Here is a 51,117-nt window from a genome sequence, read left to right as displayed (position 1 = left end):
TTCTAATCCCCCACTGAGCAAAGCACCGTCCACACACACTGCTCCCCGGGCGCCTGTCATGGCTGCCCACTGGTCACCAAGGCTGATGGTTAAAAGCAGAGGACACATTTAGTTGTTGCACTGTGTGCTGTGCTGCAGTGTTTCACAATGACAATGACTTCACTTTCACCTTCAACATAAAGACCCGGGAAGTTGCTGTGAACATTGGAATGTTCAAATAGTATGAAAATCCCTCAATTGTACATCTCATTATAACAATTTTTTTATTCAATTTAAAGACAACACCCATAATTATACTTAAAAAATTGTTTGACAATTGAAAATTCTATACATATTTATATTTTTAAAAAAGCACTGATGAAGATGAATGGACTGTACAAAATTCCCTCTTGGATCTCCTGATTTTAAGATGCAATGAAAACAACATTTAAAATAGTTGCTATTTCATCTAAACAATGAACACATATACATATATATAGAAAGAAAGTTCTGATGTTAATTTTTTGTTTTGATAACTAAAGAGATCTGTCCATGTTATTTTGTTGTTCATGCATATTAATCATATATGCTGATTTTTCACATAATTCCAATGCATTTTTTGCCCCTTTAGTTGCTGTTACTGAAAAAGCAAGGCAAACAAAACAAGAAGACATCCCCTGGTACACTTAACTCAAGCCAAAATACATTTTGGGCTGGCAGCTGTAGGTTGGTATCTAGGTTGGGTGTTGCTGAATTTTTTTTTAAGGTTTCCAGCTCCACCTGGTCAGCACTATTCAGAAGACATTCTTCAAACTGTCCTTCCTTAAACCACATTTGTAACCAGAAAATATATAATACAATATTCCTCCTGAAACCCATAATACCTCAACAAAATACCTCAAATCTGAGACTTAAATACACACACATGCAACACACAAACAACAAGAATTGACAGATATGCATGAAAATTGGCTTTCATTCAGTAACCAGATGTCCAATATGTCTGTAGAAATGGTACTCAAGTAAGAATTTCATTGTGCTTGGTACACTGTACTCTGTACATTTGACTATAAACTACTTGAACGTGAAATCTTGAGTATGGTTACTGGTTATGCCAAGCAATTAGTTTGTCACGCTTGGTAAAAATGTGTCAATAGCAAGTCTTTCTTACACAAGCCCATGAATTTCCACATGAAATTAACCATGAAACATTGGTAATGATATGGAAATCTGCTAGATAATTCATTAAATAAACAAAATAATGGGTCAATAAGTGAATGGCAAAAATGTATATTCCAAGTGGATTCCACGGGGTCACATCTCCATAGAAATTGTCTATATTAAGACAGCTATACCTCAGTGAGTTCACATTAGTTCACAAATCTCTCCTGATACTCCAGTAAAAGCTCTGGAGTCTCATCAGTAGACATGGGTATTTTTTTTATGAGCTTTTCTCGCATTTACTAAAAAAACAACAAATACAAATCTGAACCTAAAAATGGTAAATCCTACAAATAAGCTCTCGCCTGGATGTGCTGCAACCTGCTTAGTCTTTAAAATGTCTGTCCATCTGCAGGTTCTTGAAGAAGTGATCAGGCTCCACTTGTGGTGGCTGCCCTTGGAGGTCCCAGTTCCTGGGTGACATGGAGGGCTTGCGGTGGAGGGGTGACTGGCGGCTGAGACTGTGGCTGTGGCTGCTGTCCAGCACCAGGTCTGGGTGTGGTGGCGGAGGCAGTGGAAGACTCTCGCTGGCCGAGGAGCCCACTGAGTCTGATTTCATCGGCCTGTAGTCATGCAGGCTGATGTTGTCCTGCCTTTGTAGTGTCTTGTTGCCAGGGGGTTCCGGAACCTCACCTGGGCCGCCATTGGTGCTGCTCCTCCATTCCCAGGGGTTGCCATTGCCCGAGGACAGACGAACCACTGGGTGGTGGGGGGCATGGGCATCAATGGTAACAATGCTGCCGCTGTCCCGGTCTGAGGGGATCCTGTAGTAAGGTGACTCGGAACCTGTGGATGAGGTGGCACATGATGAGCCTCCTCCACCAGTGTCTGAGGACTTTGGCGTGATGCTGAGAGAACCATGTTGCTTGGTCATGGCCATGACCTGAGCCACTCGTGGCTGGCTGGGTAGGCGAGGAGGCTCTGGTGTAGTGGCTGGGATGGCTCCTTTCTCTGTCATGGACAGCCACTTGGCCCTTGTGATGGCACTCTTGGGAGACACGGGTGGTGGTCGGGATGCCTCCTCAGGTATGTGCACCAGCTGAGGAGCTCCAGGAGGTCGGGGCGGGAAAACCACACGGGCACCACCTGGCCCAGGTGTAGCACCCCTGTTTGCCGCCTGGACTGTAGGGTAGAGTGTGGACTGTTGTGGCATTCCCTGCTCTTCCTCGTCACCTATTTCGGTCTCTTCCTCAGCTACATCTCCATTGGTCTCCTGTTCTTCATCTCGAAGGCTGAGGCTTCTCATCTCCACAGATTTCTGCTTCCACTCCGTCACCAGCTGCTTGGAACGTTGCGGGTCCATGGAGACATGGAAGGTCATGTGGCGCTGGGCAACAGTGCTGCTGACACACAGCTCGTCTCCAGCATTGGCAGCAGCGCGGGGCAGAGTGTTGCTGAACGTCACCATTGTCTCCTTCCCCATGGGACTGCGTGGCGCCAGAAGTTCCACATCGGCACTGGCCCTCTTCAAGCTTCCCATTGATGCCTTTTCCCGACGTACCTTCCGATTAAGGCCAGCCACATGGGATGGTGGCACCAGCTCATCGTTACTCTCTGAGGCGTTGGCTTTCTGGTACACTGAGTCGTGGCCCCTCTGGGTTAAAGCACGCAGGGCGTCCTTCTGTGGTGCTGGGGGTTGCTTGGCTGGCTTGGGGGTTGTCTGTTCAGATGACTTGAAATTGCCCACGGCATACAGGGCCTGGAAAGAATGGGGGTGTGAAAAAGAACAAGATGATGGTGAAGGGGCTTATTCTGGAAAAGAAAAGGCTTTTTATGTGACATTTTACTTTACTTTACTTAGCAGACGCTTTTATCCAAGGTGACTTACAAGAGGAAGACACCAGCAATTCTCATTCCATAGATTTTGAGTTACAAAACTAAGAGCCTGATAAGGCCTAACTTGTCAAGAATAGAACATGCTAGGGAATTGTTAAGTGCTAGATAAAATTTTTTTTTTTTGTGAGTGTGAGTGCGTGTGCATGTGGTAGTGTTAGACTCAAATGTTTCTTAAATGTGGTAGTAGTCTCGGCTAGTCGAATGGAGCAGGGCAAGTTGTTCCACCAGCCAGGGACAACAAAGGAGAATAGAGACCCTGCGAAGAGGGAATTTTTAGTCTTTTACATCTATCCTTCAAGTACTATCTGTATTGCTATTTTTTTTTAAAAAAGTGATCCATTTCCTCATCAAAAGAATAGTCATTCTTTTCCAAGTGAGGATCTAATGAAAATATATTATCAGGGGACTGTCTAGGTTGTCATTACTTTTGGACAAACCATAAGATTATCCGGCACAATAAAGTTCATCTCTTTGTGGATGGAGGCTGATGAAAGGAGAAGACTGGAAATGAAAATCCTTTGAAGAATCTGCAAGGATTTGTTTCCCCAGCCTCTAGTAGAATAAAGCCAATTCTATATATAGTGCAGCCCAATAGACGGATTAAAGCATTGGAAGAGGAATGGGGAAAAAGGGAATAAATCTAGACTTTTGACTATTGACACATAACTAAAAAGACTGGGAGCTTAGGGAATCGGAAGACGCTTAGCAGAGAGCATAGAGTCTTCAACATCCCTCACCAGGTACACTGCAATGCCGGCTCCGATAATGAGTCCCACGTAGACGTCGATGGGGTGGCTTCTGTACTGGGTGATCTGTGTCAGGCTGGCCAGCGCTGCTGCGATGGCTGAAGCAAACACCAGGACAGGCTTCAGCAGCTTAGTGCAGTCCGAGATGATGGAATTGAAATACATCTAGGACAGAAACATCCCTTGACTGAATACCAATGAAGCAGAGTACAGAAGACAGGTAACCTTGACGATTGCCCCAGCATGCTGATAAACAGTAGCTACGGTATTCAGCCCACAACAGCTGGCCTCTGTCCCACCCGTCCAAGACATACAACAAATCTGGACACAGTGACTTCATTAGCAGTTGGAGTCTCACGCTGAGGTGAACGAGGCACAAACAACGCAGGGCGACTAATGAGCAGCTGAAGCTCCATTACAGCTCTTGGAGACACTGTCAAATGGTGCTTGTTAAAAAAAAGACATGGGATTTTTGCAACACCTGACAGCCGCATGCCGAAAGTGCCAGCAAGAGTCGTCACCCAACCCACTGCAGATGCTTCTTTAACATCTCAGCAGAACCGATATACAGGGAAATGTTGCACTTTGCCCGGGTTTTTTTTTTAAAAAAGGGATCCTTACTGATATGTAAACAGCTGCAAAGCCGGACAGAGTTGCATGTTGGGAAGGGAAGGTTTTCCTGATAAAAAGAAAACACATAAATAAAACAAATCCCAGACACAGACTACACAGAGAATTTAATGATGCATTTATATAGCAATTAAAGACTAGACGCCAGCAAATCACACATGCAACTGTACTTGTTTGATCTCCTCTGTAACTGCAAAACAGAGTAATTTATATCTTTATTAACTTTGCCCTGCAAGTTTAAATATGGTAATAATATGGTAATAATTCAACACTTTATACAATCGACATTGACACAATCCAGACTGATGCAATGTACAGTAAATACGTGCAAGGCTGCTGCAAACACCATTGTGTGCCATGTTAGTGACTGCTTGCTTGTTTGTGTCTGGTCCGGGGAGTCACCTGGCAGAGAGGATGGCATATTGGTCTCGCCCTGAGCAAATATCTTGTGTGATATATGGGTTCTTCTCACAGGAAATGCCAGGGAAGGTGTAGTTGGGCTTGCAGACTGTCAGGAAGAAGGGGGTGTGATAGCCGGTGGCCAGCTGGATGATGTCGGTCACCAAGGCTGTGGCACAGAGCCCAAAGACATGAACCCCTGGAGAAACGGGAGGGAAAATCAGCTCCTCACCAAGTGACATAAAACTCACCCTGACATGCTTTTCTCCACCAACAAGCCATTACTAGAATTGTGTTTTTCCTGCATCCTCCATTTAAAATAAAAATAATATGAACACTCGCAGTCTAATAGGACAAAAAGTTGTATTTATGTATAAGTAGAGCACATGAAATATAAAACAGCTTACTTTTTATGTACATTGTATAACATTATACCCTAATAATTTGATAATATTGCTGAATCAACAGAAACCCAGGTGATTCCCGACTCATAACCCTCGCTACATTAAACACAGGAAAATGGTTTATTAAGCCTGTGTCTCATAAATGTTTCAGCCAGAATTGTGATGACGTACCAACAAAGCGAACAGTCCTACGTAAAAACGAGTTGAAATTGCAGCCTCCAGCATTGATGCTGCCCTCTGAACCAGGGCGACTCCTCATTCGAGACTGCATGCAGTACATAAGGGCCTCTCCAATCATTATCTGTGGGAAAAATTAATGGCAACATAAATTTGTGTGTGACATTAGAAGCTTTAATTACGTTCTGCATCATTTATGTACAAGAATGTGTCGGTGGCCCGTACTCTAGATAGGTTATTATTTTATTGAATGTAATTTATACTCACGGAGGCTGCTGGGCCTGCAAAAGCAAGACTAAGCAGCATGAGAAGGGGAATTAGCTCGTCCCCCGTCTCCACGTACGGCATGCTGAGCGCCCGATCATGACAGCGGAAGCCCACCTTTGCTGGCTGGAGTATGTCGGTGAGCTCCAGGAAGTACAGAGAGATAATGGAGGAGGCCACTATGGGTAGCTGACAATTTGAGAAACTGATCAGCAATTTAAACTCATGCTTATATAACCAAAATGCATAGCAGAGTCAATTATTATTAATTAATTTATATTATTCATTGAACAATCATGAACAGAATCATGAACACTAACATCTAAAATGAATAACTTTTTTTCTTGTTGGATGTCTGCTTTAAGGATTGCCACATATATTTCTATATTCACCATGTATCTCTATATTCTGGATTCTAGAAACAGAAACATACATAATTGAATACTTAATTAAACTAAATGGCTTAATGAAATTTTTAATGAATCCAGTCCAAACATCTGCCAATTTCTTTCACAGAGATGAAATATAATATTATTATACATTATACAATATTTTCTTTTTTCAATATTCATAAACACAATAAAATATTGGAGGAGGGGCAGGGGACAGTAGTGTTGGAATGGAAAATAAGTCCAACATCATGTCATAATAATATATATCCCTAATAAACCCGAATTGGAAATAGTGCAACATGTTTTAAGGCCCAGACGCAGTCTAGTAATACACAAAATTTAAATAGCTACAACATAAATGCTTATCTTACACATATTAGGTTAAACACATATTCCTGAATGTCCCCAATATCTGTGTGAAATGTAAATACACCAGGATGCAGTCATTTTGGAAGAGTGTAATAGAATGTATGTGTCCTGTAGTTTGAAGGGACATTCCTTTACAATTCAAGCTTTGTATACTGGTAATATATCAGAACTCAGAAACAGTTGCTGCTTATTGACTTTGTGTAAGCTAGAAGGATAATCACATTGTTGGATGAACCTTCTACTCAGGACTGTGGACAAAGGAACTCACGGCTTGTCTAGCTCTGGATAGATTAATATTCACAGTGCATCACTTTTTATGTTACAGCCTTATTCCAAAATTGCATATTTTGTCATTATTCAACACCCCATAGTGACAATGTAAAAAAAGGTTTATTTGAGGCAAATTTAATAAAAATAAAAAATTTAGAAAGCACATCCACATAAGTGACCAACATAGGCACCGTTTTCCCACGATCGATCAGTTTAGGTGGCCGGCCAGCTCTAGGAACAGTCCTGGTGGCTTTGAACTTCTTCCACTTATGGAGGCCATTGCGACCTTCAAGCAGCAGACATTTTCCTGTAACCTTCTCCAAATTTGTTCCTCGAGACAATCCTGTCTTACAGACAATTCCTTTGACTTCATGCTTGGTTTGTGCTCTGACATTAACTCTCAACTGTGGAACCTTATACAGACAAGCCTGTCCCTTTCCAAATCAGGGCCAATCAACTGCTTTTTCCACAGGTGGACTCCAATTAAGCTGTAGATGTCATGCAGAAGCAGAGGAAGCATGAGGCAGAAGTGCACAACATCTTTATATTTACTAAGACAACAGGCACGAGGGCCAAAACATATGGTAAACACAGAGAAACGCCATGGTCTACCTGTAGTGACAGGTTACATGACAAAGCAATAGAGGTGTGAACCTTGACTGGTCTCACAATTCGATTCGATTATCAATGCCTCAATACTGATGCATCACAATGCATCCCATAAATTTTCCACATGGTGTGTTTCGAAGAGGCAGAAAGAACACTCGGCCGCTTGGATTCTATTGGTCATATGAAAATATGTCATATTGCACAGCGGTTAAAGTTCAACAAATAACCACGGTGCGATAACAAGGCTGCCGAGAGGCATGAAACTCGTACTCGGAGCAGCGCTGTACTCAGATCAGATGGCCACAGTCACTGCTGGCTGTAACAAGAATTTCTATGGTGCATCCAGAAAATCACAAAGTAACGTCATTATGATGTAATCGATTATGTTCTGTGCTGCATCAATGCAATATTGTCCACGTCTGCATTGCGATGCAACGATTATATGATTAATTTGAACACCCCTACAAAGCAGATGAGTGACAAGAGAATGAGGGAAGGTAAGGCGCATATATACATATATATATGGAACACTAATTACATGTAAATGAGTGGTAATTAGGGTAGACAAATACAGTGATAAGTGGCACCTGTTATGCCAGGTCCAACCGAACATTACAGCAGAAACATTTCAAGGATGATCAGGGCAAACAGGAGGCACCTGAGCTAAATTTTGAGCTTCATGGCAAAGGCTGTGAATACTTAATGTACACGTGCTTTCGCAGTTTTTACATTTTTAATAAACTTGCCAAAACCTCAAGTAAACTTTTTTTTCACGTTGGGGTGTGAACTTTTGAATATGGCCTTAACATAACAAAAAATGGGAAAAGTGATGTGTGCTGTGAATACATTCCAGTTGCATTGTTTAATGTCAAAAAATTAGAACCCTTACATGTGACAAGGGTAAAATAAATAAGATAAGATAAAACCTTATCTTATACATGAGATATACACACACACACACACACACACACACACACACACATATATATATATATATATAAAAATATGTATATATGGAACAATGGAACAACTTCATGTAATCTCTACACCAGTTAACGTGTTTGGTTAAAAGCTCAATATGGAGCTCAATAAGATTATATGCAAGGCACCAAACACTGACTTTAAATAGAAGCAAGGACATATAGGTCATTATAGGCCCCCAAAGAACCATATATATACATTATGTGTTTACCTCCACAAAATAGAAACAGGGCAGCAGGGTCATGCTGTCTTTGGGTGGCTTCTTCTTGGGTTTATCTTTCGGAGACATCATCTTGGAGGCAGGTCGGGAGAGACCTGGAAGCACAGTAATGTAGATGTGCAAGTGTGTCCTATTCTGGTCCCAGGCATTTCAACACAATTTCTTACAAATTTTGCTACAAATGCTGCGTCCCTTTCTTAAAATCCCCAGTGGAGACCACCAGCAAAATAAAAAAAATTTCCCGTGAAATTGTGATGCTCAGTTTCAATCTCCAGCCGAGGTAGAAATCAATTAGAGGGTCAGGTAGGCGGTGATGCAGACCAAGTCAGAAAAGCCTCACCCGTGAAATAAAGGAGAAAGGGGCCAGAGTGCGGGACCTTGAAGAGGGGGCATTTTCTCTGGAACACCACTGGAGGAAAATAAGTGGGAGTGGAGACAGCCGGCACACGAAATCCCCAGAAGTGAACGTTTCGAATTATACATCCTGTCCGCTCTTCATTTATGGGCCCGAAACGTGGCCAACCGGTCTCCGGGCAAACTGAATGTGGGCCAAATGGAGCGTCCGTATCCGTGTCCGCGCCACAGAAGAGGTCCCATTCAGGCATGGAAAGGGGCCGTTGTCCACGGTGAGTGGAGAGGGACACCTTCACACAGACCCGGGGCTGTTCTCTGGTCACGGCCAGCCTAGTGTCTGGCGAATAAAGGCTGGGATGTGACAAAACCCTACTGTGTCCCTGTCTGGGGAGGTTAAGGAAGGACACGTTTCACTGACAGTTTTTATTACAGGGACCCGCGCTGTCCACAGCTCCCCGGTACTGAAGCCATCACGACTGCCGGGAAACCCACACCTGGTCGGGGCAAACGGGACCAGGGACAGGCCCAGTTCGTACAGAACCTCACATGGTGTAACCCGACAATCGTTTTCAGGATTTCCCTGCCTTACCCCCCACCCCCCCTACACACACACACACACACACACACACACACACACACACACACACACCGCTACTGTTACCAACAGCGTTTAAAAAGGGAACCCCGTGCTGGAAACGCTGAAAGTGAAGAAGAAGAAACACGCGTGGCCGATCTCGCCTCCCCACGCCGCCGGGATGGAGGGATGGCTCATCCTACCTTTCTCCCGTTGACTGTGGGAGCTCGCCGACTCCCTCCGACCCCGTCTCCGTTTCTTGGATCGCGCGTGGTGCTCCAGTTTTCCTGCTTTGAGATGTTAATCCATGCCAGGCTCCGGAAGACGCCGGGGAAGCTTCGTGCCGTGGGTCGCGGGTGCGTGGATCTCCCCAACTGCACCAGTCCCGATCCGGTCTCGCCGCCCTCACCTGCCGCACGTACCGGCCCGCCGGAGCGTTCCACGCACTTTAATCCACGCGAGAACTTGGGAGCGGACGGCGGCGACGGGCGCGCAGCGGCGTGAAAGGGGCACGACGAACACAAAGGCTGGCGGAGGAGGGGGAGGGGACAGTGTGTGTAAACGAGAGCGGTGTGTGTGTGTGTGTGTGTGTGTGTCGGTGTGTGTGCGCGGCTCCATCTTAACCGCGTCCTGTCGCATCACTCATGCCCGCCACGGCGCGACCGATGCGGTATGAGACGTGAACCACGTGGACCCGGCCATTTCCCTTCATAGCCCCTGAAAAGAGGAAGAAGGAGGAGGAGGAGGAGAAGCCGTTCGGACAGCTTCATTAACCCGCGCCGGCGTGGCGTGGCGTGGCGTGGCGTGGCGTGGGAAGGGTGGGGTCGCGCTTTGTGTCTCGGCAGACGCGCGGCACATGGTCCAGGGTCGCCTCCGGTGAGAAGATGATCTCCGGCCTCCATGTCACTTTTAATGCTCGCTTATTCAGAACCGTAAACCAACATCAGCTCTCTGTCCTGGCCCGAAAGGGGGATTATCACCAAAAAAGTTCCCAGTGAAAGTATATACATCCACGCTGCATATGAAATATTTATACGCATCTTTCCGACGGGATCTGCAGCCTGCAGGTATCAGAACGTGTTCACGAATACCGACATCTACCGACTGTAAAATGTTAATGTTATGGCTTAAAAAATAGAGTTGAAATTTGGGGGAATGCGGATCTTCTGGACTATTTCTTTGCCACATTCTTTCTGGTGTTAAAGTGGCCCTTGCAATGCCTGTTTTGAAAAAGAAATGCTTTTGTGCGTGTTTATGCAGAATCATCGACCAGAACCGTGTGCTATAAAAAAAAAAAAGAATAATGAATCCCAGAAGATATAAAGGCGCGGAAAAGGCCTCACTCGCCCCTTTCACTTGCACTCTCTCCCCCTAGCACATGAATAGAGATTCCCAGCAAGCGTGCAGGTTTACTATTGGTTGCCAGGAGATTGTATTAGGCCTCTCGGGCACCCCCACCTCGTACCCTTGGGTTGGGCACAGCTGTGACGGAGTTAATAAACTCATCAGTCAACCATTCAGCTCGGTTCCCAACACAAACCTGGGAAAAGGGAGCTCCATACCGTGCTTCTGCATTCCGTGCTCACCATCACATGTACACACAGGGCCACAGTCACAAACGTAGGACACGAGAGGGTCACCGAAAAGTATATTTATTGGAGAGAAAAAGAAAAAAAAAACCCTCTTGCCCAGATGGGTTGTAATTGAATGCCCCGGGGATCAATTTGTTTCTTTGCTTGATTAAAATGCTTCTTGGTTTTTCACACTGTTGACCCAATTACGCATCCCTGACACACTGCCACAGTCACTCACATTTTCATAATCCCAAAGTAATGAACTGGGCTGCGATTGATTTTGAGCTAAAATGTACCAAAATGCATGGCAGGATCTGCTTGTGATGTATGGACGCAGATAGACACTGAACGATTTGTCTAAATCTCCCATCACAGTGGTATAGAGGAGCCTGGTAATGGCAACACACATACTACACATGTCAGTGCTGCCTAAAATGATCCAAATAATTTTTACCAGCCGCAGCATCCACAAATTAAAAAAAAGTTTTCATTTTGAATGATATCTTCGTCTTATTGAGAAAAAAGCTACATCTCCAGGGACCTTCGTTGTGTTTATTGGTTCATTTGGTCTAGATGCCCCCTTGCGGTACAACTAAGTTCCTGCAGAATTAAATGAGACCTCGGGGAAAAACCTGAAGAAGCTTCCTAGTGGCTTTTTGTGACCACCCTTCTGACAGGTTCAAGCAAATGGGTGGACAACACTGCAACCAGAGGGCTTCAGCTGAAAAAAAAGACCCCTGCAACTATGATGTTCACTCACTAATGACAGAGCTAAAACACATTTGATGTCTGCACCTTGGAACATCTTGTTTGCTGTTTGCTTCTAAAGCATTCAAGCATTAGTTGATAAGAAATGGTTCAGAGTTGTGTATTCACTGCAGTTTGCCTCCTCGCACAGGCGTGCTGTCCTGCCACGGGCAAACAAATGGCCATTTATTTATAATTGTATGCCAATTCAGCGCGGCTACACGTGGTACACTACACCATTCAGCTCCCCCGTTCATTAAATTGCACTTCAATTCCCTGATTAGGTTCAAAATAATAATAAAAAAAAAAGAATATCAGAAGGTGTTTTTGCAACTTTTTCACAATTTAAACCACCGACGAGTCCCTATTATCAGTTAGAGCACTGCTGATTATGAGCTGTCGGGGTGAAACATTTCATGCCATAGCTGCTCAGACGTCATTGTCTCTTGGTGGGGAACAGCAGTGGTGGATCAGTAGGTCTTGCAGTTACAATATTAACACTGAGAGCTGTTGACAAGTTCTCATCTAAAAACCAAAGACTTTCACAGATAATGAATTCAGTTAAATAATTCACAGCTAGACAAGAATGTGCAGATTTTCTTGAGACAAAAACAATTCTAGATGACAGAAGAGAGAACAGGAAGCACTCGAATACCAGCCTAATTCATGACATGAACATGATGGTACTTGTTTTTTAATATCCTTGAAATCAATCTGGGCAACGATGAAATGATAGTGAAAAAAGACCACATTTTCTGCTTTGCCAGCCTTCTGGAGAGAAAATGTGAAACAGATTCCTGTGAAAGTTTGCAGCAGAACAGGATGTTGGAAAGACTCATAATTTAAATCACAAATGTGCCATATTCTGTTTCAGCACAGACAATGGCTGAAAAAAAAAACATTCTGAATGGTCCCTTTAGATATAAATACTTCAAGAATTGTGCCAAACATATCAGATTTACTCTCGGATTATAGGTCAGGCAGATTGTTTACCCCTGGCAAGTCCTGATTCGGTGTGTGCTTTGTTTGTTTCACTGACAATGGCTTTTTCACCGGCGCTTGAGAACCCCATGCTATTGTAAAACCCTCGCGTTGCCTTGTCATAGAAAATCCTTTTGAGCCTCCTTGTTGCTGTCCTGGACAAGAGCCCTCTTAACTCTTGAGTGTTGCTGAACACCCAAACCCCACAACTGCTTCTAGCTCTTTATGACGGAGCTTGAGGGACAAAGAGGATGAGCAGTGCACAGAGCCACGCTATAGAAAAAAAAAAACAGTATGCATAATTCATTTATTTGCTAATGTATAATCTGCAGAAAATCAGTCTGAGATTGTGTGGGTAAGTGCATATTACAGTTATAATGAAACACATATTACTTTTGAATTTATTTGCATTATATTAGTTGTGTGTGTGCTGCTATTAAGAGTCAATGAGTCAATTACTGATGAATGAGATTCAGTGTGAATGAAAACAGAAGTCTTCTCTCACTGTTCAGACAGAACGACTCTTCAATTGCTATCCAAGCTTGTGCACTCAAAGAATAATGTGTTTGAATAATGGGGCCATTGTTCATTACTCTCAGTCTTGCTTAGCACAAGAGCATCACTGTCCTTGTCTGTCTCTACCTGAGACATTTTTTGCCTTTCAAAAAGTTATCGAGTTCTATATGAAATTTCCAGCACATGTTTCTTCAACACTCGATCCATCCATCATCAGAAACATTCCAGTAGCCTGTGGAAGTCCTCACTTGTGGAGAAGCAAGGTGTCGGGTGGCCCTGCTATAACATTGTTTTATGCCTCAACATTAATCTTACTGCCACTGAGGTAACCGATGTCAAGAACAATCCTACCTGAGTTCACTCAAAATTCTCCTATTGCTATTCTTATATGTACCGCAATTTCACGCTGATCCCAGAAGCAGACACCCATCAAACGTAAGTCTAACACAGCAGCAAAGCAGCAGGAGTTCTGCAATGGTGCAATAGAAAGTTGATTGAATTATTCAACCAATTTATGTGGCATGATTGAGCAAAGTCACAAAAATGCTTCAGGAATTATTTTCCCTTCATACGCCGTTCAATATTGCCATAAATGTTAATAAAAATCAAGGTCTGTGTGTAATTAGTTTATTCTAAAATGCTTGAATAGGCAGTCCAATAAGATTCCATTACACACACAGAATATTATTCAATTTGGCAACAAATTGTGGGTTAAAAGTAATAATATCATGTGTACTGTCACCAACACACGTTTTATATTAGAAATGGGTGGCAAAAGAAAACTCACCCCAGAAAAAGAAGTCAGCTCTGGAGCACGACCTTCAAATTTCTGTCTCTTGGTAGTCCACGTCAATGAATTCCACAAGACTAACTCGGTCCAGTTTGCAAATGATGTTAGGATGATCTGTGCTCACCAGCAGGTGGTGTTGTGCCCCAATAAAAAATGCACAACAACATCCAACAAATGTCACAATGAAGACAAGAAGTCTTCAAAATGACTAAAATGTGCCCTTTTTCACCATGACACATGGCACTCCAGCCACAAGACCACACGTCTCCAGGATGTCTTATATAGAGTACACACTCCATACATCACCTCTTAGTCTGGTTGGTGTTCGTGTTTTTGACTGCACCAGCGGGAGAGCTGGTGGTGGCAGGAAGTGGCCGATCGCCAGTGTTTGTTCCAGCAACAGCTCTCATCCGACTGGCTTTCTCTCGCTCCAGGCTACTCTGGAGCTCTGCCCGCCGGGCCAGGGCTGCTCTCAGCTGTCCGCGGAACTCCTCGATCTTCCCTTGGAGCTCCTGAAGTTCCTGGAAGTCTCCTTGCTGAAGGGTTGAGAAGGCGGAGGATGAGCATGCCGGCGGCGACAGCACCAGACTGAGGCTGGGCGAGGGACCTCCGTTCTCGCACAGCTGGGTTGGGGGGCTGCCAACCAGCCCGCGCCGGCCACCCCTGTCTGGTGCGGAGGGCGGAGCCTGCAGCCGGTAGCTGCTGAGGGTCTCCAGGTTGAAGTGGACCCGCTTGCTGTCCTTGCCGGGTTCTCGACTGGCTCTGGCGTTCTGGTTGTTCCAGGTTGTGGTGGTGGTCGGTGATGGAGGAGAAGGGGGCGAGGTTTGAAGAGGCTGCAGCCGATGGATGTCGCAACTTTCAGACAGGCATAAAGTGGGGCTTTGGGAGAGACATGAGGGAAGCAGAGAGGAGAATGAGGGAGAGAACACCGACAGATAGAGAGACAGCGTTATCGATTAACCATTACAGAAACACCTCAGGGGTTCTGTGTGACTTTTTAAAGAGCTGAAGGAGGACTCTTTGCACAGAAAGAGGATGATTAGAAACACACAGAAGGTTTAAGTCCTTAATGGATCCGTTTGAAAGCTTCAGATGTCTTCAGCTCTGAAAGGCCACAGTGGAAAATCCACAGTGAAGTTTCAATTTTCTTTTATATTGAGGGGATCCGATATGTTAAAGCACGTAAGGTTTCTGTTTGCCAACAAACGACAAATTATGAATTATTGTATATCGTGCACTTGATCAATGTCATGCTCTGTACCTTCTTTCAGGGCTTGACTGTGGCTTTTCCTCTTCATTGTACGCCATGTTCAAAGCTCGGTGGATCTTCTGCAGGAATGTATAAAACCGGATCACAGTTAGGTCTTCACCGATTCCACTATCTGTTCTGTGCACTAGGGGGCACGCTGCACTCCAAAGTCTCTTAGTCTCTGGCCTATTCCTACGGGATTCCGTCACCAGCATGGTATTCTTGTAGCTCGGCCAGGTACGAAAGCAATGGTCTGCTAATCAGCCAATCAGACCTTGATAAGTCGAGTCAGGTGTGGCAGGGTCCCCCCCAGAGAAAGCGGAGTTTAATGAGTTTTTACAGAGGTGAGGAAACCCAGTCAACGTGATTAATGTCCAGTCAGTGGAACTGTATGGCCACAGAATTTTAATCGCGCTGTTTAGCCATATTGCAAAATAACATGGGTGTCATTCATTTGCACTCTGAATTCTGATCATATGCTTTCGGGCAGCAGCACAAACATAGACTGTATGCGCACTAGTCAGAATTGTTCCCTCTTACAGTAATTGCTATAATTCTCAGTAACAATAATTGCTCTAGCTGGAAGAACCGAACTGGAAACTGGCCAGTAACAACACCTGGCTAATTTAAGCAGGTATGGGTACAGATACAGATTCACAGAGAGCCTTCATTTCTGTATTTGTTAAGTCTATGGATTGTGGATGTTCAAAGAAAGACAGCAGTATAACCAATATCTCAAATGAGTGACATAGAAGAAAAGAAAGCATGATGTAGAAAAATGATAAAGCCATATGACACCAGTTTGCAGAGATATTCTGTACTGAGCAAGAATAGTGGTCAGCTGGACTCTGAACTGCCATCTTGTGGATGTATTATTATTTAACATGCACAAGTATGGAAGTTTGTGGATGGTGTCAGTTGAAATAATTGAAAAAGAGATTCTTTTTTTCATTTGTAAAATGAGTCTAAACACTTGTTGTTCTTGTTCTTGTTTCAAAAAACTCTCAACAAAGCTAGAGATGAAAAGCTAAAGTCTCTGTGGATGTGATTGGTAATGCAGTCTGACCTGACTGGTATGAAGCCAATACTTGAACCTCTGGTTGTGGCGCAGATGAGGAAGAACAATCCTGTAGAAGGCATGCTCACCGGCCAGGGTAAGCAGCGAACCAGCCACCCCCACACACAGCAAAACGAACAGGCCTGAGAAATGCTGGATACCCATCTGCAGCGTCTGCAAGGAGATGTTGCATAGCCTTGTCAATCATGCACTGTGTCCAGAAGCCAAAATGCTGAAATATTCATACAGGCACCTTTCTACTGGTACCCAGGTTGTAAAGGATACATTTTGGGATAAAACTCTTAAGAGCACAGATCTTTCTGACCTTCAGAATGGTGCATTATACAAATGTATGTTTGTGGTGAATTAGTGAACCATTAAAGATCATTATATGGCAGGCTGAAACGACAATGGTTGTTCTGTTTGGTTTTTGAGGACTGATATCTATGGGCTTCATTTACTAAAACTAATCAGCTCTTCATCTCTGGACTATTAGAAGTACTGATTGAATGTTTGGTACAACATGGATGGTTTAAAGGGGGTGGCTGCTGGCTCAGATGAAATGCTTCCTGAGCCAGGCTGCAGGGGGCAGACTTGATCAGGATTCAGGCGTGGGACGAAGAGGACCTGAAGACCAGCCTTCAAAACCATCTAGTACTGCAGGGAAGAACACTGACATCCAGAATAATTAATCTAGTCCACCATTAGCTTTGATCAGGAGTGGGGGGTAGACAGATTCTGGCAGACTAGAACTAATCAAGAGTTTACAAAGCATTTCATGGTTAATTGGAATTAAAGTCATGTTGATACATCACTTAAAAGAGTGCGGAAAAGTCTCCTGAAAATCCAGTCAAAGAGCCCTCTTTTATATATAAAGAAAAAATCAATGCAGTTGTCACTTAAAATCAATGCAGTTGGAACACTTGGTCAAACCTCATCCATCCATCCATGAGAAGGGTGCCAGTCCATCACAGTCTATGTGAAATGCCACAAATCCAAACAAGAAGCTTCATCAAACTCACCTCCCCCACCCTCTATCCCAACAAATGGAGGACAGATGAATGTATTGTAGAGACTCCACTCATCCAGTATCCAGGCATGAAAATGTGTCTAGAGGGTTTTGTATAAATTGAATATCTGTGTAAGGAGTTTGGCCATTATATTTGATTCTCAGTTGTGTGCAAAGAAACGAGAGCAATCATGTTTCTTCCAGTAAAGAATTACAGAAAGACTACAGAAACAATTTTCTGTGCATTTGTATCACCTCGGACTACGGCAACACTTTTTTTTACGCTTATTTCATCAAAAACAATCCAGACCTGGGTAAAGTTCAGAATTTCCAGATTTTACACGGTGAGGCTCCGCTGACAGTTCATTTGGGTTCTCGGTCTTCAAGGACTTCTAACATCCTCTTTAATGTCCTCTAGTCAAGGACTGTTAATCAATCCTAGAACAAAGCAGAAGTGGAGAGGTGACTGCACTTTTGCCCTTTGTGCCCAGAGACTGTGGAATAATCTGCCTTTGAATATTTGATCCCCCTGACCTTTTAAAAGGCAACTAAAGCCATCTTTGTGCAGTGCTTCTATCAGCACAGAAGTGGTTTTTATTAGGATGATTTTTTTTTTCATTTTATTTTTAAGTCTTTGATTAGAAAAGTGCAGTATAAATAAACTTTTACTTAGTTAATGTTTTTTACTAGAAACGTTTTGCAGATATAAATACAAGACGTTCTGTAATCATACAGTGACGACATTTTAAATAAAAAAATGAATCAGATTATTGTAAAAAAGACAGAAATGGAAAATGAGGAAGAAGTGCAAAAACTGGAAGCTTGGGAGAAATGTTCACCTTTTGCGAAAGACACAGATGGCTGAAGAACAAAGAGGCGACTGGCCAACAGTGGCCATTAAGAACATCTGAACTTTTCAAAAATTGCTGCCCACAAGTTTTATCCAAACAACTCTGAGCTGGCTGCACAGAAGAACGTGCCAAACCACACCCACTGCTAAAGGTCACCCCACCAAGTACAAATTTGGCATCTTGTGACCACCATATTTGTTTTATGCCTCTTCTATTTCCATATTTTTTTTAACATGTGCAATGGAACAAAAAAAGTATCTGTGCACTGGCCTCATCAATAAATTCTGACATCTCAATTAAGGGTGTGTAGACTCTCCATGACCCACTCTAAATCAGTACAGACTGATTTCCATGTTCCCTACCCAGCCAGAGTCAAATCCACTTACGTCCCGAGCAAAGCCACAGTATTTTACTCGCTACACTAGTTTTTAATCACAGATGCCAATTCTCCCTCCCCAAGAGAGACGAATTTATAACAGAAGCAGAAGTGTGTCCCAGTCACCGGCCCCGTCCACTTCCCACCCAGGGACGCAGAGTGGTGCTGTTTAACAGTGACCAGTGGCTGCCAAGGTCTGTCAAACCTGTGACAGGCTACTGGGATGCTGGGAGATTCACTGCAGTGTGCGATAGCTTGTCCATGTGACAGCATCTGTGTTCTAGCAGTGGAGAGGAACCTCATGCGCTGAAAAGTCTCTGGCTCGTCTTCACCGATGCCTCTGACATCTGCACACACACACACACACACACACACACACACCAACTGCACCAATGTCTGAATATAAACACTCCCTGTCACAATTACAAAGTGATGTTATGTTTTACTTTTTAATACACTCAGTTTGGCTGGTATTTTCATGCTCCCTTTTTTCCATGAGAAGTGGAGGTTTTGCCGAACGGTTCCGCTAATTTTCAATCAAGTTAGGAACCATCCATTCTTCCATGTGACACACCGACACAGTGCTGTTCTGTGAGTTACGTTTGATAGAGCTTAGGCATGGAAGCAACCATGGAGCAACCATAATTAATTTCCCTACTAAGGAAGCACCTCAAACACGAGTGTGTAGAGCCATTTCTTCTCTAATGTGTAGAATGTCAAAATCCAGAAATACCACAGATTCAAATATAAGTTATAAAATGACCTGGAAGATTGTAGTTATTCTTAAACGTTTTGTTTAAACTTTTTGTCCTGTTCCTGGACCATCTTAAAGAATTGTTTCTTGTCAAACCCACATTGTTTAAAATCTACCACCTTCATTACCTGCTTATTGATGTCACAGCCACCAAAAATTCTGTTGTCAGTTGTCATATTAAAAACATTAATGTAAGTAATACATAAAAAAATGCTATGCAAGATTCACAGTTTCTAAAATGCTTTTTCCTTTCGTATTAGACCCAGAAATTACATCAGCTTTGTAAGCGTTTGTAAGGTTAAGGTATGGTTAAGGTCAATAAGAAACACCCAAGCCTATGTAAGGTCATGCTGGTGAAAAAAACATTCTGGCAGGTTATACTCTAGAAGCAGTAACACTGCAAACACTGGTTTCCTCTGGCTTGTGGTTGATCTGCGTTGCCAGAAATGTGCTGTGATGTGTTCTGGATGAAAGGGAACTACTCCTGGTTTATTTTCCTTACAACCAGCTCATTCTGGACCTCATCCTCTGCCCAAATGCAATCAATGCAATGGTGATTACATTTGGTGTTCTAATAAAACGCTCCTTTAAAAACTGTGTCACCGTCTTTGGTCTGCATCCTTTAGGATGAATGATGTCATGTGGTGCTGCAGTCTCCGCTCTCCCTGTTCTCCCTGCTCTGTGATTCCATTTCCATGTAGGAGGATCCTGTCATTTCCTCACTCCACCCAGTCCCGGCTTTGATTGGTGATGTGGACTGAGGATACTGGGAATTTCAGATGTGAAATTATGACCAGTTTATTCTATTAAATCAACTTTAAAATCAACTATAAATCCCTTTCTTTGTCTGCACCCGGACGTAAGAGTTGCAAGTTCCACTCAAGTACCAAATCCTATAACTGGAACCTCACTGGAGGGGGAACTGCTCCGCTGCAGCACTTCCAAATGTTCTGGAACTTCCTAAAGTTGAACAATTTGTACGAGGAACCAAGGCGAGACAGGAGCCGCATCAAGACCTCCAGCTGTCATCATAGTGACAGAACAAAAACACCTTTGTTTTATCTACTTAAGAGGCCGATTCATACTTGAGTCCTTAAAGTCCGTCTCTTCAGCACAATGTCACATTGTTTGAGGTTCTCAGTGCCGGATTTATTGACTGAGTTGGGGAGTCCATTTGCACTGATGGACGTCATTTGTCCTGGGTCTACTCCCAGAGCAGGTGGTGTGCATCTTTGCCACTGACACCCCCACAGAATGAGAATGGATTACAGGGGACGCTGGGTTTTATTGATGACATGGCAATCACGCTGCAGGATGTGGCCGCTGACACACAAAAGAGTCTTGTTAGCTGGAAGAGAGCCTGTCTGCCACCTGGCAGTGTCTTTAAATATTAGCTCAACTTTCAAGTGCAGCCTTTGCTCTGTTAGGAGAGACTGTTTGCCCAGCCCTACATTCCCCAGTCGCTGGAAGGCAACGGTAGAAGAAGATCACGACTCAGCACACATTCTTTATTCTCCACGTTCTGCTTTGCTTTTTCAAACACACTCAGACTACGGAGGAGCAGTGTCTCACCTCTGTCACAGCGAAGACCCTCTTTCCACACGGGACGACCTTGTACCACTTGTCATGCAACATGTCCATGTAGCCATCCGACTTGTAGCGGCTGATGTACTCCGAGATGTTTCTGGTGAGCAGGGAGTTCTGTGGCAGTCCAATCCCGTACCCTGGTGCAGAGCCAAACATAAAAACATAAAAACACAACAGAATTTAAATGAGCTCTTTTGACATATCGCTCTGATGAAGAAACAGACTGAAGATTCTACATTGAAGCTTTTTGACAAAAAATTTGGAATGTTCAGCAGAAGGGGAAAAAAATCCGCAATTTCCTTCAAGTCAGGGTAAATGAATCAGGTATTATGGATAGTGCCATTATCCATATGTCCACGATCCTGTCAGAGACACAGACATGAATCATCCCCTCTGAGTGCCAAAGAGCACCAGACAGCGTGTCTGTCACACAGGTGTCCGCAAAACTGTTTCAGGCCAGGAGATATGAGCTCTGCACCGACGTCCACAAATTTCATCAAAAGCCCTGGCACTCTCGGGCGAAACCACACATCACTCCTGGCAACCAATAGCTCCTTGCAAAACAGCCCTCTGTGCATCCCGATAACCTCCATACCGCCTGCTGGCTGCCGTGCAGAGCTAACAAGCATGCCTCTGAACTTGTCCTGGGGGGGTGGGGAGGGGGAGGGAGGTTGCCATCCATTCACTCAAAGTAATATTCTTAATGGAGTGTATCTAAGCAGTCATAAAGAGCAAGGAGCCCATAAAACAATGAGCGAGGGATTTTCCCCTCCCCGAGTGGTGCTTTTGTGGAAGCTTTTGTCTTTGTGAGGACAGGCGGCCATGCATAAGTGAAAGGAACTGTTTGATTAGCGCTAACTCCACTGACACAGAGCTTTATCACACTTCCCCTAATCCCTCTGGCAAATACGAGATACTGGGCACCCACAAGTCTGAGGGGAAGATACTCTGTTGTCTGGAGGCGTCCCCCTCTAGACCATGACCAGACCTGGGACCTGAAATTAGACTGGATGTAAATATTAGTTCACTTACTCATTATGAAGCGCTGGAACAAACAAGATGTAACACGAGGTTCTTTCACATCACATTATGATGAGTCCTGTTCGCGATATTTGTTTCAGAAAACCCAGAAGATGAATATGATGTGATGTTAGCATACAATTCACAGACAAAAATTTAATGATAACTGTTTAAGATAGTTACGATGGTTAACTACCTAGTTATACATTTAAGGCATTTATCAGACGCCCTTATCCACAGCGACTTACAATGAGAAGTGACGGGGACAGTACCCCCTGGAGACACTCAGGGTTAAGTGTCTTGCTCAGGGACACAATGGTAGTAAGTGGGGTTTGAACCTGGGTCTTCTGGTTCATAGGCGAGTGTGTTACCCACTAGGCTACTACCACCCTACACCAGCTATACCAGCTTTGACACTGAATGACGTCTTTTCACGCAGTTTAGCTGATTATATCACAAATATAAATATACCAGCAGCTAAAACCAGCTCCGAGGATGTTTATCTTAAACTGGAAAAGATTCCCAGCTTTCTCAACTTTGTCAAGGCCGTCTGATTAGCATAAAATATGTTTTCCACAAAGTTTAGGTTGTAAGGTCATCAAATACAAGCTAAAATCAGCTACCAGCAAGTCTTTATTGAATTGTGTGTAATACATTCAAAATCCAGTTTTAACTACACACATTTTTAAAAAAAGGACACTGGAATCATCATCACCAAGTAAAACCAAGAGTTTAAAATGGTTCAAGTTTAGCACATTTTAGCAGATATTTCACTCTGTGAAATGCTGTGGCTGATTTGGGCTGGTCCAAAATAGCCAGGCAGAAAAAATCAGCATGGTCAAGACCTGACAAACCAACCGTTCAAATATAAGGAATGGAAAGGACTTGGTACATGAATAAGTTTAAACAGCTTGAGCAGAGAATGTTACGGTGCATTGCCTTTCTTATTACGGGGAAACTCGGATGAGGGAAGAAAATATCAGTAAAATCGGTGTTTATGCAGTGCTGTGTTTATAACCATTTCAAGATGAAAGGCTTCCTTGTGGTGCCATGAAAGGCTTCTCTTACAGGTACAAGCTGAAGGAGATTTTGGCTGATAAAAAATTCAGCTCACATGAAAGTATGAAGGGCAGGGACTCTGATGCAAAATCCTCCTGAACTTGCCAGATCACTCACAGTCTAAAGGTGGACTGGTAGCTGACAGACGCTGGGGCTGCTGGCTGTGTCTTCTCAGCAACTGGATTACAACATTATAAAAGTTAAATATTTATTGAAGAAATAAAGAAGAATATGACCCATTAAGTAGAAAGGCCCGTGTTTTGTCTGTTCATTTATAGCATTTGATTTATGAAACGTGTGTCAGATGGCCTTATTTTTCCTGGTAAGTCAGAGATTGGCTCCAGTCGTGGTGGTGACCTCAGCAGCCTTCACCCTGTGGCTCAGAGAAGGAAGTGGACTAGGGGGGCAAAAAACTATTTCCAGACGGAAGGACACAGATCTCGGGAAATGCGGAAATGTTTCCCTCTTCTTGACAGTGCAGAGAAAGGCCACACTGCCATGCCTGCTGAAATGATCCCTTATTCTCAGCAGAGATCTATCAGTGAAGCAGAAAATATAATAAGATTTCTTAAAATGGGAAATTAAATCATGGTTAAGGACAATAACGCAAAAATTATGCATTTAACGATTCGAATGAGACACTGCATCTACTGTAATTACTGTTGTCTAGGAACTCCTCAGAATAATCTGATGATATTATCCAGAGGGTATGGATGTCAATGTAAATAGAAAAAAAATTCAACTAATCCAGCTGGGTTTTTATTTACTTCATGTGTGTGGGTCTGATCTATGACACCAATGCTAAATTCATTCTAACCAATAGAAATCCCTACATAAAGAGTTGTAGGGGCGATTCAGATGAGACACCCTTTCTGTGTGCATTTACATTATTTATAAATTGAGACCGACACTCTGACACACTCATACATGGGCATCACACATGCTTACAGCAGGTCCGTGATGCATGAGCGTTAGCCTTGTTCACCTCAGAGGGCTGCATGGAGGCGATGCATGCAGGAGAAAGGGTGGTGAGGGACGCTGTGCTTCACCTGAGTGTGTGATGTGTTTGTCCTCAAGTCTCAATTAAAAGTGTGTAATGCCCCAAAATTGTATTTTTATGTGTCATTGACAATATCACTTTAATGGCATGCTTGGCCCTGAGCCTCATCCTTGTTAGACACTGTAGTGAAATTAAAATAATATTAAACATTTCAATTCAGCCAAACTAACACTAGTTGATAACGAGCAAGCTAGCTCAAATTAAAAAGTACAAATAAATGCTGTTCTGAAAAAAATTATGCAATCTTTCTGCCAGTCTAGGTATATTATTGTCCACTGTTCAGAAGACCATATTGCTAAAGCTTTAAGATATAGCCTGGTAAATCATTGGCTCTTACTCCTGTGCAAGGATGTAGAAGGAGGGGGATGTGAGGGAACACTGCTCCCTCACCTCTTTAAGCATGAGAGCATAATAAATAAGTAAAATAAATATATCCATCAATATATGCAAACTTCATTGTGAGGAAAGAACACTAAAACCTCCCCACTGTTCTGCAAATCCAGAAACCATAAATGCTGTGACATTCTTGGAACATGCACTAAATCTTAAACAGTGCTGGAACTCTCCAGCAAGAGCCGGAAGGAAGGATAAACTCTGTAGCAGCCATTAAAACTTTCAGAATTAAATTTTGCATTGCAATCATTCATTTTGATCCCTTTCCCCACTGCTAATGTTGGTCTTGCAGTTGATACACTTGATTCTGTTTGTTGACTTATATACATTTAAATCTACACTTAAACCTGCAAATAAGGAATGAAATCAAATGACAAAAAATGATCTTGCTCTGCTCTGCAGAGCCTTTTCAAAAGATATCAGTGTTCGCTGATCCTCATATAACAGCCTCTGTTCCAAACAAATCAGCATACAGATTTAAACAAGATTGCACAAAAATGCTTTAGTCACACAGACATTTGTTAAAGTGAAAAAAGTAACAAACAAAATAGAAAGAATAATGTGCCACATAATGCGAGAGCCATAATAAAGAGGTATAAATTCTCACCTTCAATAGCAAATGGCTTGCCCACCGTCAGCAGTTTGCAGTCTGCGTCTATAGACACCTCATAGTCTAGTAGCGCCTTGTCCATGATGAAGGCGTCCAGTTGAGGGGGTTCTGTCCTTCAACACACAACAGAGCGAGGTGAGAGGGCCAGCCCATCCTCACACGAGTCTCAACATGAAACACAGTAAACATCTGGACAATCGACTCGCTATAGTCATATGGTAGGGGTGTCGTGTAACCACAGAGTTGCCTGAAATGACATCTGCTAAATAGATATGTAAAATAAGCATAGATAAGAAAAGATGGGATAAAGAAAGAGGCTGTGTGATAAATGATAAATGATGCCATAGATAATTTCATATAATAATAATTGTTACTGGAGGGTATATAGCTTATTTTGGACGTGTACATTGCTTGGGTAAGAAAATTTATGTTCAGATGGGCTTCATCTAAATGTCACTGCTGTTCGGGGACGCATTTGCAGGCATGCTTGGAGCAAGGGGACAAGTCGTGGCACGGGGAGCAGACATAGGACGCGCTGGGGAGGAGGACCGGAGGTGCTTGGTCGGGGAGAGGGAGGCCGGAGGTGAGTTGGGACGGGAGTGTAGTCATGGACACGCCGCAGTGCGGCATGGAGGGAACTAGGGCTTCGTGGGGGGTAGCGGGGAGATCGTCTTGTCACAAGGGGCAGGCAAGGCTCGTGGTCAGGGACAGGCAAAGGTCGTGGTCGTGGATTCTAATCAGCTGGGCGTGGGGAAAAAAAGGCTAGCGTCTCTGGGAATAAAAGAGCGGGCAGTGTCTCCTCGGGGTTACCTGACTTTTATACTCTGCGCTGCCCGCTCTCGTTTCTGCTTCCGGGTCGTCGTCTCTCTGTCTGGTCTGGTGCTCTCTGGTGGGCTGGAGGTGTATTGGCTGTGACAGAGCCCCCCCCTCCAGTAATCGCCAGTTCCCCGGCATGATCCACATTATGCTTTTATCGGTTCCCCAAGCGTGACAGACTCTCGGCGGCCTACGAAAGCTACCGTGGGGTCGAGATGATCTGTCACGCTGTCCATGTTCCCCCTGGCGATTCCGGAGGCGGGGAGTACCGACAAATTCATGCAACGGACCTCGATGGCCTACGAAAGCTACCGTGGGGTCGAGGAGACCGGTCACGCAGTTCAGGTGCTCCCGGCGTTAACCGAGACGAGGGAGGCGGCAAACTTTCCAGCGGGGCGTCCCGGAGACTGACCGGAGTGACGGTGCCTGCGGACGGCGGACAGGACGCCGGTCCCCCACGGACGAGCCGTGCTTTGGCCCGGGCCTGACGCCGCCGGTGCAGGACAACCGCCACTCGTCCTTATGGACTTCTCCCCCCTTTCATGGACCGTTTTGTGGGGCACTCCCAGTGGTAGTGCCTTTGAGGGGGAGTACTGTCATGATCCGGACCGGCAGGGGTTACTCCGGATCCGGAGTCCGGACTGGAGTTTCATGTTTGTCCTGTGTAATGTTCCCTTGTCTCGTGTATAGTTCGTATTAAACCCCCTGTCCTGTGAAATCGTGCGAATGCGTCCTCCTTCATCGCCATGTCCAGCCCACCCGTGACACTAAAACTTAAAAGACTGTTCAGGTTACTTAAAGTGCCATCAACAGTATTTAAAGCAGTCTGGGTAATCCATCTTACTTTCCTGTTGTGAGCACTGGGTTCTTTATGATCACATTTTGTAAATATCTTATTTGTATTGATTTTTCAAATTTGTTTTACTGAAAAAAAATATCTCAAAGACATACATCTGTGCTGTTTGTCTGTCTTTGCATGTGATATTTTGTGGTGGAATCGGTTGTGATACATGCGGCACCAGGTAAAATCCCGCCAATGAAAATCCCATGAAGTTGGCCAGGGCCGTCATGCAGAAGATCCGACAGCACAGGCAAGTTTTCACATGGTGGAAACCAAAAGCCACGTCTGTTTCCACATTGTCACAGCAATTCAATAGACAGCGGCATTGTCATTTGCCTCTGTATTGATTGCATTTCTGCGGTTATGAACTAAACGCAGAGGGAGACACAGTTCAATACGGAACACAAGTTCCAGTCTGCTGCCGCCGAATACGGATACGTATTTTTTTTTTAAAAGACATACCCAACTGTCTGTGCTGGAAGTGAAACCTTACACTCAGGATGCGTGTTAAAAGAAACGGTGCAGGATGTTCCACTTTGGCCGAGATTTGACAGAGGTCACCTCACTGTCCCAAAACAGCGAATAAGTGACACGCAGAGATCGATGTCATTCTGTGGCTCTGCTTGTGCAAACCGAACGCACAATCCTGGCAAACCCGCAGCGCAGCCATCAAAATACCTTCCAGTTCCAGTTTGGGAACTTGCGGGCAAGTGCAGGATTTGGGAGGATACACTCAGCGTGCGCCTGGTGCAGAGAGGGGGAGGAAGAGCGAAGATTGCAACCGAGGATCTATGAGGACGTGGCTCTGGGGAGCGAAAGCGGGTTATATCTCCACTTTGACCTCATTCAAAAAGCGAAGGGGAAGAGTTCGAATTACGCTTATCACATTCCTTTATTCTTGACTTTCTCCTGCCTTCTGGCCAAAATGAGAACAGAAAGCCTAAAGAGAAGAGAGAGCCTAAAAAAAAAAAAAGTTCTGTATGGGCCCGGCACTTTGTAGTGCCGGCATGCGCTCGGCAGGCGTGTACGAAATTGCTGCAGCAGCGCTGCTCTTTGTTCTGGGTTCTATCACGGCTGCCTCTGTTTACCCAGATCCAGCACTTGGAGCTCGTTGCAGCTGTGAAGATATCAGGCTGCATGGCTGCATAAAGGCAGCGGGCCCATGTAGCCACGGAGCCGCCGCAGCCACAGAGCTCTTACGCCTCTTACAGCGGCCCGGCCTTTCATCCTCGCTGGGGGATTACGCTGCATCCAGCGCGATGTGTGTCAGTGTCTCACTAAGCTGGAAATATGATTCATTCAACACTGTTCACAGAGAAGCAGTTCAGTTGCCCGGCACATGGAATGAAAGGACAAATGTTGTGCCCATTGTCGAAGTTTATTCGATGACCTATTGGTATCGTAAAAAATATTTAAGCGCATTTAAAATAAATAAAGTGCAGAGCATGTATAATTTTTTTTCTACATGCTTAAAATGCAGAACATTTGGCCTCAACAGCAGGGACCGTCTTGAAATGGTGGACGGAGGGGGAATGGCCCATATGTTGCATTATTCAGTACCGGCTGAACCCCAGCACCCTTCACAAGCACCACCCACCGGTACGGCTGCTGTCTTACTTAAGTGTTGCCACCCCGTCAGGTGTGGTGGGCATGTTGAAGCGCCGCATGTACTCGTGCATCGCGGGGAAACTCTTCTTCATGTAGTCCTCAGCACTGCTCTCCCGCACTGTGCCAAAGCGGAATCCCAGGGAGGGGTGGTGAAGCTGCAGACAAGAGGCGAGTGGGGTTTAAAGCCAGATAGGAAGAGCGTGAGCAAGATGCACACAGAAGCAGAGACAAGAAAGCAACTGTACAGTATGTGGTGATTGCATCCCGCAGCCCGGAGCACATTCTGATACAGTGAGAAATCCCGGAGAGTTCAGATGGAATACCAACAGTTGGAATTCAGCTGGACGATTGATTTTTCTTGAAAACAGCCAGTGCTGCTGAAATGATTTTTCAGTAGTGGTCAACCGATTACAATATTACAAAAATAACACACTTGCTTATTTATGTAAATCTACTGAGAATATGCTCACAGACAATGCATCTGTACAATGCATTGATTGAATGGTAATATTCCGTGTTGCATGTTATTCTTTATTCTTAGTAAATACACTATATTGTATCAGGCAATAAAATAAACCTAGCCAACCAGCAAAAAAACAATAACTACATATTTCCCACCCATTTTGCTCAATCAATATTCTGTAAACCTGTATAAAAAACTGTAAAAACCATTTAAATATTAATATTAGTATATTTACATTTATTGAGCCATTCCCCCGATTTCCTTTATGAAGTATTAAAGGTGGTTTTCTAATTGACAGTGCTGTATTTTTGCTGACTGCGGGTACAGAGACAAGTAACTTCTGCTTTTATACTAATTTAAATGACTCACTATTATTATAAAAAAAGATAATGATAAAGCTGAAGTTTATCCACCTATCTCTCATTTAACCTGCACTGTTACTCCTAATATACCATTACATGATTCCCTTTGCTGCTCCACCCTTCATCTCACCTTAACATCATGGATTCCGGAGACTTCCTCAAATGTCTTCTCTCCAACCATGACTGCGGCCAGGTTGGCTGTGTAGCTGGACAGAACCAGCAGGCAGAAGATAGCCCACAGGTTCATGAGGAATCGCCCCGTCCAGCACTTGGGCGTCTTGCTGGCAACAGTGCGGCCAAACAGAATTGCGTAGCAAAGATTGAGGGCTGACGAATAGGAAAAGACCCTCCTGCGGTTCCTACCATGTGGGGTCATGCCAAACGGGCTGTTCCACTCGTAGAGAGTGAGGAAGAGCGCTGTGATGTGCAGGGCCACGAAGATGCCCACCCACATGGACCAGTGCAGCGGCCACATGAAGGCACCGATGGGAGCTGCCGTGTCCTTGCTGCGGACCAGGATCCCCAGACTGGTGGAGAAAAATGGGCTGGTGAAGTCCATGACCCTGCTTCGGGCCGAATTGATGCTGAAGCTGGTGACGGCCATGTCAGCCACGCCATTCAAAAGGTCGCCGACCAAGCCTGTCCAACGCCCCCCCTTCCATGCACCATACTTCCCGTCCCCAACAATATAGAGGTCAAACTCGAAGTTCATGTCCTCTGCTAACTTCTCCAGAAGGTCAATGCAGTAGCCGTAGCAGCATTTGCGGTACTCTGGCGGAATTGATGAACCGCTGCCACTGCTGCTACTGCCATTAGCTTGGGCCAGCTCCCGGAACATAAGGTTGAGGAGGTCAGAGTTGTTGGTGTGTGGATCCAGGCACAGCTGGCCGGCAGGACACAGGCCATCTTCGTCCGCATCCCTGGTGAAGACGAAGGGGTGCTCCACCAGGGTTACCACCCGCACTCGGCTCCCCAACACCGGCAGATTTGGCCTCCACCTGCCCCCGGTCCGCACCCCCTGGCCTGTCTTTGGGGACTCCTTGCTCGCAGTTGGCCACAGGGTCTGCTCGTCTACGTCCAGATGCCCACTCTGCCAGTGAGCCACCGTCACCCACGACGGCTGCCCCACTGCATCCCGCTGGAGGCTCCAGATGTGGAAACGCTGGGAGGGAACAACCCGAGAGAGACCATGCTGAACCTCCACAGGGCCAGTCGCACCATTGAAAGAAGTGTTGGACAGAAACCTGAACACAGAGACAGAAGATGTGTGACATTAAGAATATAATCCAAACGGCAATTTCCAGACTAACTCTTAAAATATGCAAATAGAAAAATCAATAGCGAGACAATAATGAGATTTTTGGAAGAAAAGGCACATAATAAAATATGAAGAAAGTCTATAGTTTAGATGACGCAATTACTATTCCCTCCACACAGTGGAACTTGGCAACGCTTTTTTTAATGAGCGAATATATTTGGCCAGGCAATCATTCCTCATCAATAAATCAGAGATGAATGTTTGGAGGCCAGAGGCCAGTGGGTACTGGTGGGTCAATGAAGGCAAACGAAAATCCTTCATCACTGGATGCTTAGGGTACGTGGCTAAATGAGGCCATAAACAGCGTGCACTTTGCGTGAGCAAGAAGCAGGCAAGAAAGAAATGGGCAAGAAACTTTGCTGAGGATGGTGCCAGCCTGGGAATGAGCCGATATGTGATGGTACCTCACAAATCGAATTCTGCGCTGAAATATCACAGTGTGTGTTCTGCAAATTTGTAGATTGTGGACACCGGCCATAATATAATTAATAATATCATGGCTCTGGTAAATATTGTGAACTGTCATGTACAGCATATATTTCATTTCGCCAGCAATGTAAATATCATGCCATATCTTAAATGCACCTGATTTTATATTTTTACACCAGGAATATGAAACGAATGCTGTTATTCTGAAAACAATGCTCCATAGAAATAAAGCTAATTGCTCAGTTTGGTTAGTCAATAGCTCAATTCGGGAAATGAAGACACCCGGACTGAAAAAGGCCACCTAAGTGTAAATCCACTTATGCAAATATAAATTCTGCGTTACAAAAACATCTTACACAAGCATTTTATATTAAAGTTTACTCCCTTGAAGAGGCATAATGCAGCTCTCCATTCAAATGTAGGGACATGAAAGCATTCGCTTGAGAGGGGAGACTCACCGATAAGTGAGGGGAGGGGGAAAACGCTGGGCTCGTTAATCTCACAGCAAGCGAGCACTGGCTCATATTTGTATTCTGATTACATATTGGTTAATTCCTCATGGATTATTGCTCCGACTGAGGAACTGGAAATCTCCCGCACTCCCGAAGGCACGGATTTGTTAATTGCATTTCCTTCACGAAAGGCTTGTGATACTGCAGGTCTAGTGTTACTAATAGACATAAAGTCATTTCGTCCCAGCATGTGTACCCTTGAAATGATCATAATCATACATCACACAAAGAGAACTGTGGAGGGAAAAACCGCCCTCTAGTTTTAGAGAGAAAGAATACTATAATCAAGTTTCAAATGATTCTAAAAATTGATGTCTATTATCCAGATTCTTTAATTACAGAATCCTTTTCAATCAAAACTCATTTTAGCTGTCAAATCTAAGTTCTGTCCAGGGGGCTTATTTTAAAAAGTGTATGCAGCCAATTACTAGAATCCAAATGTCTTGCAAAATGCTCCTACAAGTCATTTTTGAAACACTGTTACATCAATAAATGTTCCTCAACCTTCCCACTCTGTGGCTTTTTCTAAGCCACAAATCACCTTAATGCTGCACTCACAAGAATGGCTCCACCCACACAACGCCCCTCAAATAACTTCTTATGGAATGACATAATGCCATTTAAATGTCTGGATGTAAAGCATTGTCATTTAAAAACACACACTGTCTGAGTAATACTGTTCTAGCAGAACAGGCACTTTAGATATTTACGCCAATATGCATACTTAATTAACAATTATAGCACTACAGAGGTTAATGATACATTAAGGTATTTGGAGCACCAAGAAAGAAACAGTGAAAAATTCTTCATAGTCTACAGTAAACCAGATTTTATAAGCATGTCAAGAGCTCTAGTGTAATTCACATCTTATTCTTTTCTTTTTTCATGCTTTTATATCTGATGCTGCCTAAACTCGGCTTAGCATGTATATTTTTTGCATATTTGAAGCACAAAACATCATAATTCAGTGCAGACACATGCTATCAGGAGAAATTATATATTACCACCACTCAACACTTTACAGGCTAAAAGCAATCAGCATCTCAGGCCATAAAACTGGTTATAGAGTTATATCATTTTGGAGGTTGCAGCTGTTTGCACAAATATTACCTTCTAAAACCAACAAAATGGTGATTGAGATAGCAAATATTGAATAATTATAATTAACTATTAATAATATTGATTACAACATTGTTTTTAATAATAATAATATCCAGTGTTGTTTTTTCCTGAAATGTCAGCAGTATTGCAATTATTGCACTTCTCAAAGTGATTTTGAGAAATTTGAGTTCAACTGAGCATGTATACCTATCTATTGCATGCCAGGATCGATCTATGCATGATGATTGAAACTGAACAGCACAGAGGATATAATATATACAGTCTGATCATATTTCAGAAAGAAATGAATGAAACAGAAAGTCTACATTTGACTGACTGAAGGAAAGGTGAAAAACAATAGTGTTCAATAGTGTTCAGCTTTTGAGAAATCTGATTTGAAGAGCACTGAACTGTAATTTAATAATCCCCATCCAGTGGTGCTTTTAGAAGAAGACATCTAGTGTAATTATTTAGAAATACAGAAACAATTAAATAGATTAAGCAATTAATGATCAAACCAAACCCACTTCCAGGAAATTTACATTTATGGCATTTATCAGATGCCCTCATCCAGAGCGATTTACAGTCAATAGTTACAGGGACAGTCCCCCTGGAGGGTTAAATGTCTAGCTCAGGAACACAATGGTAGTAAGTGGGGTTTTGAAACTGTGACTTTGAGGTCTTCTGGTTCATAGGCGAGTGTCTTACCCACTAGGCTACTACCACCACTACACTACCACACCATTTGAAATGAGTGGATAAGGCATCATGCTTTACCTGGAAAGATATTGTCCGGAGGATGGCAGCTCATGCTTGTTCGGCTTGTCGTAGCAGTTGACCATGTTCTGGATCAGGGCCAAGTCTGGCCGAACCTGAGTGGCGGCTGAGACGGCTCGGCCAATCATCTGCAGCGCATCACGAATGTAGAAGCTCACCGGTTTGCGATTGACTTCACCGTATGCAAAAAGGCTTTGAGGAAACCCCATCGACTGTAGAACATCTAGGGTCAAGGGGTATCCCATAATCCAGTGAACAGCTGCAACAGAATGTTGGGCATTGTTTAGCCGGTTCGCGGCATGCAAAACCGCAGCAGTGCATTGTGGGTCAGACCCAAAGAGCAGCACAGAGGAGGCCTGGACAGAGGGGGATTGGCTCAGGTGTTGTGACAGGAGCTCCATCACCTCCTCCTCATCTCTTTCAGGGGGCTGGGAGAGATCCAGAGGCTCCCATAGGTGCCATTTGGCTCGTCCTCCTCCACCCGCTCGCTGGCCTGACTGACTGGGCTGCTCTAGCACTTCCAGGACCTCCATGCCCTCCCAGCCACCGCAGATCACAGCCGTGCTGCCCTTCCAGCCTCCCTGCTGCAGCACGTTCAGCAGCAGCTCCGCAAGGCCTGAGGGTGGCACACGAACCAGCATCTGCAGGTGGAATCGGTTCTGGAAAGGGACGAGAGAAATCAGCAATCAGTTCTTAACCCGAAAGATTTTCCATTTTAAGAATCCAGATTAAACCAGATTTTTTATTACAAACCACTCATCATCCTCAGTATGAACTTAGTCTCTTTCATCTTCAAACGGTTCATAATTCCTCCCGGTTCATGAGCTTTGGCAGTGGCAACGGAAAGGAAGGGTCTCGCTAAAGGAAGAGTAGCGGTTATGCCCAGAACCAGCTTCTTTCAGACCGTAAATAATAAATAACCAGGGACATAAGCTGCACCACTCGGTGCACTTCTGAAACAGAGGAAGGACAAACTCTGTGTCACTGGGTCTTTGACACTGACTGTCTGTCTCAAGCATAGTCAAAGTGAGTTAAGGCGCATTTTAAAATATGCCATTTCACCTCTCGCCTGGGGGAATAAGCAACAAATCCCCTTTCCCCCGGGCGCTCATGACATTGGAAGACACCTACAGAGAGAATTCAAGGGACATTTATCTGGTCAAAAAAAAGGTGAAAGAAAGAGTTGAGGATCCATTGCAACAAATGGATCTGCTGCGAAAGTCTTTTGAACAAGCCAATTTTCCCACACAAAGCAAGGTGGCCTTTCATGATTGGGTCTGTGGTCCTAGGCAAGCAGGTGGTTTTTGATGGATGAGGGTTGACGTAGAGGACTCTTAGCAGGGGAGGGAATCTTTTGATGAATGGTGAGTGAGGGAAGGTGTGCTTGAACACGATGGGGGGGAGAGAGAGCGTGTGAACAATGGTAGAAGGGCCAGGGAAGTGCCGGTTATTCCGAATGCAGGTAGGAACTGTGTGACTGGAATACCACTCGGTGTGTGTGTCTGTGTGTGCATTGTTGTGACTTTCTGTGACACTGCCAGCTCGACACACACCTCCAGAAACGGACCTTTCCTAAACATGAATTTTAATGTGCAGTAGTCAGAACCTTCAGCTTAGAAGTTCCAAGTTTTTTTGAACGAGAACACCAACATTCTGTTCTATCCGTTTTTTAAAGTGTGTGTGTGTGTGTGTGTGTGTGTGTGTGTGTGTGTGTGTGTACACAGGGTACAAAATTCATAGACGAAAAAGCGTTCCCCAAAATGCGCAAGAAAGACAGTGCCCATCTTCAAAAGAGGATCTTCAAATACATTTGCAGCCTGGAAATATTTTGAACCATCTCTACATATTAATGGTGCTTTGACTAATACTCCACTTAACATCAGAAACGTCCATTCAAATAGTTCCCGAATTAAACCCCCCTCACGTTAGAAATAAATACAGATGTGGATTTCGGTTGCATGGCATGCTGGGCTTCATGGGGGATTTGCATCATATTCTGGCATGGAAAGATAACCGCACATTAATGTTTGGAAGTTACCTCATGGGCCAGAGCTGGCAAAAAAAATCTTCGTGATCACACTTGTGTAATATTTAAGTTCTGCAACATTCATGGTGAAACATAACTGATTGATTTTCTCAAAAAAACTAACTGTGTATTATCTGCTATTCCCACAAAGAGCTGATGCCAGGCTGTTGAGGGAAAGGTTCCATGCTACACAGCACTGGCCAGCAATTGCCTGTTTCTGCTGTGAAATTAGTATGTTTATCTGTACCCAGCAGGTGCCCAGATAAGCAATAATTTTTCAGCCTGAATTCTGACATTTGAGTCAAAATGATGATTGTCCTTTCGATTTCTGGCTGATGACAGAATGCATATTAGTCCAATTTAACGCAGAACAATAAAGCATTACACGACTCACGACTAATCAGCAAATAAGTCTCATGGGTAATTGTAATCTTTATTGCAGGTGCAGTAGCTCGCTGGTACTTCTCTCTCTTCTAGGTATCTCTTCTCGTCCTTATTGGAACCAGTCCGTTTGTGGGTTATACTTGACTCCCCTCGAAAAAACAACAATGTTCAAATTAATTACTTGACTCCACAGGGTGTAAAATGGGCCACTGACTAGAGAAAGTGTGCTTAAAGAAAAACAAAATGACACCGCATGGAGTAAGAAGCATTTACTCTGCTTCCTTATGGGGCTTTAACTCACCAGACTGCTTGTTCAGTAGTGAGTGTAAGGATGGTAAAGTGTGCTTGCCACCAGAGTGGAAGGCAGGAGCTGATCTGGTTTATGTAGCTCATAAAAAAAGTTTTTAAGGATCGCATACATTTAAAACAGCCTATAAAAAGCCATCTTGACAAGATGGAAGTAATTCCAGGAGTTTTCCATTACAGCTTTATAACGACATCACACAAGACAGGAAAAAAAAAGAAACTGATTTTTTGGAAGTAATTACAGTGTCATGAAGTGGCATGTCTTAAATGGATGTTATAATTTAGCCCCAGAAAAGGGTGAAAGCAGATGTGGAAAACACTGCTTAACATAAGGTGCCGTAACCAAGGACAACATTGTAATTCCTCATCCTGATGACACCTGAGAGGATGCCTCCTGTTTCTGAGGTAGACATGATTCAAGCAATGCATCTGTTAATTTCTCATTTAAATTCTCTGCAGTCACAGAGAACGTACATTATGATAAACCAGTATAATGTCTACGGCATGCCATAATTACTGTACTCTGTTCATTACAGTTCTTGGAATTAAATCTGTAGCGATAAGAATCAATCACAACACACCACAAAATGTATTCAGCACACTAATCAACAGAACAGCAAAATGTGTTCATAACTGGTTAGCAGACATTACACAGTTTGTCAAGCTCAACAATCCTGTATGCCAATTTGCTCATAAATTAGTAGAAAAATAAACCATAATTAGGGATTACATTATTTATGTAGGCCCTATTTATGATTATTCAACTAAACGATTTCAGAATTATTAAGAAGTATGTCCCATGGTCTTCCCATCGGGGCCAGGTAATGTAGTATACATTTAAATATACATGGTATTTTAATTATAATTTCAAACACACAATGTATAAATATGTTATAAAATACATATAGTGTAACCGTTTTTACCCATGTACACCAGGAAGATATGAACAGTTCCCTCTTCAGATTTACATTGGTACATTGTTTCATTAGTTTTGTATATTTTATATTTTTAATGGCTTAAAAATCATATCAGTGAAATAATTGTATAAATACCAAGCATAATAGTTAATGCATATTCACACGCTGGTGTGAAATCTCTTTTAAACATTTCAACCATAGAACTCAGGAGTGAAACATCCACATTGACAGACAAGCCTGCCACTGGCCCTTATTTAAGCGTATAGGAGGTGTACCTGACACATTTAATTAACGACTCCGGCAACACAATCAATCAATAATTCAATAACCCAATTATCTAGAATCCACAATAAAACAAATGAGCTGCCATTCTCAGAATTAAGTTATTTACATCCCCACTCAACATATGAAGACCACAACAAGGCAGACACAAGATGTTTGGATATTTCTGCATCATTTGGCTTTCATCATTGGTCTTGCTTTCATTTCATCTATTTATACCAAGGAAAGAGAAAGAGACACCATACCCTTATTAAGCGAGGAACGCACGTAGCTATTTCCACAATGACGCTAATCACTTTCGCAAGCATTGCGATCTGCAAAGTTATTAACCCTATGGTAAAGAATTTGCCCACTAAATTGGTTTTTAATTCAGCAATAACTGCAAACCCCGTAATGGAGTCATCAGATCAAGGACAAACGCTGGGATCAGTTGCAATTTGTCTGCCTATGTAGTCATTCTGTCTAAATACACATATTTCAATTCTCAGCGCCAGCCTAACAAATTAAATGATAACTAGATCCACTCCTTTTTATTTTTTTGCTTCTTTCTCTCTCCAATCCTCCGTGTAGAGCATCATTGTGGTTTAAGTCTCTCCAGCTTTCAGCCCCAGGCTCCTGCTGGCAGCCGCTTCAGCCACCATATGGCATCGTCCACGTGCTAAACAAACAGGTTGTGGCCATCAGATCTTGATCGATGCGCAATCAGAATGGTTTGACGCTAGACAAAGGGGCTCATGCTTCATCTAGCCACTGATGAACTTGAGACGCTTAAATAGCAGTTGCTGCTCCCAACAATTATTTCATGTGAATCAACACTGTATTTCAGCCAGGACGGCAGTTCTGGTATTAATAGTGCTACTGCAGACTGCAGGCTGGAGTGATTAGATGTCAGACTGGATTCTGACCTGTTATTATTCTCGATAAGTTCCCCCAAATCCTATTTGCCTGGCTGGAACTATCCCGACACTAAAAGCCCATGCAGCAAAATGTCATATTATTAGCGTGTGCACCGGTCCCATATATTCATTACGCTACAAGAAATATATGATTTTTTTTTTGTTTGGTAATGAGGTTTTCTGGGACTCTGGAACGGGATATGTCTTTTACACTTCATAATAGAAACGATCCTTCACATTAGGCTCCTTGAATACTCCAGTGAATTCTGCACTCCCACTGAGTGACAGAATGGTGTTTGAAAGTAAAAGCCATTTAGAGACACACCAGTTTATGGATGAGGTGGTTACGCAAACCGGCTGGTCAAATTTCACCAGGAGCCTCTGCACAGCAGCCGTGAGAACGTGTGCACCGTGGTTGTGCATTTAAGGAAATGTATGCTTACACAATACGTTACAGTTTCCTCGGGCATAACGCGTGACACTAATTCACCGAAGCAGCGTTACGAGGCCACGGTGGGAATTTCTACACAATCGCATTTCCAGATCTTGCGGTGGCCATGGAAGCTATTTATGCTCAGTGGCAAGGCAATGACGGAGTAAATCGGGTTTAAAAGTTGGCGAGACCGGAAAACAAAGCCCGGAGGAGCTCTGAGGCAAGAAACATTTACGTGAACCAAACCTTTCTATCCTGCATCAAACGACCCTGAGCTAAAACGGCTGTATGATACAGATACAGCCAAATAAATTAATTAGTTTTCTTAATTTACAGAAGCTCACAAGTTTAATGGACCAGAAGATCCAACTTCAGATTAACTGATATAATTGCACACTACATTAGATCCTATGTGCTCTTTAAGGTGTAATTAAGTGTCATTACAAGATGTGGTGGTGCAGAGGACAGTGTCAGTGTTCTTTCCCGTTCTACAATTAACGAGTGCTATTGCTGCAGCAGATCGCCAAGGTAGGATGAGGAAGAAAAGGCCGAGATTAGCGACTCCCCACGTGGCCCTCGGCGCCGGCACTCAAATCTCAAATCAATGAGGAAAGAGGAGTGATCGCAGCGCGGGGGGGGAGAACGTAATCATTATATCTGCAAGAGACCAAAAGATTTTACTTTCCTCTGCCTCGTAGCGCCCTTAAATGTTCATAAATATCGTTATTATACGGAAAATGCAACTATATCATGCGAATTGTTCCCGTTGGCATCAAGAGACGCATTTTTCCGCACATTTATTTGATGGCGCTAATCTGCGAGCTAGCTTTGCCTCAATTAGCAGGGACAGCAGAATGCTGGGAGATCAGACGGGCGCGGCTCGCACACACTGAATCCCCTATCTTTAAAGCTCAGCATGCAGAGCCACAACTCAGGCCAGCCTCATCCGCACGCTTTATATGCAAAGCTGCACTCCAAACGTTTGATTGATAGCATTTGAAACGTAAAGGACATCACCAGCAAAATGCGGCGAAGACTTTGAGCTCCTCGCTGGGTATCTTACTGGATATCGGAAATCTTTTGGGTTCTTAAAAACAGAGGAAAGATAGAAAATGGGGGGGGTGGGGGACTTGGGCCGAGAGGTTTAGTGTGTGTGTGTGTGGTGGAGGTGTTTGGGGGGGCTGATAGCGAGTTTTCACCGTGACTGTAATAGATGTTAATTGGCACATAATTTTCGGTATGAGGACTTGGTATGACAAGGCAAAGAATTATGAAGTATTAACAAATGTTTAATTCAATTTTGCACAAATTCATCATCCCATAGACCCATAACCCTAGTGCATCTCAAACAGTATGTTCCTGGTCATCTCCACAGGTAGCTGGAGTGTCAGCCCAGACTGAATGGATGACCTTCGGACTGATGAATTACCAGCGTCCCTCAGAACAGTTTAAGCATGTTAAAGACGTGACAGCATATTCATCACAAACATAGCGGAGGCAAAAGAGCAATTAGACCCACATCAGAATGAATAATTGTCATAATATGTAAAACGTCATACTTGACGTTGATAAAACAATTATTCTGTGAAGATGCTTTGGAGGCATCAGTATGTTCAAATTAGCCGATATTGACATTTGTCTTTCAACTTCATTCATTCTGTTTAATGCAGTGTGGAATTATAGCTTTTGGAGACCAGAAGGGTACAATATAAAATTTGCAGGGCTTGTATGCTAAATTACCTTGCTCACTTCATAACGTTTTGCCAGGTTTATGGTTTATATGAATATGTTTTATATTAGGGCTCTCAATCAATTTTTAAAAAATGTAGACATCATCGCAGAAAGTCATGCAGAAAATGACACATCCAGATGCAGGGACATTGCATCCACATTGCAAGATGGTTGCGCCCATACTTTTGGTATGGCAATTCTGTGTCTACATTTGCACATAGTGTGAATGCGAGGATCTATCTGTATCTATGTCTATTGCGTTATACCTCACCCAGACTGCATAATATTTAGACAGATTAATGTCACTAACCAAAATCAGATTGCCAGTTGCTTTGCCACAACACGGTGATAGAAACACACTTAATTGTTGCCAACTGCAACCAGATATCTAGCATGCTAAATAGCAAATGCAAATGTGCTGGACACAGGATTATGGAGAGAGAGAGCGGTACCAATCCAATTACTGATGCAAATTCAGTTATTTTTCTATTTGCATGTTTTCCCTAATTAAGTTAACCATTTAAATTCTGTTTTTTAATTCCTGAGAGTTGTTTTCCATGTCATTTCTCATCTGTCAGAAAGTCAGAAAATTATGTATTGTGAACTCTACAGTGACCTGATTACTTTACAAGTTGTGCAGTTTGAACTTAGTTTTAGGGTCTTACAAATCCTGATTTTTATCTCTAATCATTTTTGTGATTATAAATACACAATGAACAGCATTAACCCCAAACCTCACAATCTGTATGTGACAGGCTTACTTGTGTTTGCGGCCAGAGACCAGACTCTGTTTTCCAAGTCCACTGAAAATGGACACAAGTCAACTATTGTTTAATCCTTTATTAGCAGAGCATAGGCAAGAGCCATTTGTTGTCTCCATTTACATTTTCTTAATCCAAATCCTCATGGCCTGTCTCCTCCAGATAAATTGATTTCATGCAAGGATCAGTGTTCCCTTCCCGTTGACATTTTCATGACTGTGGCTGGTGAAGAGCGGCTGTTATGAAGTCAATGCTGAGCTCCTTGAGCCCAAATACTCAGAGGGCAAAGGGTGTGAAAAGGTAAGAAAAAAAGAGAACAGAATGAAAGACAAAAGATGGCGAAGGAAAGGAAAACAGGAGTCGGAGCTGTGCACGTGAGTGAGGTCAGGGAGAACCGAGGAATCCGTGTTCAATGATCCATGGTTCCACTGGTCAGAGAATGACAGCTGAGAGCTGCAGCAACTGCTAACCGAGGTAGAAAAAACCACACACACAGCGGTAAAGGAATCATGCCGCATGATCAAATTTTAATGGAAAGTGGCTCTCCGAACAAGATGAAAACAACAACACGCGCACACACATACGCACAAAAAAAACAACAAAAAAAAAGAAAAACAGCAGGACTGGTAATCAATTCTCCACCAATCCGACCGTGGACAAACAACATGGAGCACGTCGAGACAATGAAAAGAAAAGGCGCCCCCCATTCTAAACCCCATTTAAAATGAGCAAATGTTCACTTCAAAAGAACAACGCAAGATCTGAAAACTTTTCTGCGGGTTGAGGGAGGTAGAGCCGGCAACTGCGGCCGGTGCCAACGGTGATCAGCAACATCTCTGTGCCACTTAAACTGGATGTGTTAAGTTTTTGTGTTTTTTTTTTTTTTTTAAAACACGTTTTTTTTATGAGATCTAAACTGTAGCCAGCACGTTGTCTCTGGTTGAGCACAATTGTGTAAATGATGTTCATACATTTGAAAGAATTACATATTTTTAAGCGGGTCACAATGCATTAATGTTGACAGCCTTGGTATCTATGCTTCTGCATCGGCGTAAATGAAGATGGCACGCGGGACAAAATGAAAGGTTTCATGCCTGCTTAACAAATGACACCGTTGCATGCCAAAAGCATAGCAAACCACATCCCACCATCATTGGCAAAACTGGTGCTCATTGCTAATTTAGTTGCTTGGTATTGGAATTGTGTTTTGTTGCTTTACTCGAGCCTTTTTCCATTCTGTGGATGCGCAGCATGTCCTTATTCTTTTATTCTTAAAAACCCTGAACGCTGAGCATCGTTACAATTGAGGCGCAAGGTGATTTTCTCCGACAGGTGAGAAACACCACGTCAGCATTTGTTGCATTTTTATGGGTGTGATATCATTTCAGAGATATGAATTCTTACAGTACGGCACACGTTCGTGAAAAAAAAAACCTAATATAAACTCACTTATAGCGAACAAATCTACCATGACAATTACAATACATGACTTATGCGCCGCCGTGACTACAGCTCTTTGAATTAAATATACAAGATACGTGACTCATTTCTGTGAACAAGAGAGTCGTTTGTGTAGGAGCACTTCTCTGATCTCCAGCCAAATCTTTTCCTCCCTCCCTGCAACCCTCTGAAGAAAAGGATGATAATTGAAACATTTTCTTTCAAAGACTCAAGCAGAACAGATAAATTCACACGAGGAGGACGAAATCTCTGCGGGAAAGACAGTAAATCATGAAAGAGTCAGAGGCGACTGATCTCACCTATCATTCCACTCTACCTGCCGATCCGTAATGCCCTCTTATGTGAACAGATTTTCTATTCTGTGTGTAGATGCAGTAAATGTGGAGGAACCTGCATTAGCATGTGCTGCACCCATTCTCCCTTCCACCACATAACTGCATTTACAGACAGTCAGATGGTAGGGGACAGCAGAGCTGTTTTTTTTTAATGCAATTTCAGGTTTAAAATTCTCCACCCTTCATGCCTTGGTATAGATAAGTAAAGGGGGGATAGTAAAAAAAACACTAACACGGACATTAATTTCATTTCCCAGAAAATGTAGCCCCAATCCAATTTTCCCTGAATACCACAGTCATTACAATAAAAGAAATGCTGAGTTTCTGTGTATTCTGCTCTGTGTTGGGCGTTGGTGAAAACACTGGCAGGTGGAATTTGGCACCATTTGTGAAACCTTGTCTGCATTCTGCACAAAACACGTAGAACGTAGGCTGATATAGATGTCGGATTTCTCATTATCATTAATTTTGACCTGAATCATTTAAACTGTGTAATTAATTAAGAGTCATAATATCAAAATGTGATCACAGTTTTTAGTAGCGTTGTAGAGGCTACAGTTTCCACTGGAGGGTTTATATTGCTCATCTGATCTTTTAAGTAATAAGCAGACTGTCGGGTGTTGTGCTTATCAGAACTACTGATGGATTAGTGCAATTTTTTTGAGATCAGATAACATTGTGTGACCCACTGATAATCCAGTTTGCTGCTGTTACCCCCTAGAAACCCAGAGTTTCTAGGGGGCACTGTTTTCAAACTGGCGCTATTCACAGTGGTATATGCTAAGTATGTGGTACTTAGTGTACCGTCAAATACATCCTTAGGACTTAAATAAATAAGTAAAAAAGTAGTTATTTGCATGTTGAAAAACTAATTTATAGATAAATATTTCGATTTTCTCACTAATTCTCACTCTCAACAACCACAACACTACATAGAACTCCAATACACTCCAGCACTTTCACTCTCAATCACTTCTGGACTCAATTCCCCTAGAAATCCTTGCACAAACTTTTAATTACATTTTTAACTCTTTTTACCTTGCACATTTACCTTGTTATACTTTGTCACTTTATACTTGACTCCACCTATTTGCACACCTTCATCCTACTTGTTACACATATATTATGTTTTAGGTTTTTTTTAAAGTGTAATATTCAGTTTGCAATATGTTTGCAATATTCGCATATTGGTTCATTGTTTACTTGCAATATTTGCAATAATCTGGTCTGTAGCAGTCGCTAAAAGCATTTCACTGCATATATCATACTGTGTACAACTGTGTATGTGACAAATAAAATTTGAATTTTTGAATTTGAATTCAGTTGGACAACTTTTTTTAATTGCCTCCTTATCATCTACTTTCATCAGGTCATGTCTGATTTGCTCTGTGTCCCCAGAAGCAGGAGCATCGCAGTATCGCGGAGTAAGCACATTGCTCCACATTGCCCCATCTGAGTTGACCCTAAACATCACAATTTCTCAGGTTCAGACCCAATAAATATTTATAAAATAATTACAATTCATTGTAACAACGCTAATATTTTGTTCTGGAACATGAGCATTAGCTGAAGGTGGGAGAAAAAATGATTTTCGGCAACGTAAACTTTTTCGAAACAGATGCCCTCTTATATGAAACATCCCAGATGACCAGAGATGTTTGTGAAAAGGCAGCAGATCTGGCTGTGCAGGGAACAGCTGCGAGGATCCTCCCGGTTAAGCCGAAAACATGCAGCGTTTCTGATGCATTAGCAAAAATATAAGTGCTGATTAATTTGTCTCTGGACATAATGACTAGCCACCACACATCCTGTCCACAAACCGCACAGCATGCTGCAATTGTTTTGATAGGTCAGCAGGAGTTTGCTTGCTGTCTGCTACACAGATGGTGTAAAACCGTCCTGAGATGGTATTAAATCATCTGAATGCATCTGATGACGGTGGACCTAGGCGCTTCTGCGGCATGGACCGTTTTTGACCCTTTACAGGAGCTCAGAGCGATTTCTCTGCACCCCTCGCCTGACGGACTCCCCCCCCCCCCCCCCCCCCCCCCCGTTTCAGGAAGTGTGCTGTCACAGACCCGCGCCGCCCCAGATCCCTCCTTATCTGTGCACCGCACATGTGCGAGATTACAGGCTTTCTCCTGCAGGTATTTCACACTTTATTTACAGCCATCCGCACGATAATGGAGCGATTGGGACGCAGACAATCGCCACCGAACTGCAACGATGGTCGGGATTGTCAGGGGTGGGACGGCAGCGGACTGTGTGCATATGCAAGTGGGTGTGTGGGTGTGGGTTGATGGGGGAAAAAACGACCATGAGACAGATAAAGAGAGAGCAGGGTGAACAGGGGCGAAGAGATATAAATTATGTGAGATGGTCTGGTGTCAAGATTACTTCAAATGTTGATGCATTTGCATTTCTGGCGAGGCATTTGGTGAAGTACAGAGCAGAGCCCCACACCGCGGCCCTGAATGGAGGCCTTGTGGAGAGACTGAAAGGAAAAGTGCAAGCACTTCATTTACGTCCTACAGTTCAGCCTTTAAAAGCACTTCCTGCGTTGCCCTGCATGACGGCCCTTCAGCATTACTTCCAATAATAATAATAAGGGGAGACATTTTTACGGAGACCCCCTTGCAGGTCCATATGGCACAAATACAGGGATACAATGCTGAAAATGTACCACCAGAATGGGAATTAGTTTGTACTAATTAAAAAACCCAAGCGTTCTTCTGCATGGAACAGTGATCCCACGCATTAAGCAGTGATTAAAGCACTTAAATCTAAAAACTTTAAGTAGCATGTGTGTCTGTACAAGGTGCAGTGAATCGCTCGTGGGCAATCTTCTGAGCACACACAGTGAAAAAACAGGGTTTGGTTTTAATCGTTGAAGTCGTCAGGGGTTGCTGCATTTTATCAGTGGTACAGATGGTAAAGTCCTGCTCGGAGAAGAATTGGTGCTGATAATGGCCCAAAGAAAGCTCTGATTACATGTCATTTCGCAAAGCCCCCCCATTTGCCACTTGTTACGGCCATCATTACCTTAACCGCCATCTTTATTTCTCCCACTTTCTGCAGGGTTGATGACCTGAGCGCGTTCCAGGAGGGTTAGTACTTTGTGCTCCTAGGCACGTCATATCTCTTCCACTGTCAAGTCGGAGCACAGAAGTGTGGCAAGGGGCTCTCTGGGAACATAACATAACAAGTTGATGTTGTTTTTTTGCTGTATTTTAATAAAACCAGCACATCTCTGAAGTTTTCATCAGAGGGGAAAAATCACTTCAAACTGTTTTAGAAGGGCACGATTTTTTACGTTTCCAGACAGTGTCCTTCACCCCTGATTAAAGAAGCAAACATCTCCCATTCAGGGGTTTCATTAAGCCTAATAGCCCTCACACACACAGAAAAAAAAAAGATGAATGAAGAAACTGCAGTGAAATCACACTCAGTTAAGTCTTGGAATTAAAATGTAATTTTGTTCAAAGGAGCGGATTGGGTTTTTTAATGAAGTAATCTCCATTTTACTAAGAAATATCTACAGCAGGTTGGGGGCACATAATGAAAGCTTGTCTCAGCCGTTAAAAAACGTGGTTTCCCAAAAGAATCAATGCGGCTCAAACTCAGACTTTGAGGTCACTGAGTGAAACCCCAGATCAGAGTTGATCATGTGTGTACGTGTTTGAATGTGTTCAATTGGGGATGAATTGCCTCCTGCAACCAGATATCTTCATTGTTAAATATCTGCTCAAGTCAGAGTGGCAGGGACCTTCAATTCTCTATGTAGAAAAGACCGACATGGTCCTTTTTTTTTGTTGGAATGAATCACTGTGTGCTTGTTGCTTGTAGTGCTTGTTTTTGAGGATTGTCCTTTCTGTATCACTGCATATCTAGGGGTGGTAGTAGCCTAGTGGGCTAGTGGGTAACATGCTTCCCTATGAACCAGAAGACCCAGGTTCAAATCCCACTTTCTACCATTGTGTCCCTGAGCAAGACACTTAACCCTGAGTGTCTCCAGGGGGGGGACTGTCCCTGTAACTGATTGTATGTCGCTCTGGATAAGGGCGTCTGATAAATGCTGTAAAAGTAAATGTAAATATCTTTTTGTGACAGAACATTGTTTTGGAGACCCAGTGGCCCAGTCAGTGCTGGACGATCATGTAGTGTGTGACTCCCTATCACCAATCACAGTTTTAATGTGAACTAGAGCAAATTAGACAAGACAAGATGAACAAATAGGAACAGCGTACATCAGGATATTGGCCAGTGGGTGAAATTCAGCACCAAACAACAAAGAAAATGAAATCTGAACAGATGCCTCAAGGGTGAAATCTTGATTCATAATTGTGTTGCCATCCAGACTATTCTATCCAGGAATAATACAGGAATTTTAAACAGGAAAACAGTCATTATTTTTCCTATTTGGGTGGCATGTGCCAAGCCCTCTGAGAGACAGAGGCGTCCTCAACCTGAATTAAAATAATCCTGCATTGGCTGATGATGTAAGTGGGAGGATGTCTTCCATGATCTAATGTTCTGAATGAAAGCAAACCCTGCTCCAAGGACATCCTGTAATGACAACATTAACACCTTAACTTGGACCAACGGCCCGCCGTTTTCCATCAAGAGCGGCGTATGAACCGAAACCCGTCTCTGGTTTGTCCCTCCATCCACTTTTGTCCTGTCCTCTCGAGACCAACTCAGCGGCCCCTTTGTTCCTGCACAGGCCATGCTCTGGCAGGGTCTGCTGCGGAATGACAGATTAAAATAAAAGTCCCGAGCGCTTGCTCCTGCCAAGAGAAACCCTTTTCAATTGGCTGCCCCTCTGGAGACAGGAATGACTGATGTGACTGGCATACGGCGGTTCTGCTGCAGGGAATGCCGAAAGGCGTGCCTGTATAGGTAAAGCTGGAAGTGTCCAGCCTACAGTATCGGTGGGTGCGATATGGCCAGTCTGTGCGGTTCAGCGGAAAGTAAAGACGCAGCTGAATTTCTGCTGCTGTGTCTTTAGACCACGTGAACAAAAGCAGCCATCGACAAAAACTCCTTAAAACGGTGACAGTAAGGTGTGGGAGGTCCAGCAGCTCCAGTTTTGTGAAAAGTAGAAATTTGTTCCTAAGATGATTTCAATGGACAACTCTGCTTTTTTCCAGAAGGAAGTAAAAAAGCAGGACACTTAAAAACTTTTTTTCTTGTGCTATTGGATGTTCGATTTTGATAAATAGATTACGATTTCACCAGAAACTAGATTAGAACGAAACACACAACGACACAATCCACCACACAGAGAGGAAGGGAGAAGGTCTCACCCGCGTCTCCAGCGGCTCCCCCTGCTCAATGAGGCTGATGAAGGGTATCTCCAGGAAGGAGGACATGAACTCCACCTGCACCAGCTCCTCGTGGCTCTGCGGGAACGCCAGCACGGCGGAGACCCCCTGCACCACCACGTCCTGGCACACGCAGCGGAACAGGGACTCCGGGTCCCCGTGTCCCGGCCCCCGCGACACCAGCTCCAGGCTGAGGTTGTAGGGCAGAAAGTTGTCGCCGGTGTGGCGCAGGTGCGCCAGGGCGCGGTTCAGGGCGGACTGGATCCTGGACGGCTGGCGCGCCGGGAGGAGCGCGCCGACGCGCACGGTGTGGCCGATGCGCGCCAGGATGTGGCAGGGCTGCGGGTGCAGGTGTCCGGGGCACACGAGCGCGTGGAGAGCCACCTGGAGCCCGATGTGGAGGTATGCCAGGAGCCTGGAGAGCACCGAACGCATCCTGCTCCGTTCGCGGCTGGGCTGAGGTCTCGTCAGAAGATGGCATCGCTCTCGCTCGCGAGGTCCCGGCTCCCTCGTCCCCGGTCCGGCAGAAGCGGGCGAGGAAGGAGGAGTCCGGTGCGCGCCGCGCGCGGAGCCCAGACGCGTCTGGCGGCGCGCGCGCGTCGTCTCCTGCTGCGAGAGAGAGAGAGAGGAGAGGGGGAGAGAGAGAGAGAGAGAGAGAGAGAGAGAGAGAGAGAGAGAGAGAGACGCGTCGTCCCAGTAAACATATTCAAACCGAGAGCGGACCCGTTTATACACCAAAAAGGAGTTTAATTGATTTGTAAAAGTTCAACGTCTACTAATTACTACGCTGGACAGCTTACTTCATAAGGCACGTCCGGATCTGCTGAAAGTCTTTAAGAACCTTATTGGCTTATTGACTTTCTTAAGTCTATTGAGAGTCTTTCCTGATGCTGACTGAAGGGAGAAAGCGTGGGCCGTGTTCGCCAATGTTGCAAGGACCGACTGCTTATGTACAGTACAGGCCAAAAGTTTGGACACACCTTCTCGTTCAATGTGTTTTCTTTGTTTTCATGAGCATTTACATTGGAAGATTCTCACTGAAGGCATCAAAACTATGAATGAACACATATGGTGTTATGTACTTAACAAATATGGAGACCTGGCCTCCACAGTCACCGGACCTGAACCCAATCCAGATGGTTTGGGGTGAGCTGGACCGCAGAGTGAAGGTAAAGGGGCCAACAAGTGCTAAAGACCTCTGGGAACTCCTTCAAGACTGTTGGAAAACCATTTCAGGTGACGACCTCTTGAAGCTCATCGAGAGAATACCAAGTGTGTGCAAAGCAGTAATCAGAGCAAAGGGCGGCTATTTTGAAGAATATATATGTTTTCAGTTATTATTTCACCTTTTTTGTTAAGTACATAACTCCACATGTTCATAGGTTTGATGCCTTTAGTGAGAATCTACAAATGTAAATGGTGATGAAAATTAAAAAAAATAATTGAATGAGAAGGTGTGTCCAAACTTTTGGCCTTTCCAGCCTTGTCTTTCTGTTTGAGTGTCATTATTTGTGTGAATTAGAAAAGGCATTTTAACAATTTATTTTTAAAGTTTAAAGATTTCACAGGGGCGGAAATCTCCAGCTTTTATGCATCGTCAGGATTGCCCACTGGTGATGAGCCCAGCTGCAGTCAATCCTGACAGTGTGTTTGTTATTGTGACGGTTTTTGATTCAGCCCACAATTCAATAACAATATATATTTTTAAAATGTTTGCACTTTTATTAAAGAATTCATTTTTTTTTAAAAAGTTGTGAATCTGTTAACCAAAGTACTCTCATTATGCGGAACCTTTTTGTAAACAAACCTGATCTCTGCAAATGAATATTCAAAGTGACACACTGGGTCCCCCTCTGACAAATTTCCAGGCTTCATGGTCTCCCGGGTTCATTTGGCGATGATAATGTCTGGGATGTCACAGACTAATTAGGGATTAGATGCCGCTGGATGAACACAATCCACCCGACCCATTTAAAAAAACAGATGCACATGCATTAGACTCTGCGAGCTGCCATTAAAAATTCCCCGTGTCATGTTCTACGCCCTTTACTCCACAGGTTGTCACATCAAATTCATTTTAATGATGAATCGCAGACTTCAACGTGACAGCACCCTCACTGCCGTGAATCATTCCGCCACTCACCAACATGGATGCCTGCTTAATTCATCCCTAGCTGTTACCATAACCCTGAATTATTAATTGGCATAGACAATAACATGCTCCCCTTGATGTTTAGTGGAGGCCCCCACATTTTCCCCGAAACGTGTCAGGTATGTCCAAGAATCTGGAATTCTGAAAATATTTACTGTGCACATGGACTTCAAGAGCACAGTTGGGGGAAGATGTCAGTAGGAAAAAATCAATTTTTAGCAGAGCACTCTACCTTTCAGCGCTTTCGTAAAGCGGCATTCTGCCTGACAGCGGCCTCTGCCAATCAACATTTACGGCATGCATGCCACTCATGCAGCTGCTTTGATTTGAATTCACTCAGCAACTGTACTCCTCTACGCCTGTAATAAAGGCTTTAAACGCTCAGGAATTCCTCCTCAACAAACCAATTAAAATGCACTATCATCTGGGTGGGATTACCTCCAGCTCCCCTTATGCATATGGAACTTTCCACATAGATAATCCCTTCCTCGACTTCTCTTACACGTCCTTTCTCATGCTTTGGTTATGAGCAACCAGGACATACATGCCCTTCTTATGTTATAACGCAAAAATTGAATTTCCTGGTCAGAATTTATGGGGCCGTTTGTTCCCTCAGTAGTTTTTATAATAATAGAACTTGTGGGTCCCCAAATATAGAGCAGGCACAGACCAGATTGGTCCAACACCAAAGGATGCCTGGGTAAACTCCCTGTAATCCCAGTTAAAGCCAGAGACACATAAAGCAAAGACACAGCAAGGAAACACAGCTTTTGACTGAGGGACCCCCGCCACGCCTTTATTCCTGGCACACGCGGGTCAGCTAA

General features: G+C 43.7%; 2 protein-coding genes across 2 annotated transcripts; both read right to left on the bottom strand.

The window, feature by feature from the left end:
- Positions 1 to 246: 246 nt before the first annotated feature.
- Positions 247 to 10,212, bottom strand: plppr3a (phospholipid phosphatase related 3a). The gene is made up of 8 exons (XM_028978524.1): positions 9,629 to 10,212; positions 8,489 to 8,592; positions 5,660 to 5,845; positions 5,387 to 5,516; positions 4,815 to 5,010; positions 4,404 to 4,461; positions 3,774 to 3,947; positions 247 to 2,899 (listed from the first exon to the last, which is right to left on the bottom strand). Exons 2-8 carry the CDS (start codon positions 8,567 to 8,569, stop codon positions 1,526 to 1,528), a joined length of 2,199 nt encoding a protein of 732 aa, XP_028834357.1. The 5' UTR covers positions 8,570 to 8,592; positions 9,629 to 10,212; the 3' UTR covers positions 247 to 1,525.
- A 3,609-nt stretch (positions 10,213 to 13,821) lies between these two features.
- grin3ba (glutamate receptor, ionotropic, N-methyl-D-aspartate 3Ba) lies at positions 13,822 to 48,712 on the bottom strand. Its single transcript, XM_028976927.1, has 9 exons — positions 48,124 to 48,712; positions 33,286 to 33,944; positions 29,279 to 30,392; positions 28,333 to 28,478; positions 25,056 to 25,171; positions 20,902 to 21,053; positions 16,349 to 16,513; positions 15,295 to 15,362; positions 13,822 to 14,912 (listed from the first exon to the last, which is right to left on the bottom strand). Exons 1-9 carry the CDS (start codon positions 48,574 to 48,576, stop codon positions 14,336 to 14,338), a joined length of 3,450 nt encoding a protein of 1,149 aa, XP_028832760.1. The 5' UTR covers positions 48,577 to 48,712; the 3' UTR covers positions 13,822 to 14,335.
- Positions 48,713 to 51,117: the final 2,405 nt, after the last annotated feature.

This window comes from Denticeps clupeoides, chromosome 4 (assembly GCF_900700375.1).
Source record: "Denticeps clupeoides chromosome 4, fDenClu1.1, whole genome shotgun sequence".
NCBI lineage: Eukaryota > Metazoa > Chordata > Actinopteri > Clupeiformes > Denticipitidae > Denticeps > Denticeps clupeoides.
The sequence above is the reverse complement of the archived record's forward strand: the minus strand, read 5'-3'. Positions and strand labels throughout refer to the sequence as shown.

Excerpts from the sequence above, each read along its gene's own strand:
- grin3ba (XM_028976927.1), bottom strand. The coding sequence starts at position 48,576 with ATGCGTTCGGTGCTCTCCAGGCTCCTGGCATACCTCCACATCGGGCTC. Across the intron at positions 33,945-48,123 it reads GGGAGCCGCTGGAGACGCGG|AACCGATTCCACCTGCAGAT; the intron begins GTGAGACCTTCT and ends GTCCCTTTCCAG. Across the intron at positions 14,913-15,294 it reads CAGTCAAGCCCTGAAAGAAG|CCCCACTTTATGCCTGTCTG; the intron begins GTACAGAGCATG and ends TCTCTCCCAAAG.
- plppr3a (XM_028978524.1), bottom strand. The coding sequence starts at position 8,569 with ATGATGTCTCCGAAAGATAAACCCAAGAAGAAGCCACCCAAAGACAGC. Across the intron at positions 5,517-5,659 it reads TTGCAGGCCCAGCAGCCTCC|ATAATGATTGGAGAGGCCCT; the intron begins GTGAGTATAAAT and ends TTTTTCCCACAG. Across the intron at positions 3,948-4,403 it reads TTGCAGCTGTTTACATATCA|ATGTATTTCAATTCCATCAT; the intron begins GTAAGGATCCCT and ends TTTCTGTCCTAG.